Source organism: Candoia aspera, chromosome 6 (genome assembly GCF_035149785.1).
Source record: "Candoia aspera isolate rCanAsp1 chromosome 6, rCanAsp1.hap2, whole genome shotgun sequence".
NCBI classification, from domain to species: Eukaryota; Metazoa; Chordata; class Lepidosauria; order Squamata; family Boidae; genus Candoia; species Candoia aspera.
In genome coordinates, this window is record NC_086158.1 from 41,729,688 (window position 1) to 41,801,776 (window position 72,089).

General features: G+C 38.5%; 2 protein-coding genes across 3 annotated transcripts in view; both read right to left on the bottom strand.

Moving 5' to 3' along the window:
• Nucleotides 1-1,204: 1,204 nt before the first annotated feature.
• On the bottom strand, nucleotides 1,205-38,310 carry TSPEAR (thrombospondin type laminin G domain and EAR repeats). Its single transcript, XM_063306125.1, has 12 exons — nucleotides 38,217-38,310; nucleotides 27,502-27,722; nucleotides 21,598-21,836; nucleotides 20,438-20,528; nucleotides 15,876-16,032; nucleotides 12,939-13,070; nucleotides 11,281-11,513; nucleotides 9,642-9,828; nucleotides 7,818-8,047; nucleotides 3,847-4,034; nucleotides 3,429-3,530; nucleotides 1,205-1,550 (listed from the first exon to the last, which is right to left on the bottom strand). Exons 1-12 carry the CDS (start codon nucleotides 38,308-38,310, stop codon nucleotides 1,397-1,399), a joined length of 2,028 nt encoding a protein of 675 aa, XP_063162195.1. The 3' UTR covers nucleotides 1,205-1,396.
• A 31,509-nt stretch (nucleotides 38,311-69,819) lies between these two features.
• The window catches only part of UBE2G2 (ubiquitin conjugating enzyme E2 G2), a 20,962-nt gene continuing 18,692 nt past the window's right edge, over nucleotides 69,820-72,089 (bottom strand). For both annotated transcript variants that reach the window (XM_063306832.1, XM_063306833.1), the window contains exon 6: nucleotides 69,820-72,089. This exon is cut by the window's right edge and continues 705 nt beyond it. The gene's annotated coding sequence lies outside the window, so the exon portion shown is untranslated.

A 72,089-nucleotide genomic window follows, 5' to 3' on the forward strand; every position in this document is an offset into this window, starting at 1 on the left:
CAGGCCAGATAACGCCAATACTTAAATTATGTGGAGCTCAGACATTAGATTCTAGGAATGAAGTTAGAATACAAATAAGCACTGACACAGCACCTCTGAGATGGTGCAAATCACTCTGTTGATTTTATTAGGAACTGCTTTCAATATTGTAAATATTATCCCAATAATAAATAATTCCACCTCCATATAACAAATGTGACTGTCTTCAATTTACATATTATAATATTTTATGAATGGACAATAACATGTTTCTTAGCAGCAAATAGAAGCTTTACTATTCACAGACTAACATGGGATCATAAACTAAGAAAGTATCAATCAACTAAAGTTGGAGTTTATTGCAGAGATATCATGAATCCATATAAAGAATATTGGGTTTCCTGATATCCCCATGTGAAAACATTCAGAATCATTGTTTCCCAAAGCTTAAAACAGAAACTCTTAAACAATATGGGCTTTTCTATTCCTTGTAGCTATGCTGCAAAGCTGGAGAATACAAACCTTGAAGACTCATAATAAATCAAAGACTCTTTGTAAAGAGACAGCCCTTCTACAACAAGGAATATATGTCATGCAGTCTAGGGTAGCCCCAGCACTTTATAATAAAGGAGTAACTGAATTTTGAATTTTCTCAGCAAGGCTCAGAATTTTTTCCTTAAAACCCTGAGATTCAAATCTGGAAATTGTTCAAATAAACCAAAAAAGCAATTGGGCCTTTGTGGTCCCATGAATCTCAAATACTACAGAATTTCATATGCTAAAAAACCTCTAGTCATTTCTCCTAAGATCAACATCAGAATTCTTTTCATGCCAATGAGTGTGTTAGTGGAATAGACTGACATATATAAAAATGGTGTATTCCCATGCTCTTCCCATAATGTGACAGCAGTTGAGTCATTCAGACAAGGACTTGGAAGAGGTCAGCAGAAATTCTTATGCCCAATCATTTTCAGTAGTAGATAGATGCCAGAGGCCACTTCAGATGTCCACTCTCCTGCTTCAGAAGCAAAGCACTTTCAGTTGTGCATAATGGTATGAACTATATTGGTAGCTTTTTAGGGTATGGATGATGTTCATAAATATAATGGGGAGAGGGGTAGAACAAATGAACCAAAGTTTCTGAATTCACAAGTATCATTGGCCAGCTCAAATGTATAGTCTTATCCCATTCAAGGAACTTAATAACAGAAAGGATTTGTTAACATTTAATTTCCAACAGTTTCCCACTCAACTAGTTGAGAAGGCTGAGGGTAATCTCTCTTTCTTATATTGGCTGTGTTAATCACAGTGACTTCAGAGTATAACAACTTTCATTCTAGCTTTGAATAACTAAAACATTTCCTCTCAAGTCCATACTGTCTGCTTATTGCAGGAAACCCAAGAATCTCCATTCAGGTCAAAAAAATTTCAGCTTCAGCACCTTGGAGAGGGGTTCTTTTGCACTTGAATACATGAGGTAAGAACCAGCTGTAGTGTTGAAAGCTTCCCAGTCCCTACAGCCAAATGTTGCAAGATGGTGAACTGCTACAAAACCTTCATATCCTTGCCATCTGCAGTGCAGACAAAACAATTATTCAGTTTGTAATTTCCAACTCATCCAATTCTTTCAGTATTTACAAATTGTTTTTTTACTGTGGAAATGGAGAAAAATTCCTTTAATGCAAGCTCTGACAACCTGCTGGTCAGCTTCCTCAATCTGGTGTTCCCCAGATGTACTAAGATCTTGGCTCTCAGATTCTCAGTCAGAATGGCCTACTAGCCAGATGGCTGGGAATTTTAGGAGTCCAAACAACAGGTTGGGAAGTCTGACTTATGTACAGTCCTGTAGATCACAAAATAGGCAACTTGGTGTTTTCCAGATTATTATGACCACAACACTTCTTTGCCTTTTGGCTACACTAACTGGAGATGATGGGAGTTGGTCCAAAGTATCTAGAAGGCACCATAATGACGAGTCCTGATATACAGTAGTTATTTAGCATATCCAAGGGTATTATTCATTCAAGGTAGTTTTTATTATCATACCATATGGAATTAGTTAAAACAAATTTTCCCAGGCTGGGTTTCCAGGTGTTGCTGGCTTCCAACAACTCCCACCATCTATATCCATTTCTCGCTGAATAACTACTGAACATTTTTCTTTGAGTACAGAACTCCCCTTTTGAGTACAGAACTCCCTCTCCACAGGCACACAGGGAAGTAGATTTCTATTAATAAAGCTCCAGAAGAGGTGTAATCTACCAGAATGGTATATACCTTATATCTGTAGCAAAGAAAGTTGGAAGTCATTCTTTTTCTGTATTTTCTTTCTTTTCCTTTTCTTTTTCTGCACTTTTGACTTTGTTCTTTTTTCTGTTTTGCTTTCTTACTTTACTTTTTGTTCATTTCTTGTTAGCTTTTATCTTTTTATCTTAAAATTTTAATAAAGTTTATTTTTAAAAAAAACCACGAATAGTATATACAACCCACTTTCCCAAAGCTCTCAGAGCAGAGAAATATGGATGTTACATTATGTCATGTTTGCATGTAAGGAGTTTTACATGACTTCCACCCCTCTTCTTGGAGAGGGGCTTTTTCCTATTTTTACACAGGATATATCCTGGGTAGGGTTTTCAGTTGCACTGACCACTAGGGGGCAGGCATTACAAGCTATTACAAGACAATAGGACATTTGTTCTATTTGGGACTCATCAGATTTAGGTAACCAGATGTTATTCTGTGAGGTTCAAACTAGATGTTATTCTATGGGGTTCAATTCCCAGTAGAGGGTTTGAAGGGGCAAGCAGGAATTATGGATCAGCCCAACTTGTGGGGACTTTTTCCTTTGCCTTCTCTTGAATAGTTCATCCATGTAAATGTTGGTTTCTGCTACGGAGTCTACATTCACGGTCTGGAAGACGGACTTGCACTGAACTACTGTGCAACACCCATCAGTTACAGCACCCTTCTTCCCACTTAGAATCTGTTTGCAGAAACTCACCGAATGTGTGTGTGTGTGCACAGAGATAGAATGGAGAACATCAAATGTAACACTTTTATTTTTAAAAAGTGAAGAAGGAAAAACTTAACCTTTTGTTTACTAGATAAAGAGCATGGATTTAGTTTGTGTTCTGAAAAGATGAGCTTTTCAGGCATAATTTACAAAAGCTTTTCATTTGTGTGCAAGAAGAAGGAATTTATAAGGGAAGTTTCAAGAACAGCTAAACACCTCAGTGAATGTGTTCCAGTGACCTAGTTGTTTATAATCTGGATATTTGCTATTTATAGAGGGTGACAGTAGACTGATTTTCAATATATTCTTTTTTCCTATACAGATTAACATAACAACATGGATTCAATAATTTTATCTTTAACCCTTTTTTTAATTGTAAAAAGATTCTGATATATTCAAATAAAAGAAAATGAGGCATGTTCTCCATATTACTTACCTGTAAATAATACTGTTTACAGAGAAGGTCACACCATCATAGGAATTTGCAACAACCAAAAAGCTGTCTTCTCCCACTGAAAAGAATTCCCAGTCCAGAGCACTGTGGCATGAACAAACCAAATACGAAGATATTGCAAAAGTCACAGCGATGAATACATCCTGTTTCAATTTATATTAGAACGGGGGGAGTGGGGGAGGATGTCAGGGTGTGCCATATTTTTCTGAAGTCAGTATAATTTCAGAAAATGAAAATGTTAGTGTTTCTATTATATATTTCTACTGGCAAGAGCAATTTAAGACAATATTCTAGAATGTACTTTTAAAATATGAAAACAAACCCAAACATTCTTGGAAATATTTTTCTACTACTAAAATAACCTAATGCTGATGTTTTGAGCAATACCCAGAAAAGGCACCTGTACGTAAGGATATCCTGGAACTTGACAAACAACTGTGCAGTGATATTAAGCTCATAGATGGAAGAATTTATGGCAAAAGTGTTGATTGGCGCTACAGTGCTACTGTCATAACTATGACTGTTTGCCACAGCAAGAAAGACTCTGTCTCGGATGTAAAAGACCTCCCAGTCAGCAGCACCAAAAGTCTAGAAAAAAGAGGAGGAAAAAGAGAAGACTTTCAGAATATGAGTCACATCTGTAGAAGGATACATTTGATATTCTGATCCAATATGAGGAGGAGATGTCTAGATGATTTGCCTTTCTCTCCAAAAACCAATTCAGCATATCAGCTTCAATTAACAGCTTCTACAAATGTTACATTTCTTTAATGGGAATCCCCAGATTATTTGACTGTAAAGGGAAGAGATGTCTTTCCTTCAGGCTGTTCTTCTATTATTGAACAAACTGTGGTTGTACTTGACCCAAAAACTTATATTTCATGATAAGGAGTAACCAACAGGAAGAAGCTACTTGTAAAAAAGGTGAAAAGTCTTTCTAGTTGAATTCAGCTTCTGGATACAAAATGTAGCTTTTTTTGCAATAATCTGAAACTGGTTTCCTTTTAGTGTTTTTAAAAAAAACTTCTCAGTCTAGTGCACCGCCCTGGGATTTCCTGTACTCCCATCCAACCAGATCTGATTTTATTTAACTTTTTTGAGATGGGGGAAGTTTGGCTGGGTGCTGCCACCTGTTAAAGATAGGTTCACTTAACTTAAGCTTGATTCATGATGAATTCATCATATATTACGAACATATTCATGAAGTTTTCTTCAAAATCATTATAAAAGTGATTTGCCAGCCCTTCTCCTTCACATCTGAATCATATCTGGGTAATTCATTTTGTTTAGGACTGAAATTTCCTGCTTAATTCTACCAAAGATTCACAGCAATTTATAACTGATAATTAAAACATTCACAATACAGATCCAGTTAAAACACAAGAAGTAGTTACAATAATTAAATCTAATCCCATTTATAATAATTGGACAGAACATTATCAACCAATCCAACAAACAACTGTTAACACCAAAAATAACAATGGCAAAAAAATTAAGCACAACATGTTCTCTGGAAGAGCTGGAAGCTATTTCATAGTATTGGGACCATAATGAAAAACAGTGGTCTAAGGCCCCCTTACATCATGGGAGTGGTAAACCTCCAGTAGCCTCCCCTGGGAGATAGGATGGGTCAATTCAGGCAGGAGCAGACCCTTTTGCAAATACCTACAGTAAATGCCAAGACATTTACAGCTTTATAGGTCAAAAACAGTACTTTGAATTGTACCTAGAAACTTATTGGTAAGAAGTGCAGTATCCACATGTTATATATTTCTAGTGGCCAGCACCTGCCAGCAAGCAGACCATTCCATTTTATACCAGTTGTGTTTCAGAGTGGTTTTCAAAATCAGTCCCATGTAGAGTGCATTGCAGTAATCTAAATGTAGTGATGAAGCATGAGTTATAGTCACAAATTTCTCATGCTCCAGATAGAGCTATAGCTGGCACACCAGCCACAGCAAATTAAAGAACATCCTGGCCCCAGTCTCCATCTGCCACCCAGAAGTAGATGTGAATTCAGGAGGACCCCTAAGTTTCACACCTACTCCTTCAGGGGTAGTGATTCCTTCCTGAGCAACAACTTTGGAACTGACTGAGAATCATGATGGACTAACACTAACACCATTTTGCTTTGATTCATCTTCAGCCTCTTTTGTCTTATCCAAACCCTCACAGCCTCCAGACACTAGGACAAGACTTCCACACTATTCACACCATCACCAACCTGGCCTGATGTAGCAGCGTACAACTGAATATCATCAGCATCCTGATACCATACTCCAAATTGATAGATGACCTCTCCCAGCAGCTGCATGATAAAGGACGGGGGAGAAAGGACTGAACCCTGCACTGCCTCAGAAGTGAGTGGCCACCACTGACAGGAACTGCCCATTAACAGGAGCATGCCTTACAGGGGAGTGTGGGAGAAGTCTTCAAAATGTTCAGTCACATAGCTGTTTATTTATTTATAACATTTATATGGCTGCCTGTCTTAAACCAAACTCTGGGTGGCTCACCAACCAAGGATAAAAACAATATATAACAACAATAAAATAAAAACAGTAAAAACAAAAAAAGACCTGGTACCACAGCTGACCTTTCCCATGCAGCCTGCAACACCTTTATCCCATGTCAATCTCATTTTATCCCAGCACTTGGGGAAAAGCCAGATCTTAAGTGCTTTTTGGAAGGTGAAAAGAGTGAAGGCCTGCCAAACTTCAGGGGGAAGGGTGTTCCATAGGGCATGGACTGCCACAGAAAAGTCATGCTTCCTAGGTCCCATAAGATGGCAGCATTTTGTTGGAGGTCCCAGCAAATCAGCATGCCTCATTAGCATGTGGATGAGTTCACTCTAGGATGTGAATTCTCTATGTGCTTCTGGAGGAAGCTGTTTGCTGCCCCTCCCACATTCCTTATCTCACTTCCTTCCTCCTTCTTCACCATCCTGGAAGGGAGCATGCAGCTGTAGCTCCTTCCATCTCTGGGCCACATGCTTGGGCCTAGAGTGAGGAGGTTCCCCCTTTCTCCATGCAGCCTTCAGCAGCAATGAGGGCTGAGGGTCAATTAAGTTTAGGGACAGAAGAAGAACAAGAATCATCTTTTCCTGAATGATGTAACTGGACCAAATAAATGAGAAAGATACTCTTTTTACTTACTCTTGAACCTACATTGTCTAAGTGTGTAATTCTTTCTGCTTGGGTGGGCTAAGTGTGTAAGATCAATAATCTGTATTTCTCTAACATGCTCATTAATGCTATTTTAGATAATATTCTTTTTCTGTGCACATCTTTCGCTGTGTTAAGCTCTGCTCCTTTCAGTGGTCCTAGCTGTCCACTAATGGCTTCACATTTAAGGGAAGTTTTACTTGAAAACACACTGAATTACAGCCCCTAGAGAAAACTTTCCTTAGAAATATCCACTCAATGTCCATTTCAGATGGATCCCCTACCATTGCATCAAGGACCTACTCTAGGAGCAGATTATCATTGGAGACAAAACATCTCAGGCTCATTTTTTAACTACTAACACAATTATATTTGTTGAACTTTTACACTGATTCTATGGTTGTCTGAAAATAGTTGGGAATGGCAGCTTTGGAACACTTTTGCCAAGATGATACAGACAGTAGGCATGATCTCTGATGGTTTTTGGATTTCCAAAAGATGATTTGCAATGCTAATGACTAATCATGGACCTAAGAAGATCAATGCAGTGGAAAAGGACAGGATGGTAGGGCAATCATTCAAGCAATCAAATCAAATTTGCTACTTTATGCCACTTTTTCATCCACATGAACTTCGTTTATGCTATGTGTCCATATCTTTACTGAATCATAATCACATGGTTGTCTGTATTCAACAGTATTCAATTCCAACTTAGCTTTTAAAGATATATTTGTTTATTCATTCATTTAATTTATTATATTATTTATGAATTATGTTTCATAAATAAAGGGCTCCCCTGATAGTCTGCATGTTTTAAAACAATGTCATATGAAACAAACCATTTGAAAAGAGAACAGAATGACCTTAAATATGTAGGCAAACAATCTTTAAAAAATGGAATATAAAAAAACCTAAAGAACAAAAATGTTTTAATGAATGGCCAGTCTAAAGCTAAACAAAGGTGGGGAAAATCTGACTTATTTATGGAGGAAATTTCAAAATTATGGTCATGTTGTTGAGATGACATTGAAGAGAACTTGGAAAAAGTCCTAAGTAGAAGCAGCCTAAAGGACAGAGCTCTTGTTCTATATGTGCAATCCACATCCCCAATATGCATATTTATATACCATGGATAAAATGTTAATTGTTTGATCAGGACTTTGTCCAAGCATTTAAACAAACTGGTTTTCCCATTGTTATATCTTACCAAGATTGACTGGAAAAGCTGGAAACCTCCATTGAGCCAAATGTAGATGTGAGAGTAGATCTTGGTTGATGTTCCATTAAATGTATTGGCTACCACCAGAAAGGAATAAGGGCCAATACTGAAAAATTCCCAGTCATAGGCTCCTGAGGTAGGAATGGTCTGATTGGCTTCAAAAAGTCCTTTTCTAGAGTTCCACCTATATATGACACTGTTGATATTGTGGTTATCTCCTAGAGAAGAGTAAGGAAAGGATAATATGCATGGAAGTGGTATAGAAATATGGTAAAACAGGATGAAATGAAATTTGCACAAACATAAGACTATCATTGATATTGGAGATGCTGATTACTGATTTCATTTAATTTGAGTTTTTGAAAGTAACTTAATGAAGAAAGTCAAGCCAGAACTTGAAAATGAAAAATGAAAAGAAAAATGATACATGTAATGAAGATAATGGCTTACTCTTAAATGAAAAGCCAGAACACTCTGATTAGTTTTAAAAGCATAGTTTAAGATTTTGTCTCATCTGCTTACAGGTTTAAATCAACCAAAGATCCCTAAGTTGTGACTTAGTAACAGACCATAAATTTAAAAGTGTAAGTGAACAACTGGATCTCTCCTCCAGGATAAGAGGCCACAGAGAAGAAGAAGGAGAGAAAGAGGGATGATGCAAGTCTGAATCTTGTGAACATGATGTTAATTTAATCTATATAGAGCAAAGTGCTTCCAAGTGAAATACCTTCCTTTGCAGACTAGTGCTTCTAGTTACTTTTTAAACTAAGTGCTAATTTAAAAGTGGAAATGCTCCTTCTATCTCCCAAGCATATAGTGGTTTGCAAGAAAAAGGAACATGAGTGACATGAGAGAAAAGAGAGTGGCATGCAAGGATAAGAAATACAACTTTTTAACCAATTCAACAAAAGATTTTAATCATTTCCCCTAACTTATTTATTTCTGCAAAAGTAATGGGGAGAACAGCTAGTACCTGACTGATACGATACACCTTATTTTGACATCATCCTTGCTTACTTCATAAAACTGAGATACTTTTCTTCTCATGTGACACTTTACATAGCTATATAGATTTTTTTAAAACTGTAAATCTTTTTAGAAGAGACTAGAATTCCTTCTATATGACAGTATTACTTCAGCAGCCCACTTGGTGGCAGTACATTCTTAATTCAGAGATCATCAGACAGTTCCACCCCAAAATCTCTCTTTTGTTTCAGTTGATTCTACCTGTATTTCCAAACAATTTTAAACCGCAGTTAGACAAACTGACAGAGATTAAAGCTGCCAGTGACTATTAAACATGATAGTTATATGCTTCCTCCAGGATCAGACACCATGCCTCTGAATGCAGCCTTGTAAAGTAGGACAGAAAGACATAAATATTATTATTATTAATTAAATTTATATCAGTGCCCATCTCCCCCAAATATAGTAAAACCTTGATTCAATGTACTATTTAGGGGGTGTCCATTAGATTTCAATCATTGCTAAATTCAAGGTTGCATCATTTGTATCCATTTTCATCATTTGCATAATAATATCAGCATGAATCAATCCACTGCAGGATGAAGACCTCTTCACTGAAGGGTATAGACCGTAATCTACCACACCAGCCCAGTGCAGGTTGGTAGATGGCTGTTTTTTCACAAGCCATTCAGACTGGTATCCTATCATTGCCTCTCCATGTAGTTATAAACTCTTGAAGGCTCAAATCCTGTGTCAATAAAGATGGTGAAATTCAGATCATAATGAATGTTAATGACAAAGGAAAGGAGATTTGCATATGCAGATTAAGCATTAGAATTCAGCTACCTTTTCTGTGATTAGCCACAGCAAGAAAGGTCTCTCCATCAATGACAAATGCTTCCCAGTCTCTAGCACTGTGGGTGGCAATCCTCTGGAACACAGTAAATTTCTCTTTTCTATAGTTCCACTTATAAATTACAGAAACCTCACGACCCCTTGCATTCTGGTCAAGATTAGCCACTACAAGGAAAAGCTGAAAAACAAGAAGCCACAACAGTTTAGACATTCCTTTTGCACAGAATAATCAAAAACAAAAGAATGGTAGATTTCATTCTTAACATAATATGAATTTGTTTTGCAACAACTGACCAAGAGATGCATTTAAAGATGTGCATCATTTTTAGCTGAATTGGGATAGAATAGGGCTGATTCATTATTTCAGAAAGATTCACTTGGTTTCTGAATCAAAGCAGGGATTCTCCAAAGTAGACCAAATCTGAATATGAATTCTCCTGAAGCTTTGTTAGCATCATAGATATTTGGAGAAACAGTGAGACAGACAAGCTACTGTATATTTGCAAAAAACTGACAGATCTCCTCTTAAGTCTCCCTTACATAATTACACTGTTACAAAATAAGCAAACTCTACAGTTACATTTCAAATGGAACAGTTTCTGTACCAGATATATTTTGAGGGGAGGATGACATGAACTATTTCATATGCTCTAAGATATACAATATAATAAAAAAACAGAAAAAAGAAAATATCCAATACGCTTTTTCTGATACCCAGGAAAAATGGCTCAGCCATATGCATAACCCATTCCCACCCATTGTGGATCCAACTGTCCTCCCCCAATATGTCGTGTCTTGCTCCTGCCACCAAAAGATTGTCCCTCCTTGCTCTAGATTTTGGCTGAAATCAGAATGGGTGCATCCACAGTTGATTTTTTTTCCTGATTTCTTTTTATGAAACTCCCCCACTCACCAAAATAATAGTTTGAAAATTAAGCAGAACAGAGTTTTCCAGCATCTGTTGCCTCATTTCTTTTTTAATAGTTATAGCTGCCCTTCAGCCAGTGTTCCCAGACTCCCACACAATAAAATAACAAAAACAGATGACAGTAATGCAAGCCAAAGCAGGTAATGAAGCAAACAAACAAAGGCAGTTTTAGAATACTCTTACAGGTTGCCCACCAAACTGAGACTGCAGACCTATTCTCCAGCCTTCCTAAGAGGATGAAGATGATGGGGAATGCAGTCCGAGACATTTGGCAAACACTGGGGAAGTGGATACTCAGATACATATTACTTAGGAGAAAGCCTTATCTGTTTGTATGTGGCTAGATTTCTATGTCAGTTTCCAGTCAGGAGCTCAATGTCTCTTCATTTTATTCTCATAATTGTCAAAAAATGGGGAGTTTTCTGAGTAGGGCATGGATTTGCTTCTGCTAACCAACCTTTAGCGGTGCTCATCTTTGAATTATTTCTACTGCATCAGTTTAGTAGTACAGCCTTCTAAATAATGATCCTGAACATCTTCAGTAAGTTTCTCAAAAAAAACTAGAACTCTACCTTGTAGCAATTGTCTCCCATCACAGGAAATGCAACACCTATTTTGTCTAGGTTTGGGGAAATTATTCAACAACAGTTTTGATTAACTCAAATTAAATCAAAGAATATTGAGACATAATTTACACTTTACCTTTTTTCCCACCATGAAGAATTTCCAGGACTGAGCTTGGTAGGTGGGGAGATTTTGGTAAGGCACAAATTTTTCACCAATCCATTTGTAAATGGCTGATCCAGGAGGAGTGAAGCGATTAGCAGTAGCTGCAAAAAGACCCACCTTAGGGATGACAAAGATCTCAATGCCCAATGTTTCAGAATTTGTAGCTAAATTCTGGTATTCTTCCAAATAGTCCAATCTTTCTTCAACTAGAAAGTGACAGGGAGCAAGAAAACCAATTGTCACTATCAAGGGAATTCTATAGGGATGACGATCCAGTGGAACAACTATTCAGGGCCGCAACTGTGGGGGCAGTCAAGCAGGGCATGTGCCCCAGGTGCCGTGCTGGGGGGGCACCAAAATGAGCACTGGGGGGTGCCAAAATAGGAGCAGAACCCATGTTTGCCCCAGATGACACAGACCCTAGTTGCAGCCCTGTAACTATTCCTGGCCTTTTTCATCTCCCATTCTTCTTTCCATGGGCCTGTGTCTTGGACCTTGAATTCTCTTCCAAACCCATTCACTCATCCTGCCTGATCTTATTCAAAATTACTTAAATCCAAATAAAGATTTAGCCACTCGACTCACAGCATCCTAAGTCACCTTATAAACCTTGTTGAAACTAGTTATGTTCCTTCTTGACAAATGTATTTTCAGCATAGTTTCTTCTCATTGTCTTTCTAATTGTCTATCAGTATGTACTTATTATTAATGCAATTTCTCAGAAGTTTAATTCCACTGCAAAAAAGGCTTCTGTTTTTCTATGTTATACTCAGAGTGTGGGATAATTTCATTTGAAATTTCTCTCCATGGTGCCTATTGCTGGAGTTGGTGGATAATGCTATTGTTGGTAAAGTAGTTTTTGGGTCCATATTTTTCAACCACTTTGAAGCCTGCCTGGCTATTTACATTTCCTAATCTAGAAAGGTTCTGGAAGAAGTTCTGGCATGGTATCGTTCCTTTGTGATTTAATAGAATCATTGGGAAACCAGGAGGCTGTATACTACAGGACAGATTATTGAACTACATTCCATCCTTGGGAAATTCACCAAATTAACTTTTCCTCTGAAATACAGTATTTGTCAAATTTTCTTTCATTAAATTACATGACTTCTCTTAGGAAAAAAAATGTTCAGCGTGGCACTATTTAGGTATACTGATACTATAAAGTATCCCTCAAAGAATCCTGGGGATTTTAGCAGAATTGGGAATGTATACTGAGAGATTTCTCTCTTTCTGCAACTTCCCTGAAATCAAATGTCCAAATTCTCTGCGGAGCATGGAAGCAGCTGTCAAACCATGTTGGCTTTAGTGCATGCATGCAATCTGCACATAAATACCACAACATGTGTTAATGATACCCTGCAAAATACTACTCCAAGAATCTCCCAATGTGAAGAGACAAATGAGACAACAGAAGGAGGGGAGTTGGACATTGATGGAAAGGGAGACAGAAGTATTTATTTCAATGACACATACAGTATTTTGGCTTAGTTTATATAAGACAACAGACAAGGGAGTTAGGATTTAGGATTTCAGGGACAAGCTTAACGCCCAAATATTTACATTCCATAAACCAGTATTATTAAAAGTTCCAGGCATCCATAATTCAACAATATCCAGAAAGCATTCACCTTCTAGCATGGAAATCCATTCATTCCCAGTACAGAGATATAGTCCTTTCTGAGCAATGTTTAACCAGAATTGGCCACTTTCAGTCTTGGTGCAAGGAGGACGGGAACCCAAAGTCACCTTCATGTCTGCTTCTGAACATCAACAACAAATGTCATCAGATCAAAATTTGCTCTGACTTTGTAGAGGTATAAGTCTCCCTATTGCACAGCATAAAACCAGAATATATCACTTTAGAATATTACTCACATTTTAAATATAAATACTCACATTTTCACTTAAACTCTTATGCTGTATTTCTATGAATAACTCAAATAACTCTGAATACACTGGAAAGATCATTTTAAAAAATAAAAATTAAATTTTTATTCTTTTTGTATTGGTCATCTGCATTTAGACTTAGCAGTGTTTAGACTAGACCTATTGATTTTGGAATATTTACTGATATAAGTAACACAAAATTTTTTGTACTATGCATTATTAAGAATCTATACAAATCGAAAATAATGTTTTTCTCCTGCTTTGTATGCTGCTGGCAATTATAATATTCCCAGATTTAGTCAATTACCTTAACCACTGTGGTCTAGCTGCTGCAATAACATACATCTGCTGGTCTTTTGAGCTTCAGTAAGAAGAATTAGTTTAACATTCAACTGTATATTTTTTAAGAGAGAGAGAGAGAGAGAGAGAGAGAGAGAGAGAGAGAGAGAGAGAGAGAGAGAGAGAGAGAGAGAGAACGCACATATAGATTCCCCACCTGAAGATGAAGGTCTCAAATTCTGGTGAGGAAATACTAATGTAATTCTTTCTGATTTTCATGTGTGAAAATAACTGATTTTGAGAATATTTCGGATGACTTATTATTCATCATTTTGCATTGCCCTTTGAACTAATGACTTCAATAAAGCTTAAGCATTGTAACCATTTCTTGGATTGAGTTCTGAACAGTATTTAAAGCCATGTTCTCCCAACATACTGAACCATAAACTAATCAAACATGAGCGAACCTAGAATACTGTTTAAACTCAGACTGTATCTTACAAAGCCAGAAATGAAAAATTGAGGAAACCACAGTCAAGTAAACCATGGGAAGTATATCAAATAAGTATAACCAATGTGAATCTGGGTTTTAGTTCACTGACCCTCTGCTTCTCTCTACCCAGTGCTATTGAAATCACTTAGCATAGCCACAATTCAACAGACACCCAGACACTTACCTTCTAAATGGAAATCCATTCATTCCCATTCCATAGATACAATTTTTGTGAACTAGTTCCTACATGGAAATAGTTCCATCTAGAAAAAAATACTATCATATGAAATTGGCCTATTTGTTTTGCTGCAATTACAAGGGCTGAGAAGCAGCTTTGGCTTCCAAACCCAAGTACTTGAAACAAAATGAATACATCATTTTACACATGATGATGTATTGATCATTCCCTTATATTGAAATTATCTCCATGAAGAAAAAACAGTATGTGCAAAACAGACCTACAACAACAGATTCAGCTTTTCTAGCAATGCTTGTGATTGCCAGACCCCCTCATGATAACAAGACGGAACATAAAACTTAGAGAAATTGGCTTAAGTTCTAAGAGATGCTGAGAAACACAACAGCTGATGTTCTTAGCAATTACTATAGGCATATAATTCTTTTGTTTCCTTTCCGGTTTATGGCTTTCAACAAGTACTAATTCAGATTTCCTTGCAACCATATACCTTCATGCACACCACACACACACACACACACACACACAAAGAGTCCTAGTCTCATTATCCAATGTGTCTTAATGTTAATGTTTTATTAAACCATATAAGCAAAGCAATGGCAGTTAGTCTTCCTAGACAGTTATGACAGTTATGATATTATCCTAAGGAATCCCACAGGGTACTCATTTGCTTCTCAAGGTACTTAACTGCTGCATGAAATGATGGGGGAAGGTGATCTGAGGATATGAATTTCTGGTCTTAAGGAAGTGAATAATGGCTCTTCCTCAAATCTGCAATGCAGTTGATTTCCTGAAGCTTAGTTTAGGCTGTATGGCATTCTGGATTGGGAGTGTGAAGGGAATGAAAGGAAGAGATTAGCTAGATCAGGGGTGGGGAATATTCCTGAACACCCTGTTAGCCATGCTGAGTAGGACCTGGACTTCTGCAGTTGAGCTGTATCATCTTGTATCACTATGTATCATCTTTCAGAGCTTTGAACAGGCTTTGTTCATAAAATACTAAGCCTTATTTTGGTTTACTGGTTTTGACTTCATGTAGGCTATGGCTTAGCATGCTATTTGAACTCAGTCAGTTGTGGTTTACTGTGGTTAAACAATCCATGGCTTAGCACAATAAATGACTTGAGCCTCCACCTGGAAATACTCTGGATCCCTCACCTTACCTGTAATACCTGTGAGTGGAAGTACTTTTTACCTCCCAAAGTTTTTCCCAGCAGTTTTGGGGAAAAGAGATCTAGCCACAGTGATCAGAGTAAAGCTGCCCTCAAGTCAACTGAACTCCTGACTGGTAATGTCATGTAGTTTTCTTGGCAAAAAATGCAAAAGTGGTTTACTGTTGCCTTTCCTTTTTTTCACTCCCCAGTCTTGCTTACATCTCTGAGATTTCCCTAGTGGTTTCCCATGCAAGTACTGGCCAGGTCTGATTCTGATTAACTTTTAAAGATCAGTCAAGATTGCCTAGCCTCTGGAATACCTGCTATTAATATCTGCACTGTACTTTACATATGCCTGATCCAGATTGTCAGCTGATCCAGAATGCAGCAGTGATTTCAATGGGGCTTTACTTCAGATATTAACTAGCATCTATCACTAACAAAGAGCTTCACTGTTTCCAGACACCTGGTATAATTACAACGATGCTCTTGTCTGTAGTTTTTAGTACAAGCTGGTGAACAAACCACCTGAAAAACTATGTTTTATTTTACTAACCGTAAGGGTATTTCAGCAGCTCATTGCCCGCAGGTTTCACAGGCAGATCCTGCAGAATTTGGGGGATGGACAGCACTGCTAGATTAAAATTCATGCCAGTGCACATCCTTGAAGTGGCATCAGATCCTGGCAACAGAACTAGCTGCCTTATCAAGCCCTGAAAAGAGAGGAAGAAAGACTAGGGAATCAAATATCAAAAGCTCTTCTGGGGACAATAGTTGGTGATTTTCCACAAAGAAGGATGATGATGATGATGATGATGATGATGATGATGATGGTGGTGGTGGTGGTGGTGGTGATGGTGATGGTGATGGTGATGGTGATGGTGATGGTGATGGTGATGGTGATGATGATAAGGCTTCAGTCAGCCTAGAAGCTACACTTCTGACCTTAAAATCCAATCCCCTATTTCCACATGTGTGAGACCACAAGAGAAAAATATTCCTGATGCATTAAGAGGTACTATCTTCCTATTACTTCACTTGTTTGAAAACGGAGATCAGCCTCTCCAAAGAAATTTCAAGGCTGGGCTAGCAAGCGGCACTGCTGGACCTTTGATAAAAATCACATCTTATGTTTGCATTGGTCTTTGTTTTGGGCTGTGATCGAAGGACTTGCTTCTTGTCATTATGAGTAATGGGTCACCCAGCAGCAACACCCCTCTGGATGCTATGTAGGACAAACAGACCAGACTTTGTACAAAAGAATTAATGGGAAGAAAACATCAGGACTCAAAATAAGGAGAAAGATAACAGAACAAAACAAATTAAGGAAGATGCAACTTCAATAACCTTCAAACATTCCATTACAGATCTCAAAGTAGCCATCTGGGTACAAATAAACTACAGCAGCACAATTGAGCATGTGACAACCCAGCTTAAATACATCAACAGGTTTTAGGTTATCTAAGAATGTCTGAACAAGCACAATGGCTTTAACACATTACCATTGTTAACTGATAAGGCAACTGTAAGATGTTTCTCATCTACATACCCATCCTTCCTCCCCCCAATTTCCCCCACTTGCCCCAATATATTTTGTATCAGTTAAGCCAATCTATGCATCTGATGTACTGAGCTGCAGCTCACAAAAGCTTATGCCTTATGATAATGCTTGCTAGTCTCAAAAGCTGCTACAGACTCTTTCTGATTTACAGATAATGGGCAAGCCAATGTAACAGAGGAGTAATAACTATTATCCTTTGAGGCATAACTCAGAAAACACTGAGAGCCTTATCCTGAAGGAACATTCTATTAGCAAGGTAGCACCTAAAGAGTTTTATTTATTTTTTTATTTTTTTATTTTTTTATTTTACTATCCCACCTTTATTATTTTTATAAATAACTCAAGGTGGTGAACATACCTAATACTCCCTCCTCCTCCTATTTTCCCCACAACAACAACCCTGTGAGACGAGCTGGGCTGAAAGAGAGGGATTGGCCCAAGGTCACCCAGCTGGCTTTCATGCCTAAAATGGGATTAGAACTCTCAGTCTCCTGATTTCTAGCCCGTTACCTTAACCACTAGACCAAGAGTTGCACATTTATTATGATATAGAATTCTAACTGATGTCCTGCATTAGCTGGGGGCAGATATTTTGGTCTCTTCCAACTAAATAATCCAGTGTAAGTGAAATGAACAAAAAGGTTTAACTTCAGGGTCCCTAACTTTTGAAGTATAATCCAGAGCACCCTCACAACAGGTTAAGTGTGACCCTGAATGTCCTCCCTTCCCCACCTCCAATTGTACACCCCTAGTCTGGAATGATAGCTTCTTTAAAACTTTCATTCATCAGGAAAAGTATCAAAGAAGTTACAGATACATAATCTGAACCCTTTTAATGTTTTTCTCTCAATAGAATGCTGTCAAAATTTACTTTCAGTCTCTTACTATAGGTCTAATTTTGCAACTCCCTAATGGACTTGTTGTTTATTCATTTAGTCACTTCCGACTCTTTGTGACTTCATGGACCAGCCCACGCCAGAGCTTCCTGTTGGTCGTCAACACCCCCAGCTCCCCCAGGGACGAGTCCGTCACCTCTAGAATATCATCCATCCACCTTGCCCTTGGTCGGCCCCTCTTCCTTTTGCCTTCCACTCTCCCTAGCATCAGCACCTTCTCCAGGGTGTCCTGTCTTCTCATTATGTGGCCAAAGTATTTCAGTTTTGCCTTTAATACCATTCCCTCAAGTGAGCAGTCTGGCTTTTATTCCTGGAGGATGGACTGGTTTGATCTTCTTGCAGTCCAAGGCACTCTCAGAATTTTCCTCCAGCACCACAGTTCAAAAGCATCGATCTTTCTTCACTCAGCCTTCCTTATTCGAAACCGCGCGGCGGGGTGAGCTCCCGTTGCTCGTCCCAGCTTCTGCACACCAAGCAGTTCGAAAACATGCAAATGTGAGTAGATTAATTGGTACCGCTTCGGCGGGAAGGTAACGGCGTTCCGTGAGTCATGCTGGCCACATGACCCGGAAGTGTCTATGACAACGCCGGCTCCAAGGCTTTGAAACGGAGATGAGCACCGCCCCCTAGAGTCGGACACGACTGGACTTTACGTCAAGGGAAACCTTTACCTTTACTTAATGGACTACAGTACTATATTCCAGCAAGTTCTAGCCCTGATGTAATTTTTTTCTTCCAGTCACCTATACTAAGCGCATACATGCCCAACAGACATGGTGAATCCATTTACATTTTCACTATATTCAAGCTTGAGATGTCTGCTTTGAGCTTTTTGAAATCACAGCCTAAGTTAAATTTATCGCTTAAAAGAGCAAGATAAAATCAGCATAAACCACTTCAGCTAGTAGTTTTTCACTTTATGTTTATTCTACCTAACTTTAAAAAGCTCTGTCTGATAAAGGTAGAGAACATTTCAATCAACATTGTTTAAAAAGGAAGTAAATGACTGCTGAGCTATACTGCAAAACATTAGGAAGGGAAAAGGCCTTTTCCTGCAAAGTATTGTTTGAAAAAACAACTATGCTTTTCTGAATGCAAAAGAACTTGGTTGTTTACAAGGCTGTTTTTATCTGCTGTAGAATTTAATGTAGAAACTCCACACATCTTAAAGTTGCCAAGGTTGAGAAACACTGCTTTAGTGGAATACTATGAAACTACCATTTCATCACATCTCTTTGGATATGCCCTCCCCAGAGCATTCTTCTGGCACTGGGTTTAGTGTCCTTCCACCACCAGGTAAACACCTTTTAAGTTGCTCATGTTTGCCATTATACCAATGACCTCTATTGTTTTATTGCCAAGTTTTGTCTCTCTAGATTTTCATTCTTCTGTCATCTATCTTCTTTGTATGACTTTAAGAGCCACCCTGGGAATTTTGTAAAGCTGTAAAAATGTTTTAAAGAAATAATGTAGTATCTAAGGGGAACTGAATTCTACTGATTATCACAGTTCCACCATGCTTTATATCCATGTTTATATCCATGTTTCCTTCTAATCTCAGGTACTCTGCTTTGACTTCGAGATTTCTTTAGGTGATGTTTGTAGTGATACTTTTGAGTATTTGGTTGACTCCCCATCACATTTGTATGCTTATCATCCACTTCTATCTTGTACTCTCTTTGACTGCTTTTACACCATCCTTCCTAAACCCAAACTTATCTTGAACCAGATACCCTTTTCAACCACTCTCAACACTTCTTCCATTAGTTTAGAAGAAGAAAGAAGCTTATATTTTACTCAGTCATACCTCCCAATACTAATTAGAGAAGATACTATGTTATTTGTTGCGACATCTGTTCAGAAAGTTTGTTGCTGACTCATCTGAAAAAAATGGCCAAAAAAAAGATAACCAGTAATCCAAAATAGAAGAGAAGTCATTCTATCGATGTATCTTCAACTTATTTGAAAACACCCCAGGTAAGAAGGAAAGTCATAGTGTTCCTATAGGATTAGGCCTCGGGCTTCTCTTGGTGTAATTGGGTATGGGAAGAACAGATCTGTTCAACTGATCTTCTGCAGAACTTTGCCTGCACTGAGAGTTTTTTGATGCCTAAACAGAATGTACTGTTGGTTATTGCAGAAATGTCAGTCTTTATTAATGCCTCCATTTAAATGCCTATACATAATATGGGACTGGGGGGAAGAAGAGATCAGCTTACTCGAACCAGTGGCAAAGACAGAGAACACTTGTTCTTTGTGGCAATGCCTTCCCACAGTTGTTTTAACATGGTGGTTATACAAATGTTTTAAATAAATAAGTGAAGTAGACTTAAAATGATTTACTTGGTAATAGTGGCCAGGAACTGCTCTAAATAGGAACTGCTCTAATTTGTGCACTCGATTTCATCCCGATTTCCATTTCCAAGGTTATCCTGGGAACTGTATTTTCATAGAGGGACTGTGAACACCTAACAACTCCCTGTCATCAAACAGTAACTCTCAAGATTCTTTGTGGAGAAGCTTTGACAGAAAAACATATGAAACTAAATGAATGTATAGGGGGGGAAAAGTTGCAATCCAAATATAGTAAGTGTGGATAACTATCACCTGAATAACTATAATAGCCTCCTCAGAACATTGAACATCAGAAGATATACTCACAGTAAAGAATCCTTTTCTTCTCCTTCTATTTCCTATGTAAAATCGGGTTCCTGTCATAGTCAAGAATGTTGGAAAAGTGGTATCTGCAATCCTAAAATATGTGAAAAAGGAAGCTTATGTGAATCCATGACTGCTAACTATAAAGTCAAATATAGGATGAGAACATTCTGATTTAAAGTACAACTTTGATTAAATTGTCTGGATTGCCTGGAGTTGGAATAAGTGAATTTGGCTCATTTTTCTAGCATCAAGTTCAGTCTTCTCTCTTTCTGATGCTGTCAGAAATTGTTTCAAAGTTCACACAAAATATGCATTTTCATAATATATTCATTTTTATATTTGCTTATTCAAATATATATAATTACATACCAAATGCATTTTGTGATGATTGTTATTGTTACATGCACTGTGTGTACACTTTGTCTTTAAATATTTTTCTTCTGAACTCACAAACTTGAGAAGCGTGTGGTAATAGCATAGCTAGCGTAGCAATTCATGTGTATGTTTGGGAACTGACAGTCAGGCAATCTGCATTTAATTGCCAATCAAACTAATTTTCCCCTCCTGGAGGGCTTCCAGTTGCACTGGTCTGTGCTACAAAAATGTCCATGCCTTGTTCAATGGCATTTTTTTTAATGTCCCTACAATATTTTATTGTTTCCCATCCTTTGAAAATCCTGAGTTGACCAGACAATGGTTATACTGTAATAATGTACTTTCCATAAGTTGGTGCTTGTAGCACGGGGTGTTAAGGATTAGGATTCTTGCAGGGAGAGTGCAATTTCAACAATGTAGTACTTTCACATATTCATATGGATTTTGCCTTGTCTAACAAATAGTCCTGTGCTATGAATAAAATTGGTATGTGTTATCAATGCTCCCTGATTACTGTAACAGAATTATAACATCCATATATCACATCTTTGGTTACCTACCATATCTGCAACTACATTTTCTAGATTATAAAGCATTGGGATGCTTCTTTGGGATGTGCGGGGAATTGGGGGGAAAAACCTGTCCTATGTAAGTGAGAAAATAGCTCTCACAGAGAAATCAATATGCACTGAATGAGCGCCCAGCTGGGGAGTGCCAAACCCCTTGCAGACCTAACTCAGGGGTGGTGGTTATGGTTACCCCTGAATTGTACGTGCTTCACGTACACATCTGTGGGGATGCTGCAGTCCACAGTGAGAGAAAAGATGCCTTGAGATACTGCCAATACAAGCGTGTGCCATTGGTTGTCCGCCAAAAAGACATCCCGAAAAGTAACTTGTGTCTGCCAACCATTCAAAAGGTCTCTGCTCCAGAAGAGAAAGTGAAGTTTACTCTGTGAATATCGGAGTCCAAGTTGCAGCGTGTCACTGTTTTCATGCAAAACTGTGAAGATGTACTCGTTTCTCTGAAAACACAGTTAATGAAGCCAGTTAGCCTGAAAAGCATTATTTTCTTATATTAGCTTTAGACTAGGTAAGAATACTGTAAAGCTACATTGATCCCTGGATTCAGAGGATTAGAAAATATAACAATTATTGTGACATTTGTTAAACACTGAGCATACATATGAAAGGCACTAATGCAACTTATATAACTGAAATTTCTGGAATTTCAGTTGTACACATGTATTATACACTCATGACCATTTTCGCTCCTTTTTATTTATTTCCATCTTCCTAATAAATCATAATGTGGACAAAAAATATAGGGATCTGGGTTGGCTTTTCTAGTTATATAAGCTAGAGAGAACTGGGGAGTTGTCTACATAGGTGTCCACTGCTAACCATGATGACCAAAGATTTATGCACATTTCATCACGTGCCTTCACTGCAGGCTTTCTGGCATAATACAAAATAGTGTCTCAGACAGGTGGTTATACACTAATGCAGCATTTCTCAACCTTGGCAACTTTAAGATAGGTGGACTTCCAACTCCCAGAATTCTCCAGCCAGCTGTGGGAGTTGAAGTCCACCTATCTTAAAGTTGCCAAGGTTGAGAAATGCTGCACTAATGATAAAGGAACTAAATAAATAAAATTTATTTATTTGTTTGTTTGTTTATGTGATTTCTATAGCTGCTCTGAGTCACTTGTTGAGAAGGGCAGCTATAGAAATCGAACAAACAAACAAATAAATAAAAGGAACACCTTGGATTAAGGCTGAGCATATACTGAGCCCAGGAATTTGTGATCAGCACCAGAATCAAGCTCACAGATCCTTTCACTGTTTAATCCAATCCTTTTTCTCCACCAAGCTTTTGTTTTCTGTAACTGATCACCTTTGGACTGGAGTAAATGAAAGCTTATTCACTGTAAACACTTCCAGGTGTATAAAAATATAGCAGTCATGCAAACACCTTAAAAGACAATTTGGATATAAAGAATGTGTTCATTGATTTTTGCCCTATTCTGACAGAGGAATTATGTTATTGCTTTGAGAATGCTCTTTTCTTTTGAGATCCATCTTTTCTGGGAATTCTGCATCTTATTCTGTGAGCAAAGCTGACTGTAATACTGTAGTGTAATACAGAAAAAATGTATTTTCATGACAGCCAATGGTAAGAAGAAGGACAACACCAAATTAGTTCTTAGAACTATGAAGTTGTTTTGTTTTGTGTGAGTTGGTGGATGTGTGGTTTTTTTTTGTGTGTGTGTGTGCCTTCAAGTAGGTCTTGACTCCTGGTGACTACCTGGACAAGTCCCTGCAGTTTTCTTGTCAAGGTTTTTAGAAGTAGTTTGCCATTGCCTCCTTCCTAGGGCTCAGAGAAAGAGACTGGCCCAAGGTCACCCAGCTGGCTTTGTGCCTGAGGTGGGACTAGGACTCACAATCTCCTGTTTTCTAGCCTGGTATGTTAACCACCATGAGCCTCATGTGGCACAGAGTGGTAGGCGGCAGTATTGCAACCAAAACTCTCCCCACGACCCGAGTTCGATACCAGCGGACTCTGGATTCTCGGGTACCGGCTCAGGTTGACTCAGCCTTCCATCCTCCTGAGGTCAGTAAAATGAGTACCCAGCTTGCTGGGGAAGGTGACGACTGGGGAAGGCAATGGCAAACCACCCCACTGTATAGTCTGCCAAGAAAACGTCGTGAAAGCGGCGTCCCCGCAAAGGGTCAGACATGACTTGGTGTTTGCACAGGGGACCTTTCACCTTTCACCTTAACCACTACACCAGACTGGCTCTATTGATCTTATTTTATTTGCTTTTTGTTACTTTTTAATCATATGGTAACATTTTAATCTTAATATTAGCCACAGTCAAAGCATCATGTTGAAGCTTGTGGCATATAAATCAATTTGATAAAAATAGTAATTAATTAATTAATGCTATCAGTTGTGAATAACAGGTGTATTATTATTGCATCGGTGCTGAGCTGTTTTTTTTTCTTCCCCTTTTCTCTTTACTATCAGTTATAGCAACACAGTGGTACGCTGCTAGATTAAATGCTCTGTATTTTAAAACAACCATTTTAATTAGATAAGAGAGCTTGCATGCTAAATACGAAATATCAGTACATGTAGGTTCTTGTAGAAAATTCGTTGTAGGTCTTCTTGTTTGAAAGTTGCCTCTTATGCTTATACAGTCGATACTGACAAAGTGAAGAAGTTATTAAATAATGTGCTAATCACGACTCTCATCACACTGGCCTTCACTAATGGTTCTGATTATTTAATCTGGGTCCAATTTTAAAATATCAAAGGTTTCAGATTCCGGATTTTAGGGACACATTTAGAAAGTCAGTTTCACTGTGGCAGTGGCTGGCAATCTTTTTCCTGTTGTGAGGTAAGTGTTGGGGGCCACATGATGGGCTGGGATAGGACCAGAGGCAGAAGTCAACAGGGACACTCATTCTCCCTCTTGTAATGTAGTACAATACTACTGCACAGGTACTTTCAGTAGTGCACAGACATTAAAGGGCTACTTTTAAAACCTTCGAAAGACTGCAAAAAGAACGTAATTTGCCAAAATAGGTGAATGGCAATACATTCAACTGAAGCATTTGTTACACTGTTTGTTTGGACCAGATGCACTGGCTGCCTCAAAAACCCCTACAGTTTTGAACATATTAGAAAAAAAATCTTTTAGAGCTAAACCAACAATGACATTTTATCCATAATTCAAGTACTTTACTAAAGTAAATATGGGTAATAAACAAGAAATTTGGAATAGCTTCATGTATTATAAAATCAATGGTCTCTGGTTTTTAAAAATGCTGAATTTTATTTTTTTTTTAAATTTTTTATTTTCTATCCCGCCTTTATTATTTTTTTTTATAAATAACTCAAGGCGGCGAACATAGCTAATGCTCCTTCCTCCTCCTATTTTCCCCACAACAACAGCCCTGTGAGGTGGGTTGGGCTGAGCGAGAGTGACTGGCCCAAGGTCACCCAGCCGGCTTTCATGCCTAAGGACTGAACTCACGGTCTTGCCTTAACCACTAGACCAAACTGAATACATTTCTTGTTGTCTTAAAACATTACTTCATTAAAAATTCTTTCTGAGGTGTATTTGACTTTTCAGCAGACATTTAAACAGGTTAGTTGCTGTTCTTCTTATGTTGGAAATGCAATAAATTTGAAGATACATTAGTACACATGCTTTGGACATGCCCACCAATAGCTTCTCAGTGTTGAACGTTCTTACCATGGTGAACCAGGTTCTTGTAAAGAAAGTATGATCACAGATGTCAGTGTGCTGTTAAATTATATTCCAAAATTTTGAAATGTTTCTATATAAGAATAGCTTGATTTGGTGTGCTTGGATTGTTACAAAAAAATCATATTGTTTTCCTAGAAAGACACTTTAGTACCGCATACCAAAGTTTGGCCTGATGAAATGTGTCAACTTTCAGCCTTTGAACTGGGGGTTTATTGACATCAAGGAAAGACTGAACTATATGACTGTATGTGGTCAAAGTATAATTTGCTTAGAAACTGAGCTGTTAAAGTGCTTATATAGAAATTATTGTTGTATTTTTTGTTTTGTTTTTGTGTTTGAATAATAGAATGATCTTAGAGGTCATCTAGTCTAGTCCACTGTTCCACTGGCTGACAGCTCATTCAGCCAGGAAGTCTGAACTCATTCCTTCCAGTTCTAACCCATTCATTCTGGCCTTGGTCTCTGGGGCATTAGAGAATAAATCTGCACTTCCTTCTATGTAACAAACCCTAAGATATATGAAGATAGTTATATTTGTCTCTTTGCAAGGCTAAACATATTCAATAAATAATTCCTTACTGGGCTTGGCTTCCAGACCCATTTAAACTTCCTCCAGTTTGCCATTGCTGTTTTTGAACTGTAATGGCCAGAACTAGGAGTATTTCAAGTGGGTCTGATGAGGACAGAGCAGAATGGAACAATTACTTTCCATGAGCTAGGCTTGACTTGATTCTCCTGTTAATATACCTCAAGATAACATTTGCCTTTTTAGTACTGCTGGCTCCTGCTTAACTTGTAGTCAAATAGGATACTCAGATTCTTTCCACATGTGCTACTGCCAAGCCAGGTTCTCCTCCATGCAGTATATGTGCCTTTCATTTTTCCTACCGAGATGTAGAATAGTGCATTTCTCCCTGTTAAATATTATCTTATTTATGATGCCCATTGCTCAAGCCAGTTGAGAGCTTTTTGAATCTTCTCTCTCTCCTCCAAAGGGTTAGCCACTCTGCCCAGCTATGTGTCATCTGCAAATCTGAAAATCATCCCTTCAACTCCCTCACCCAAGTCATTGTTAAAATGTTGAACAGCACAGTGATCAGGACAAAGCCCTGTGTCCCTTCACTCCCTACTTCCCCCTCCCTACTTCCCCTCAAGATGATGCGAAGCCATTAGTGAGCATTTGATGGATGTGGCTGTTCAGCCAGTGGTAAATCCATCTAATAGTAGTATCATCTAATCTATATTTTACCATTTTATGGAGGAGAATATTATCAGAGATTCTGTCAAAGGCTTGGCTAAGGTTAGGGTACACCATATCTACAGCATTCCACTGGTGTACTATTTTATCTGGTTTTTATATTTTGTTTTATTTGCATTCACAGGTTTTATTTTCTTTTTTTGTAGTTGTGTTAAAATAATAATACAAAATACGATTGCTTACTTAATCTACTTATACCAGTTATCTCTCCAAACTGTATTTATGAATATATTTATATCCCTCCTTTCCTATAGCCCTTTAACATAGATCATATGGGTCTCCCTTCCTTCTCCCATATCATTTTCACACAAGCTGGGCTGAAAAAGATATACTGTCCAAAGTCTCTTAGCGAGCTCATAGCTAAGAGGAGACATGGATCCAGGTCTCCTAGCTTACCCACAGTGTCATACTGGATGAACAGTCTACTTCAGGGTTCTTCAACCTTGGCAACTCTAAGCTGTGCAGACTTCAATTCCCAGAATTCCCCAGCCAGCAAAGCTGGCTGGGGAATTCTGGCAGTTGAAGTCCACACAGCTTAGAGTTGCCAAGGTTGAGGAACCCTGGTCTACTGCATTCCACTTTCTCTTCATTTGTGGCTCCTGTTGTTCCTAAATAAATCCAAGGATTTACTTGGAAGTAAGGCTCATTGACTCAGTTGGGGTTTATGTATAAATAAGCATTCTTGGGATTAATCCCTAATTAATTTTCCTTCCTGTAGTTTCACAGTCCATAAAAGAAAAGTCACTCTCAAACCCCAGGATGTTTCTCAAAGTTCTGTGTTCTTAAAGGGAAGTAATTTTTAAAAAAACTAAGTTCAATCAATAAACAAATATATCGTGTCATCTATGACTAAGGTGTATCTTTGCCTAAAGCCCTGAAAATTATTTTTTATAGGCCGCGGCATAATTTTGGTTTAATAATACACAGTGATACTATCAAGCACCTGAGTCTATTTGCATCCAAAAAAATATGCTTAAAGGTGTTCTTGTTTTTCATCAGAGATAGTACTTAATTACCTGAATGATGTTGTGAAGCTTGCTAAATTAATGAGAATATAACATCTGAATTATAAACAGTATACACCAATACTACAGTAATCTTAATTTTGACTAAAAAAATTCTGATCTTGGATAAAATCTACTACATGGTTACCTTGAACTGCATATGGGAAGTTTTTATAGTAAACACAATGGAGAATTCCTCTGGAAATAAGTCACAGTAAATGAAAATCCGTGATGCTGGAAAACTGAAGAAGTGAGGGCTTGTTGCAGAGAGCTGGAAGCCACGTGCTCCTTGTATTTGGATCATTCGTATTCCATTTTTCACCCAGTTCAGGGGAACCGCTTCAGAGAGAAGATCCAAGGGACGCAGCTCTATGCCAGAGAAAGTACCAAGTTAAATTACTGAAACTATGGGAAGACAATAGGTTATTAAAAGATAACAACAAGGTATCTTCTAGACGAATCAAATAATGGGAAGGATTGATCAGCTATCAGCAAGGAGGAGACAAAAATGTCAAGGTTGTCTTTGCAAAGGTAAGTGAAATATAATTGGAATGGACATAAGGCTGAAAGTGGATCAGCAAACCTTACTGTCTCTCCTTGCCTATGTTGGACAGATTTCTGTTATTCAGGGAGGGAGGGAGGGGCTCTGATGTGAGTATAGACCTGCTATATTGAACAAAATAGGAATGTTTCCTAATCTGAACACAAACCACAACTTTAAGGCATCCCTTGATTTAGAACTTTTGATTAGGTAATTTTAGCCTCATCCTTGCACAAAGATTACACCTGAGGTACGATATTACAAAATACCTTCCAATTTCCCAGCATCCCCAAAGCATTATTTTGGAGGAACAAATATTTCAATAGATGGGCAACACTTGTTGTTGGTTATATTCATTAATAGATTTACCAAAATGAGCTGTGAAATGAGAGCATTGGTTCTCTCCTTATTATACTATAGAGTTATTTGTTTTTATTTATTTATTTTCTGGGTTTATATGCCACTCTAGTCTAGCAGGACTCTTACATTTCCGTCTTGTAGTAAAAGGGTAAAAAACTAATACAATAATTAACTAGAGTGAGAAATAATAACAACAAATGTTACGAAGAAACAAACTAAGGTCACCAAGAACAAAAATATTCAAACACATCCTAGGATGGAGGTTATACTACATCCCTTCACAGGGCTTTCTTAAAAAGATGGGTTTTAACAGTTCTCCTAAAACCCAACAGGTCTAATCTTGGGCCTAGCTGTCTTTATCATGGCTATATAGATTTTGGCCAATACATGAAAATATTTCCAAACATTATACCAAATAATCCCCAAACTTTACTCATAGAGGAAAGCAAATCTCTTGAGGAATTACATGGAGAGGAGGGGAGGGGGAGCTAAACAGGCTAAGTTACATTGACAGAAACCATCTGGTGAGTGCAGACAACATGTGAAGTTCATCTGCAGTGTTTCCAACAAATCCTGCACAAAACATGCTAGGAGGTCTTCCAGACAAAGGAACAGTCCTGGTATTCATGCAAGTTGATCACATGACTACATAATTGGGGAGTGGTGTTGTTGATGTTTTGGTATCTTCTTTTGCCAGCACTGTTGTATCCAGGGGTAGGAAAATGCCAGTTCAAGGCAGCAAATGCTGCCTCAAAAATTATCTGAAGGAATAGCCTCTGCTCTCACTGGAGATTTTTGGTTTGCCTTCTGAGAGTCCATCAGAGCAGTCTGTTGGCATAATTAGGTAAAGGACCACAAACAGAGAAGTGCCAGCATTGGAGTTCCGAAGTCAACAGAAGTGCTCATCCTGAAACATGGGGAGACATTAACATTTATCTCTTATTTTTGGGAAGAGGGGAAAGTGATGGATATTTAAACATTAACTTCAATGGTTGTAAGGTTGAAATGATCTGAAAAGAAATCAGAGTATGGATGAGGCTCTCAGATATTGGTTGGCAAGCAAACACTAGTTGGCTGAGGGTTTTCTGTCTGAAGCTGTTGTCCAGAAAAGGCAAATGATTGCCTGATAATTTTTGGCAAATTCTGTGTACTCATATAAACATGTCCATTCATAATGTCCTAGAGTCTGGAGAGATCCCCAAATACTCAACACAGCTCAAATAAATTTAAGGTACATTTTAAATTGGCTACAGAAGGACTGGGATATGGAAGACTGGTCATAAAGTTAGGGTTCATTTAGTAATCAGGAGAGTACCCACCTTTAGATTTCTTCACTTATTGATTCCTTGTTGGCCCACAACACAATGTTCGTGACTGACATACTATATAATGTATTGCCTTTTTTAAAGCCTTAGTTTCAGTTAATTGCTATGTTTTGCCTATACAGCCAAAAAGCTTAACCCTGAGCCATTGCAGCAGCAACACCCCCAATGAAGCTTAATTATTTCATTCATCATTTGAAATAGGGCTGTGCAAAGCATTCAAAAGCATGTTAGCATTAATGAAATATTATCTTTTAAGTGTTAAAGCAGTTATGTCCTTCAGAACTGAAGGCTATGTGTCTGGGTGTCCGTGTGCATGCATAATCCCAGCACAAGTGTTGCCTGTGCATGGACACGCATGTGAAGATTCCTTTGAAACAACCATACAGACCTTCCAGGGAATGCAGCAGCTTTAACACTTCCAGGAGAGATGTTTGGTCACCAACACACTGTGAGTAGCACTGTTTGCATATCCATAATATGAAGTCATCCTCAGAATAACACTTAACTGTATCCTCAAGTTTATAGAGTTTATTGCACTAGGGAAGGGAAAGAAACTGTGCTCTCCCCATTTCATGCCTTTCTTAGCCACGCTTTTTCAAAACAAAGATAATTTGTGTTGAGTGTATTGAGAGAATTATGGTCTAAATTCAAAACCTCTGAAGGGGAAAAGCATAAACATCTAAATTAGCTAAATAAAATAATTTTGTGTTGGAAAATCAGTTTCATTGTTCTTGGATGTGGGAATTACATTCCTTCATAACCAGCCAAAGTGTTCAGTTCTCCATGAAAGCAATAACTGTGGTAGGTTATCACAAAGACTTTGCCCACCACTGCTGTCTGTGGCTTTTAGGCTGATTCCTCAGCAATGGAAGAGCAGCTCTTTCTAAAACGATGTAAAATAGAAGGCAAATCAGTCTTTTTCAGTTCACCTCCTACATTACAGAGACTTCCTTAATAATTAAAGCCAGCCAAGGGTTATGCAGAATTTCATCAACAATTACAGAAGAACTGAGGATATCTGAGAGAAAGTTCTGCAACTTATGCTGTGAAGATTCTGGCTAGAACCCTCTTTCACTTTTAACAGAGCTAGGAGGATGCTCACTTCATACAGATCAAGGGAATGCCTGGGGCACATGCTCAAAGGTGGAAGGATGCACAAATGCCCTCAATGGAGGACTGGATGATTATGTTGATGGAATTGGTGCAAATGGCTAAACTGACAACACTGAAAAGAGAACACACTGTCACTAGAGTTGTTTACATCTGGAAGCCACTCTTGGACTATTTGCTTGTAACGCAAAATAATGAAGTCTTGATTTTAGGTTTTGATAATTGAATGGTTTGATTTTAGAGATACAAGGTTACTAAATGTTTAATTAATAGTAAGAGATTAACTTTTATGTACTTTTATACCTGTGCTGGAAAAGGTCAGAAGTCACTGGTGCTTTTTTGTTCATTCCTGCACTGTTTTAGCCTTTCCTGTTTCTCTTTTAGACTTGTACTCTATTGGTCTTATATTCTGCATTATGTGTCTTAATTATATCTTCAAAATTAATTAAAAAATAATAAAAAGGGAATGCCTGGGGCAGCGTTTTCAAAAGCTCTCAAATTACACAGGAGTCAAAATCTTATTCGCATAGCAAAGCAAATGAGACTGTGTCTCCAAAAGTAGCTCTCCTGAATCCTAAATATGATAAAGTGGGGAGGCATAAAGTTGCCTTTCAGCACAGGCTTTTAAAAATCAGTGGACATACCATGTTTCATTTGCAGAAGCATGTATAACCTTCATCATAACAGTCTCTATTTCAACACCTGTATAAACATGACTTTTAAAAAAAATCAGAATACATTGTATTGCTGTACATCAGTGTTTTTCAGCCTCAGTGACTTTAAGATGTATGGACTATCAGCTCCCTCAATTCCCCAGCCAGTGCTGGCTGGGGAATTCTGGGAGTTGAAGTCCATACATCTTAAAATCGTTGAGGTTGAGAAACATTGCTGTACATGAAGGTTATTTGGAGCACAACGTCCCACAGCCAGTGGGATTCCTTATGCAAAACAAAGGAACAGTAATAAGGATCATTAGAAATCACATGGCATGGCATTCAACTAGTGCAGCCTTCCCCAACATGGATACCTTGAGATGCATCAGGCTACAATTCCCATTACCCTCAGCCAGTTCAACATGGCTAGGGAAGGTGAAAGTCATAGCCCAGCACATAAAATCATAGAATCACAAAACTGGAAGGGACCAGTTAGGTCAAGTCCAACCCTCTGCTTAAATTAAACCATCCCCACCAGATTGTTGTCTAGCCTGTACATGAAAAGATCTTCTGAAGAGATTCTCCTCACCAACCCTTGTTAATTGGTTCTACTGCCAAAATGCTCCTACCATTAAAAAGTGTTTCCTGATGTTCAGCCAAAATCTGCCTTCCTGAAGACTGCTAGTTGTTGGATGGATGTAGAGTACTTTGGGACAATAGAGAGTAGTCTTGACTTTCTTCTTAGTGATACCCTCCAGGTGCTTGCAAAGAGCTGTCATATCTCTTCCTAGCTGTATTTTTTCAAGGCTATCCAGTTCCCTCGGTCTCTCCACATAACACAGTTTCCAGATCTGATCATCATTGTTGCTTTTTTCTGTACTTGTTCCAGTTTCTCTGAATCTTTCTTAAATGGTGGTGCCCAAAATTAGGTATGTTATTTGAGGTGATGTCTGACCAGTGCAGATTAACATGGAAATTACAGTATTTCCCTGATCTGGAAGCAATATTTCTCTCAGTGAACCTAAAATTAATCTGTCTTTTATCTGACTCATATTCAGTCAATGATCAACTACAATTCCAAAATCCTTTTCAACTGGATTCTCACTGAGCCTGAGAGCCCTCATTCTCTATTTGGGAATTGATTTCTTTTTCCTAAGTGAAGAACTTTGCAGGTGTGTCTGTTAAATTACATTCTTTTATTTTCAGCCCACTTCTCTAGTTTTAGCTAGCCCATACAATTTTGTGTCATCTGTGACTCTGACAAGCATTGCATCCAGCCAAATCATTAATGAACATGTTGAAGTGTACCAGGCCCAGCACCTATAGAACCCCATTTGATACCTAACTTTAATTTGAAGAGGAACCATTTATGAGTACTTTTTGAGTACCATTTGCAAGCCATCTGTGAATCCACCTAATAGGTATGCCACATGGTGCCTAAGGCAGGATTAGAGCTCACAGTCTCCCCATTTCTAGACTGATGCCTTAACCACTACACCAAACAGGCTCTACTGCCACATGCTTAACTGGTTTGCTAATCAGAGTATTGTGGTATTCTTGTGAGCTGCTAAGTCAAGATATATGTCAGGAGGACACCGTTTTGGGAAAGGCTTAAATAGGAAACACCAATCATACTATCTCCCTTGTTATGTCAATCTGGTCATAACTGTTGTTTACTTCTGTTCTTTGTTCCTTCTCTGTATTTGAGCAACCAGTGCAAATTTGTACTGCATACTCTCTCTCTTTTCTTTTCTTTTCTTTTCTTTTCTTTCTTTCTTTTTTTTGATTAACCAGTTCAAACACCTAATTTGTTTCATTTTTTGCTGATTTTTCTGGGCAAGTGCAGAAATAGCACATGTTTCCATTTTTATTGTAAGATTTATGTTTATTAAGATATATTTAGATAGTTGCTTCTTTCTCTCCCCTCAGCTCACATCCACAATGGAAGCAACAAAGAAATCTGGCATTATGAATTTTAAGAGAGTAATGTTTTTGCCCTCCTAATTCCTCCCTATTCCTTAATCTTTTAAAAATTATTTTGGATGATGTTAATCCACCTTTTTTAGAAAGTCACAAATTCATTAGCATCCAAATTAAAGACACTGGGACTCTGAAATATCTGGGTTCCCATATGAACTATATGAAAATGTTTACATAAACCACATGAGCAAAGGAGAGAATGTGCTCATGATATCACTTGTGTAAGCATTTCGGAAACATTAAGTTACATTGTGTAATACAAAGCTGCTTCATTTTCATCTCACTAGTATGCTGATACACAACCAATCATTGCAGTGAACATCTGTAGAAAAACAGTGACTGAGGCACTCAATTGGTGTGCTAAAGGAATTCTGCAGGACATTAGGGAGAATCACTATTTCATACTGTTAGTAACACAATATATCAACATGCCAACCTACTAGCTTCCTGGCTAGCCAATAAGGTCTTACAAGATAGAAGCAATATTGCAGAAACATGATTCCTTAATGAGGATTCAGTTCTGCTCCCAGACTTAGGCAAACTGGCTCATTTCTCCTGCTGAATATGTCAAATTCTTTAAAATTAAGCTTCTCAACCTAACAGCAAGCCATAGGAAGCTGTGTATATGAGACCTTTGGAATACTGAGCAGGCCATGATTTCAGAAATGGTCCTCAAAGCAAGACTTGAGTTTGCAGACTTTCTATATTACCATCATTAGTGAAATTGTTATTCACTGTAACAATTTCAACACTGGCAGAGATTCAATTACATTTTCTCAAAGGAACCACTCTGTTGTAAAATACTGAAATTATTTTCTGAATAATTAAAACCACTGATTTTTGCCCATAGATCTTCCATCCATTTCCTCCGTATTATGCAGAATATGGTTGGCTGAACATCAAAAGTTCTTGGTAAGTATTAATGACATCAATAGAGACAAGAAACATAACACATTGATGCTTGCATATTTATGTCCTGAGGTTAATTCCTTTTAGAAAGTCAAGATAGTCAAGAACAGAAATAGGAAGATAAAAATAAGCTAATAAACTGACTTTTTCTTGATAAACTGATCTGTAAAAGAGGGGAACTGAGAATTCTCATAATTCACATGAAGTATATATGACATTATCAATTTAATATTGTTTGTTAGAAGCCTGGTTGCAGATTTGGTTGTCCAGTGCCTCATCAGTTAGTCAGGGTTAATTTTTATCACATTGAATTCAGTGGATCTACTCTAAATATCGAGTAAATAAATAAAGTTTGGCTCTAATCCATGGAATATATTTCTACTGCACTTACAGGTTTGTTTTTTGCATTATCACCTCCTGCATGTGTAATATTCACCCGCACATTGCTTTATTTGACTTGATACATTCACAGAGACGAATACAGATCTGAAAAATTGATTATTTCATAATCTTCCAATTATATTACAGCATCAGACTGGTTGACAAGAGAGGAAATATTGATGATCACTCAAGTTATACTGACAGTCTTTCCCAATTATCTTTATACTTATTGTTTGCCTTGAGTTTTGCTATTATTTAACAAAGTCATCAATATCTGTAACATATCCAGTTTGTACTGTTTTGAAATATGCATGAGACCTACCATCACCTGATCACTATTAATTTTTTAAGCAGAATATAGTCAAAAGGAAATTGCAATAAAAATGTAATTTACAAAAACAAAATGTTTGTCCAACGTAATGTAGGGACATGAATTCCAAGAATTCAAAAAAGTGTCCACATACTGATAGCTTTTGTTTATCATTAACAACATTAACAATCTATTAGTACATCCATCGTTGCAAACTCTATTATTTTAATAATCCATTGTTTAAAAGATGTAGGCAGTTGAAAATGGGAATCAAGTCGTATGTCTAAATTAGAGCCCTAAAGGATGTCGCAAATTACCATCACACAAAATCCATCCATAGGAAGGGGTAAAATATGAAATTAGTATACTAAACTATTATTGTACATTAGTGTAACACACTAATTTTTACATTTGCATTAGAGAAAAGATTTCTGGATTAAAAGACAATCTATATCATACAGAGATACTTTCTCTCACCTTTTCGTTGGATGCATTTTAAATAACTGCAGATTCCAATAGTGACTATGACTTTAAAAATAAACATCAAGGAGTGATTGAACTCAGTAGATCTACTCTAAATATAGAGTAAATAAACAAAGTTTGGCTCTAATCCATGGCATACATTTCTACTGCACTTAATGGATTTTTTTTTTTTTGCATTATCATCTCCAACACGTATAATGTTCACCCGCACATTGAACAATTATTTGAATCATTTAAGAGAAGATCTAGGAAAAGGCTGAAATCAAATTGAGACTGTGTATCTCTAAAGATTGCTCCAACAGTACAATATAAAAGTACAAATCATGTTTTGCTATTTTAGCTGTAACAATCTAATACAATACCACTTTTCTATATCTCAGATTAACAGCTTCAGATATGGAAGATTCTTATTAAAGGCACAGTTAGAGGAATAATTTAAGTTTACTTAGTAATGCAATTTAGCTTTTTACACTGTTTTGTTTTGCTTTATCTTGGATCAGTTGTACGGTGACTGATTAAATACATGGGATTCAGTTAGGTGAATTACAAAGTTTAGGGAAACAAAGTGAAATCTGTCCAAAATCACAGGCAGAATAAAAAATCATTAGTCATTACTCATCACTGGAATTATGTTGAATAAAATCTATTTCTAATTTCAAAGACAAGAAAAATGCTTTGCATAATTCAATGGTAAAGAACTTTGAAGAACAATTCTATTCAGCTGAGTTTCAGAGGGCAACTGAGAAATGTCCAATGAATCTATCCTTATCTCTGTGATATGGGTTTAGATAACTATTACTGGTGGTTCAAACTGATTCTCAGTACTCTGGGGTTTTTTTATTGTTGAAGGAAGAAAAATGTGAGGACATCAAAAGCAATTGTTTAAAATTGTTTACAGATCAGTCTGAGAAGCTGGGAAAAATAGAATTGCACAAAACTCAAGAGAAAGGTAGGACGGGCTTTAGAGAATGAATTTACATAGGAGGAGAGCCGTGTTAGTCTATGGTGGCAAAAAATCAGGAGCCTGGTAGCACCTTTTCCAACTAACAAATTTTTATTAAAAGGCATGTATTTCTGAGCTGTAGCTCACCAAAGCTTATGCCTTTTAATAAGATTTGTCAATCGGAAAAGGTGCCACCAGATGCCTGAAAATCAAGGAATAAGTATTGAAGTTTGCAGTGGATCATATTTATGTAATTAGTATTGAACCCAAATCCTAGACTACGAATTCTGCATTCTTGTTCACAACTATAAAAAGAAAGACAGTTGTACTGGTGTTTTTAACTAGGATTAATAACTCTAAAACAGCAGAAACATTTCAAACTGAGCCTCTAAGTTAAAACGACTTTTATATGTAATAAAATTATCTCTACAGAAGCCTTATATTTTAGGAATGAATGTACATTTCTCCTTCAGATATTAATGTATAATGACAGCAGCTTTAGGTTTTTAGCTGTGTGCTTATAAATTGGAGAGCTGTCCTTGCCCCATCTATACAGAAGAAAAAATGTTCACATTCCTCACTCATAATAATCTAGATATGGACTGTGCATTAATATCTAAACTGAAGTATCTTCTGTCCAGGAATTTTGTAACATGTGAAAAAAGTGCATTTAATGTCTGGATTGCAAGCAAAACCCCAAAAGAAATTATCTTAAAAGGAGGAGAAGAAAGGAAGACAGCACAACTGGCTAAAACACCAGCGGGAGGAGAATCTCAAACATGCCAAGAATGAAATTATTAATGCAACAAAATTGCCCAACATGTTTTAACAAACATCTCCATTAGAGGTGACAACTGTGGGGTCTTCTTTACATATAAAAATACTTATATTTTAATTGATATAACACAGGCTTCTATAGGCTTAGATCCTACAAGCAAAGGAAATGAAAGCTTTCAAGTAAAAGCCAGTTCAATATCACTGATACCAATATGGCTAAAAACAGGGTAATCTTCAATGTTCAGACATATGAACAGTCCCACACTTTTCCTACTTTCAGTAACATAGATTTGAAAATGCAGCTGCTTGGGGAAAAATGGGAAAGGAGGGCAATTTTTTTCCTCCATAATACTGAGAATTTCTACCAATGGTATTTTTGTGTGTTTATTAAGATTGTAGACCCAAACACAAATATTAGGGGAAAAGTCTCATTGAATACAACAAGGCCAACTTCTGAGTCAAAATTCAACACTGGGCTTGGATTGCATTGAAGTTTTCTTGAACTGAAATTGCTTATTGAGCTGAATAGCTGTAAGGACAAAAAAATAACTTTGTTCTCAGAAGGTTCATCAAAAGAATTCCCAACAGTTAGGTAACGCCACCAAATGTAAAGAAAAACTAACCTCCATCTCAGCCAATCCAGTGGTAGCATTTCCCCTTACTCAGTAAGAGTCTCTTTATCTTGTTCAATGCAGCTTAAATAAAATCTGACCCTGAAAAGTTCTGGGCAGCAATGATTTTTGAATTACGCATGAATTACGCATGCGATTGCTCTGCTGCCCCAACTGAGCTCAGCTCAGCAAAGGGAAATCACTTCACTTCCATCTGCCCTTTGATCAACCAGGCACCAAACCAAGACACATAACTACAGTATCTGTATCATCCTATTTTCCTAGATAAAGAGATCAAATGTCATTTAAAAGCTTGTAGATTAGACATATATGGAACTGCTACATTTATATGCGGGGAGCATTACAGCCTGACCTTGTATTTAGCCTGAGAAGACAACTATTTTTAGAGAATAGTGGATTGTGGCCATTCCTTCCACTTCTTTTGCAAAGGAGGACAACTGTTGATGTTCCAGCTCTTACCTGTGCAGTGCTCCCATGACTGTCCTCCTCTGGCCAGGGACAGCTCAATCCAGAAGTGCAGCAGCACAGTCCAAACTAGTAGCAAAGCAGACATTAGGGAACTTTGTCAGCAGGCCCATGCAGAGATACCTTCCTGGTCATCATTTAGCCTCCTCATCCTAAACCTCTCACTGGTCTGGAAATTTTACAAATGCAACTTGAGGATGGCACATGGCTAGAGATCCAATACTCCACAGTGTCTGCTATTCTTAGAATCAGGGTGGACTACTGTCTTTGCCACTGCACCTGAGCTATCTCCCCCGTCTTACTCAGACCAATAAATTCTGGCCAATCTGGCAGCTGCTACTAGGTGAGAGATATTTTCCCCAAAGGAAGGACCCCCATGATGAAGGAAGAAAGCCTAGGATGTGAGTGATCCTCAGCTGGCTGATGTCTAACTGCTGAAATGCCCCATCCTGAAAAAACAGAGACCTCCCACCGACCACAAAGTCAGCAACAACAGGAGGCTGCGGTTGCAGACATTTAAATGTAAAAAACAAGTCTGAAAAAGAGGAGGAGGTGGAGTTTACTGCCTTGGGGATCTTTTCATCTTTGCCCAGCCCTCTTGAGGCTGGCTTTTAATGCTGAAGCAGAGGAATTTCCCTCGCCAGGAGAGCCACTGCTGAGAGCAGGCGGGCGAAATAAAGGAGGCATTCAGCTCTCTGTACACCTGAATTCATCATCTGCTGTGATGCTGCAAGCCCAGATTGAGGCGGGGGGGGGGGCAAGATTTGTGCGCACATGGCTTGTTTTCCAAGCTCTAATTATCTCTCTCAGAAACACACACTCCTGTTATTTAAAAAAAAAGAAAGAATTTAAGAACTAGACCAGTGTTTCTCAATCCTGGCAACTTTAAGACGTGTGGACTTCAACTCCCAGAATTCCCTAGCCAGCATGCTGGCTGGGGAATTCTGGGAGTTGAAGTCCACACGTCTTAAAGTTGCCAAGGTTGAGAAACACTGAACTAAAACCTATTTCACAGCAGCAATATTATTGCAATTACAGGAAGTCAGTGCCTTTCTAAATCCTAAAAACCTTAATCTGGAATCTGGGTTCAGAAAACAAAGGAAACAGGTGCTAGTTGAAAAAGAGTCATTTAGTCTGAAGTCAGCCAAGCTGTGTCCTTCCATTCAAAAAGGAGCTCCCTGCATGTGCTGAGTGTCCCAGCAGGTTGCTAGCAATAATAGCCTCGTGAGAAGCAGGCTTGACAAAATATCAGAGTCACATAATATTACAAATAGTATAAGAATATTAAGTATTATATATTAAAATGAAAATATTTGTCATGCACAGAAATATGCTGGCTGTTTTTTAATAGCAAGCCCAGGTTACTGCCACCACAAACATGTGAATACTGTTCTTTGACAGTGGAGTTAACAGATTTGGCCTATTCCCTGAAGGCTGTGTTCCACAATGAAAAATGGGCATTCAGGTAGATAAACCCAGCATTATGTGGAAGAGAGGGCTTTTTTTTAAATGGAGCATTATTTAACTTATTGCCAGATGGATTATGGGCTAGGGTCCTGGTAAATTCTTGCAAGATCAGCATCTTCTTCCAAAGCTTGCGTGGGTCATCTCCTGGCAAGGTCAGCTCTCCCCCTGCCACTGTGGAAACTAATGGGGCTGTAAATCTATTGAGCATCCCAGTTTTAGAAGGGAGTTTTAGTCTCACCATTGCTCTCATCTTCAGATTTCCTGCACAGCCCAAAGTGTCTGGCAGGTAATCTGCTCCCTACAAATAGTAATATATATATTGTAGGGAGAATATTATATTTGTAGGGAGCAGATATATTACTATTTGTAGGGAGCAGATTATACACACACACACACACACACACACACACACACATACATATACATATTTACATGTTCATATTATAAGTTGGAGCTTAAGTCTCCATCTGAGATTGCTGTTAAAGTGTTACTTTCTTTTTCCAATCAGGTTTTTTGAATCTGTTGGTACTCCAATAAAGAGTTCCTGGTTTGAGCTTACTTCAGTGTGCAATTTCTTTAAAATGGAAAGCAGAGACTTTAACAAAATGTGAACTCATTAACACACTGTGGTATACAGCAGTTATTGTGGCAAGCACAAAATCTTGAGAAATTTTTAAGGAGAGATACTTCAGGATGAGTGTTGGAGTCAAATCAAAGTAAAGATGCAAGACTACAGCTATGATTGTCTGTATACCATATGTTTATATGTTGAGAATATGGAGGTTATCATTCAGCATTTGAAAGACAGGACCATAACTCAAGGGTTGAACAAGAGTTCTGCTTGCAAAAGATCTTGTGTTTGGCCTTTGTGTCTTCAATGCAGCACTGTATCTCCAACTGTGAAAAGACTCTAAAGGTTAAATCTCTAACTGTTGTGCAACAGGACTCCAGGAATGAGGTGGTGGGGAAGGGAGGGGTGGGCAGATTTCATCCATCAGAACAAGCCAGAGACCAGGAAAAAGTGGAACAAAACCTTTTCTCTGCCCTTACTATTCCCCACCCTAAGTTCTCTCTTCCCATTTGGTGAAATCAGCAAGATGTGTGGCAAAGCTCACATCTTTGGACATCTCTGAACTTGCTATGAAATGTACTTTAACAACTCTACTAGCAGCCACAGGCAAATCTTGCAAATACATACCCGCAAAAGGTTAATAACATAAATTGCAAATTACGAACTCTATGGACATTCAAAGCGAGCCAGAACTAATCCTCTTTATTTTTAATTCCTGCAATAGGCTGCAAAATGTTCACCTATAATTTGGGATTTTGTAGCTATAAGATATTAAGATGGTTTTCCATGGGAGAGGGAGATGTATTAATCAGTTCAGGAGAGAACTTTGCAGTGTATTGAAACATGCAATTGGAAAGAAAATCTGAGGCAACAGGAAACTGAGAAATAAGATCATAGGTTTCATTTCTTTCTCTGATTGCTGTCCCATACATGTTTCCAAGGATCCATACATTTTCCTTTAATTAATGTAAGAATACATTAATATATAGCAGAATAACCTTATAAGAGCACCAATGATATAGTATTGTACTTCCATAAGCCCCAGAGTAATACTGGAAATATAAATCTCAATAAGGTAATGAAAAACAATTAGAGGTGGGTGAACTCTCCAAAGTATTGTTTGGAATCAAGCCAGATTCTCCAGATTAGTTAACATATATCTTCTGGATATCAAAAAAAGGGCAAATTCCAAATCAGGTACAGGCTGCTATATGTTGTGGCTGCCAATGCTGCTGTGGTTTTCCAAGTACAAAGAGAGCCTTTTGTTCCAGATTAGCAATTCCCATAATTTAATACATACATCCCCACCCCAGGCAAGTGATGTCATTCCAGTGTTTACCCAGTGCCTGGACACTGTGAGGTGAGGTACTCGCTATGACTCAATCCTGACAAGATGGAGTGACCTTTGGCCCCTGGGGTCTGGTGAGTTGTCATCTTTGACCCCTTATAGGGTAGCACTCCCCCAGACAGTTGGTGTGCAATTTGGGGTCCTCCTGGACTCTGGGCTCCTGCTCAAGGAGCAGGTGACAGCCATGGCGAGGGGGGCTTTGCACAAATTCCTCTTATGCACCAATTGTGTCATTTCCTGGACCAGAGGTCTTGCTCACAGTCACTCATGCCTTAGCCACCTCTCAGTTGGATTACTGCCACACACTCTACATGGAGCTGCCCTTGAAGATCACTCAGATGTTACAGCTGGTCCAGTATGCAGCAGCATGTGCAATTCTGGGCATTTTACAATTTGCCTATGTTATATCACAGTTGTGTGAGCTGCATTGGCTTCCAGTTCCTTTCCAGGTTCAATTCAAGGTACTGGTTATCACTTTTAAAGTTGTAGAGGGCATAGGGAATAGTCTTGAAGGACAGGAAGAAGAGCCACTACCAAGGCAATGGTCAGATAAGTGGGGCTTGAGCCCAGGCCAAGAAAATAATGTGAGAAAGTGAGGAAAAGGAAGTACATTCACACTTGGAAGATTCTGTTACTATAGCTGCTATAATAAAAGTAGTCCTGACCTATATGGGATTGGTTTCTTAGTCTGGTCTACATTGTTGGGCTGACAAAAGCCCTGAATGGCATGGGGCCAGTTATCTTTGGGATGTCTTCTCTCTGAGAGTATCTGCCTGTTCCACCAGTTCAGGTGGGTGGGTGCACTCCAGGTCTCTTAAAGGTTGCCCTCTGGAGGGATCTTGGAGGTGCACCTTTTTCATGGCTGCCCCAGCTCTGGAACACCCCCACCTCAAGATTCAGAGGGCACCCACCCTCTTAGGCTTCTGAAGGGCTGTGAAGACTTGTCTTTTCACTGAGAAGACCTGGCATTTCACCAAGCATTGGGCTAGAATGGAACTGAGTCTAGCAAATGGAGAGTTGGTGGGAGGTTGTGGCTCTGTGGTGGGAAGTGGGGTGCTTTGGGTTTATATTTATTTATTATTTCATGGATTGTTACTGTAAGCTGCCTAGAATTATCATGTATAGGATAGGAGGCCATATAAGTTTTCTAAATAAATACATAATAACTTTTTCAGAGAATAAACTTTTTATTATTCATACCTCAAAAGCTATGAGTTCTGCAGGCCTGTGGAAACTTCTGACTCCCAGGTTCTCCAGAACTACCTGAGACCACAAGAGAGTCTAAGGGATCATGGGTGCTTTTACCCTCTGTGTTTAATGACATCATACTACACGAACCCCTTAAACTTGATATGTAGTAGAAATGGGGGGTGGGAGGACATTGTGGATCTCATTTATAAAATAAAAACTACTATCTTTTCTGAGGCACATAAACAAAAACTCGGATACCAAGGAACTACTGAACCTACAGATCACATAATCTCATATTTCCCAGCTTTCCTAAACTTTTCAGACAACTATGGGAATTCACAAAGCAATAATGAAAAATATAAGATATACCAAGAACCAAGCACTATAAGATGTTTGACATCAACCATGCCACTGAGTTACGACTCAGTTTTTTTTAATTCATACCAAATGCTTAAGTTCAGACCAAATACCTAAATTCAAAAATCTTCCTTTCAACAAGAAATCAGTAGTTTCAACTGCCAGTTCTAACTACTACATAGCCTGCTGCCTTGTCATCCCAGCCACAAGAGATTACCTCCTTAATGCTTTGTTCTGAACAAGGTTTCAATACTTAGAATTAAGAGCCATCAGGACCTCCATTTTCTTGGCAAGGTTTTGTCTTTCTTCTCAAAGCAAGGAATTATGGATCGGGTTAACATGACTGATCATAATCTTCTGATTTTTTTTCCTTTTTAAATTACTGGCCATAGTCTTCTCATGTCTAGGATGGGGATACTTAGTATTCTTAGTTGGTTTTTCTACTCCTAGAAAGCAAGTTCCTCCCAGAAGGTGACACTGGGGAACTCTGACAGCACAGTGGCACTTATGACGGCTTTTCACAAGGTTTCAATACCTACAGCAAAAGTCATATACAGAGTATAATGCCATCAGTATTCTGATTTCAGGTAGGTCTTCCTTTGTGTTTTTTTACATCAGATCTAGATAACTGAGGCTGCAGATACCTGAAGTTGTAGATATGTTGGAGTTTGGAATGGGTTGGAAGACGATGAATAAATTAAAGCTGAATCCAGATAAGATAGATCTGGTCCGCTAGTAAAGCTGAGTATTGTTTGATCTGTGTTGGATAGTGCTGTATCTCATGAGCTGGTTTTTTTAGCTTGAAGATACTTTTAAATCCATGTTTCTATCTGTAGCACATTGTGCCTTTTGCCAGCTGTGGCCGATGTGGCAGTTTCTTCTAAATGAGGCCCTGATTGGTGTTACCAACATATTTCATTGCCTTACTATTAACTGCTTTTAGCAATGTGGGTTTTTGAAATATATTTTTATCAGACATTTTAGAGAAATTTTATAAACAAGGAGGGAAAAGGAACAAAAGAAAGGAATAAAAGAGTAAGGATAGTAATATGTTTTAATGTGCATATTTTTAATTTTGTGCCATTGGCAAAAATAGTTACATTTCTTTATAAATCTATGCATGCATAAATGTATGCTGTAAACATGTATGACTTTTAATTTTAACTTAAATATATATGATCTTTAACTTTTTAAACATGACGCTGATGCAATATAAAATGAGGAATCAGAGGAAATACGATAACTAATGCTGCTCAAATAAATCATTGAAAAGAGGCCACATGATTCATTAATAGATCATAATTGAAAAGGTTCGTACATTCTGCAGCACAGCCTCAGAACTATGTTAAGTTTACACAACATTTCAAATCAGAACAAAAACAGAACAAAAACAAAAAGTAGACTTATGGGTACAATGTATCTTTAAAAAAGTGTTTTTCAAACTTGGCAGCTTTAAGATGTGCTGACTTCAACTCCCAGAATTCCCCAGCCAGCATACTGGGAGTTCAACTCCATACTTCTTAAAGTTGTCTAGTGTGAAAAACACTGCTTTGAAAGATCTTAAAATACAACTGGGATGCTTAAACGCTAGAAACAGGCTACTTATTTTTATTCTAACCTTTCCATAAACAGTGAAGGGTTGGGGTTAGGGTTCAAGGGTGAAGCCAAATTGTGTCCAATCTACTATTTATTGGACAGGGAAGTGAAATGATTAATTAATAATTATTGGAGAAATCAAAGATGAATGCAAGCTACAAATTTTCACCTGTGCAAATGGAACTGGGAAAATCATCATTTGGGGACAATTTTTCACATATAGTGGGAAGAAGCCAGATGGCCCAAAACTGGTCTCCACTCACATTGAAAAGAAGTGAATATTGGGGAACTGCAGATTGTAGCATTGACTGTACTGTTCTTTTCCCAAGCTGTTCTGTAAATCAACTGTCAGCATAGTACCTGTTCCTCTTTCCTGACAAATTTTAACTTCTATCATCTTGGCAACTTCTTGAAAGCAACTTGCCTTTGACCTGACTTGGAATCTGTTTTGCAGAGCAAACAAATAGAGCTCCTGAGGCCAAATACAAGAAAACAGCTTGTGTTCTTGTCTTACTCTTGTTTGCACGAAGGAACCATAACTGCTCCGACGTTCCTTAGCCCTTTCCCCACAAATGACTTCATGATGACTTACATAGTAAGAAAAGGAGACAGGGTCTTTAAAATATAATGTAATCCATGCTGAAAGAGTGGAAAGTATTACGAATGACACTGAAGGGCAATTAATGTATAAATATAAGACAGAAAGTTCTGGTTAACTTTATGGATGGAAATTTCAATATTCAGAAATGAATAGGGTCAAAACAGGTATGCTTCTTTTCTTTTGAAGATTATGGAAAATTAATTATTTGATGTTTGGACAAAGGATTTTGGAGGGAAATTACTTTAAACTCCAAACTGCAAGCAGATTATTCTTCAAACATAGTAAAATGTTCCCTTTTTCACTGTCCTTTTTCCCCATCTTTGACATAAAATACCGTCTTGATACAAACAGAGATTATATTAAAATGGGAATCCACACTTCTTTGTTTTTCCTTATAATGCAGACGAAAGTGCTCTGGGAGAATAAAGAAAGAGAAAAGAGGTATCTGAATATGCAAGAAGTGATGGCCTAGGAGGCTAAGAATCAATGGATAGAAAAATCTGCCAAGTACAGTTTTCTTTAGTTTCTCAGTTTTGTACATTTCAAAAACCTGGCCAAAAATTCACATAATATACTTTCCTAATATACACATTTCTAAAATATGATTTTTTTTCAAACATTTTTTTTCTGAATATAACACATCTTGTTATGTGTGTTTTCCTGAAACATAAATGTACATTTGTAAATCTGTCTGAACTTTTATCTAATAAGCACACTTTTTTTTTTAGTTCTACACTGAATTGAAAAGTTCAGAAAAATATGGATTTTGGTGTATACATTCCCTCTGGTTCTCCTATATGTTTGGAAAATATGGTTATGATACATAGGATAGACATTCAGGTGGAATGAATTTCTTAGCTATTCCTAATACCCACAGAAGAATAGTTCCTGCATTGTGCTAAAGATCTTCATGAGGACTACACCACCCATGAACAGCAGAATTATTCCCTAAACTTATATTTGGATCGGACTCTATATATTCTTGATCACATTCCTAAAGTTCATCCTCATCTTGTATGGCACAAACCACAGAAGAACTATATTTAATTGTTCATCCAGGGAGCGCCAGGATGAGTTTCTTGTATGTGAAGGGTGCAGAAGAGTTAGAAAAACCATTCCCCAATGTTACTTTGCTTGCATGCTCACCACAAAATGGGAATGGGGTGGGGAAGGAGAAAGTTAAACACAGCCAAAGTATCAAAGAGATAAGAAATAAGAAAACAACTCGTAATCAGAGAAGAACCTGGCATAGGCTTCTCTTTCAGAGACTACGTTTGGTTCACATCAAACAGAATGCACCTTTGTTCCTAATGGGGCTGTGCGTCAGTAAATAGAGGCTTCTGCTTACAAAAAGCAGAAGATAAATAGGCAGGGGAAGCTGTGTGTGAGATGATGAAGAGGAGCAAGCCCTTGATCGCACTCTGAGCTCTGGCAGGTTTTTCTTTTTCTTTTTTCTCTTTTCACTGTAATTATATCCCTTCGTCAGTGAGCTATAGAACCTTGGCTTTCCCCGACTTTTTAAGCCTTTGAAGTTTGCTCTTTCAAAAATTATGCAGAGGATACTCAGGCTCTTTTTTCTTTCCTCTTAATTGCAATGGGTTTGGCAGAAGAGGAAAAGGGACTTCATCCAGGATTCCCGCCCCAAGTTACAATTAGTCTTTCCCCATCACCTCTCCATTGCTATGACTTCTTGTCCTGTTTGGATGACATTACTGTGCACTGTTTCAAGGTGCATTGTGGTAGGAGTAGTTGTAGGACTAGCAATGCTTGCAAATAGGCAGCTCCAGTTACTACTCGGTCATTGCACTTCTGCTGCAAATTGCTTGCACGTTTACAATATTTATTTTTTTAGATAATTAATATGGCCACCCATCTCATCAAAGTGACTGTAAAGAACCTAAGAAGGAGAATAACTTTCTGTACAAGGAGACAGCACTTTTTCCCCAAAAAGATATTTTAAAAGAATCACAGTACCAGTATATCGCCTTATGAAAGTAAATGGTTCATCAAGTTAAGTTAGATTCTTGGTGATTATATGAATGCCAAAACAAACAGCAAAGTGCCATGTAATTTTTCCAGTCTTGGGATTTCCTTATCGCAGTGTTTCTCAACCTTGGCAACTTTAAGATGTGTGGACTTCAACTCCCAGAATTCCCCAGCCAGCATGTTTTATCATCTCCCATCCATGTACTAATCAGATTTGTTTTATTTACGTATTAGATTTATATCCCACCTTTATTTTTAAACTCAAGGCAATGTACCTAATGCTCCCTCCTCCTATTTTCCCCATAAAAATAACCCTGAGAGGTAGGCTGGACTGAGAGAAAGAAAGCGTAACTGGCCCAAAATCACCCAGCTAGCTTCTGTGCCTAAGGGAGGACTAGAACTCTCAGTCTCCTGGTTTCTAATCCAGCATCTTAACCACTGCACTGGCTCTTTCTCAAATCTGATCCTGCTTAACTTTTAGGGGTCAGCCAAGGTAAGCTAGGGACTGCCAACTGCAGTGGCCATTCTCTTGAGCTCAGCTTGACAGCACTTCCAACAGCCTTCTCTTTAAGAATTGCTTTTTTTGACATCAGTGCTTCTTTTTGTGTCCTGAGTATGTGTCAGCACACTACATACATTTCTAATTGGTAGGATGCAGACAATGGTTTGTTGGCTTGCAAGCAAGTTGCTAGATAAAAGAACTTAGCTTGCATAGAACAGCATAAGCATGGAGTGCTTAGCAAAGATCCAACACTGAGTGGGAAGGACTAAGACAAGTATGTATCCTCTTGATTGTTTGATGCATATATGGATATATATATATATGTATATGTGTATGTGTATGTGTATGTGTATGTGTATATGTATATGTATATGTATATGTATATATATAAATAAAAGAATGCTTATGGTGATGTTTGAGGAGTGAGGTGTAGGGATGTGAATGTACATGTACTTTTGTATGCCGGCAATGCTCCGTTGAAGGCTGAGAACCTAAATTACTAGAGTGACTGTTAGATTGTATGATAATTCATTGAGATATTGAATTAAAAAGTGAATGACCAGTATGAAAGAATGACCAGTGCTGATGTAGTTTGATCATACAGAGAAAAGAAATAAGGATCAAAACCCAAAACAATGTATGAAGAAGTGAATGCTTAAAAAGGAAGGGGATGACTGAGAAAGTCAAGGATAGATAGAGTTGGGGGTATGCTGTCATTGGGTAAAAATGACAGGCTTTGAATTTGCAATATGAATAAATGCAAAAAAATATTTTGGCTTGGTACACAGTCCTCAATGGAGTTTACTTCTGAGTAGAGAATTGTTGGATTGCATTATTAAATTATGTTTACATAATGCTACCAGTAAGAGTCTTCCATGCGTCTACCTTAATGTTATTTAACTGACTTTCAGGACATGGCTGTCTAGCTGTATAATTAGGCTCAAGAATTAAGGATGAGGTCTGACAAAACCTTCTGTATTAGACTGATGCTTTGGGTTGGGTGAAAACAACAGTACTGTGTGTGGGGCGTGTGTGAGAGAGAGGGAGAGAGAGATTTAAGTGGCCTAGCCCTTTTTTAATAGTGTTTGATTCCAAACATAGCTGAAGTCTTTGTTGTTGTTTATTCATTTAGTCGCTTCCGACTCTTCGTGACTTCATGGACCAGCCCACGCCAGAGCTTCCTGTCGGTCGTCAATCCCCCCAGCTCCCCCAGGGACGAGTCCGTCACCTCTAGAATATTATCCATCCATCTTGCCCTTGGTTGGCCCCTCTTCCTTTTGCCTTCCACTCTCCCTAGCATCAGCATCTTCTCCAGGGTGTCCTGTCTTCTCATTATGTGGCCAAAGTATTTCAGTTTTGCCTTTAATATCATTCCCTCAAGCGAGCAGTCTGGCTTTATTTCCTGGAGTATGGACTGGTTTGATCTTCTTGCAGTCCAAGGCACTCTCAGAATTTTCCTCCAACACCACAGTTCAAAAGCATCGATCTTCTCTCAGCCTTCCTTATGGTCCAGCTCTCGCAGCCATATGTTACTACCAGGAATACCATTGCTTTAACTATGCGGACCTTTGTTGTCAGTGTGATGTCTCTGCTCTTAACTATTTTATCGAGATTTGTCATTGCTCTTCTCCCAAGGATTAAGCGTCTTCTGATTTAGTTAATAAAACAGAAATAGATGTTTTTCTGAAACTCCATGGCTTTTTCCATTATCCATCGGATATTGGCAATTTGGTCCCTAGTTCCTCTGCCTTTTCTAAACCCAGCTTGTACATCTGGCAATTCTCGCTCCATGAATTGCTGAAGTCTACCTTGCAGGATCTTGAGCATTACCTTACTGGCATGTGAAATGAGTGCCACTGTTCGATAGTTTGAACATTCTTTAGTGTTTCCCTTTTTTGGTATGGGGATATAAGTTGATTTTTTCCAGTCTGATGGCCATTCTTGTGTTTTCCAAATTTGCTGGCATATAGCATGCATTACCTTGACAGCATCATCTTGCAAGATTTTTAACAGTTCAGCTGGGATGCCGTCGTCTCCTGCTGCCTTGTTATTAGCAATGCTTCTTAAGGCCCATTCAACCTCACTCTTCAGGATGTCTGGCTCTAGCTCACTGACCACACCATCAAAGCTATCCCCGATATTGTTATCCTTCCTATACAGGTCTGTATATTCTTGCCACCTTTTCTTGATCTCTTCTTCTTCTGTTAGGTCCTTGCCATCTTTGTTTTTGATCATGCCCATTTTTGCCTGGAATTTACCTCCGATGTTTCTAATTTTCTGGAAGAGGTCTCTTGTCCTTCCTATTCTATTGTCTTCTTCCATTTCCGTGCATTGCTTGTTCAAAAATAATTCCTTATCTCTTCTGGCTAACCTCTGGAATTTTGCATTTAATTGGGCATATCTCCCCCTATCACTGTTGCCTTTTGCTTTCCTTCTTTCTTGGGCTACTTCTAGTGTCTCAGCAGACAGCCATTTTGCCTTCTTGGTTTTCTCTTTCTTTGGGATGTATTTTGTTGCCGCCTCCTGAACAATGTTGCACACTTCTGTCCATAGTTCTTCCGGGACCCTATCTACTAAGTCCAGTCCCTTAAATCTATTCTTCACCTCCACTGCATATTCCTTAGGAATATTAGTGAGCTCCTATCTAGCTGATCTGTGGGTCTTCCCTAATCTCTTTAGTCTGATCCTAAATTGTGCAAGAAGACGTTTGTGATCTGAACTACAGTCAGCTCCAGGTCTTGTTTTTACCGACTGTATAGATGTCCGCCACCTTTGGCTGCAAAGAATGTAGTCAGTCTGGTTTCGGTGTTGTCCATCTGGGGAAGTCCATGTATAAAGCCGTCTCTTAGGTTGTTGGAAGAGAGTGTTTGTTATGCAGAGTGAGTTGTCTTGGCAAAATTCTATCAGCCTATGTCCTGCTTCGTTTTGTTCTGCCAGGCCATGCTTACCTGTAATTCCAGGTGTCACTTGACTGCCCACCTTAGCATTACAGTCTCCCGTGATGAAAATAACATCTTTTAGGTGTGTTGTCCAGTATGTGCTGCAGATCCTCATAGAACTGCTCTACTTCAGCTTCTTCAGCATCTGTGGTTGGGGCATATATTTGGATCACTGTGATGTTAGATGGCTTGCCCTGAATTCAAATTGAGATCATTCTATCGTTTTTTGGATTGTATCCAAGCACTGCTTTAGCCACTTTGCTATTAATTATGAAGGCTACTCCATTTCTTCTCTGGTCCTCTTGTCCACAGTAGTAGATCTGGTGGTCATTTGATGTGAAGTGGCCCATTCCAGTCCATTTCAATTCACTGATGCCCAAAATGTCTATCTTTAATCTTGACATCTCACCAATAACCACATCCAATTTGCCCTGGCTCATAGATCTTACATTCCAGGTTCCAGTGGTGTGTTGATCCTTAGAACATTGGATTCGCTGTTCACCACCAGCACCATTGGCCGCTAGCCGTCCTTTCGGCTTTGAGCTAGCTGCGTCATCATGTCTGGGGCTAGTTGAACTCATCCTCTGTTCCTCCCCAGTAGCATTTTGACCATCTTCCGACCTGGGGGTCTCATCTTCTGATGGTATACTGACATATCTCTGGTTGTACTGATCCATTTAGTTTTCACAGCAAGAATACTGGGGTGGGTTGCCATTACCTTCCCCAGGGATCGCATTTAGTCTGACCTCTCTGTCATGACCTTCCTGTCTTGGGTGGCCCTTCACGGTTTAGCTCATGGCATCATTGAGGTGCTCAAGCTCCAGCCCCATGACAAGGTAACGATCCTTTGCTGAAGAGCTGAAGTCCTACTTATTTGTTAATATGGCCAAATGGAAATGACACTATTGGAATTATATAAAAAACCCCACTCCACACCCATTATTTCTACCTAGGAGTAAACACAATTGAAATAATTGGGACTTCCTTTCCAATAAACATCCAGAAAATTGTGGTATTAAACGGATGTATACTTAGGAAAAAATAAACCCAGCTAACTACACCATAAGGGTCACAAAGTCAGTGTACCTTGTGAATGTTACTGAAGTACAGATCATGGGAGAAAACCACCTTAAAATTAAAATGATCACATCTAGGCTTATGGAATATATAAATAATACAATAACAGTAACAACAACAGCAAAAGAACAAAATATGCATAATCATTAGCCACTTTTATTAATTCATTCAAACTTTCTCAGAAGTGGAATCCAAAGCTGAGCTTTCTTGCAGCCTTTGGAAGGATAGCCAACACATTTTGTCTTGAGGTGATCATATTCCCTCTTTCTTCCTTCTCTAAATATGCCCAGAATTTGTAACACATACTCATATATTTAATATATCTTTAAAAATGAAATTAGAAGGATGTCATGACAAATACATTGAAAACAGGAGTAGAAGCTTAGTAAGAAGCATTAAATGCCATTCTCATCACTGTTCTGATGAAAGCCATCAGTGTATGAGCCTTTGACATTTCCCAGGACCCTGATTTAATGAAAAAGGGATGGGGGAAGGATGGAATAACTTACCCTGAAAAATACAGTATTTTGGGGGAAATGGAGGCCTGATGCATACACAGCTACGGTTGCTCAATCCAATAAAAGCATAAATTAGCATTAATTTTTGCCACATGGATTGAGTCTCAGCATATTTGGTTATGCTTTAATTCTCTTTTTATATGTATGCATTTGACAATACAGTATTAAGGAAGAAATGTTAAATGAGGCTAATTCATATAATTCCTTTGTGGTGTGGGATTATTGCAAGGCACTTCCCACTACAGCAATGCTAACAAATGAATATTTGTATCAGATTGATTTATCTCACACTAGTCTCAGTCTTACCAGTCCAGCTGCACATTGGCTTTCAGCTCACCTGTGCAGCACAGCTGCTTCCAAGTCACAGGGTTTGGAAGAAGTTGGAAAGTGCTATGATGCTTTTATTTTGCTTTCCTGAGTCAGTGGCTGGGATCAACACACTGTGCTAAGCAAGGGGTGGGCAATCTGAGGCTCTTCTCTTAATTTTAAAAGCCCATGACTCAGAGGAAAGCCACCTGAATCCTTCCCTGCAGCCTACTGCTTGGAGAAAGAGAGAGGGAGGGAGATGGAGATGGAGATGGAGATGTCAGGAATGAAAAAAACAGGATTTCTTCCCATCTTTGGGCCTGGTCTCAGTTATTCCTTGCATCAGCCCTGTCCTTCATGGAGCATCCAACAGATTGAGGAAACACAGCCATTGTCAGGGGAAAAAATCTCACTATGTTTAAACCCTCATTTATTTTAACAGTGGTTTCTGAAATAAAAATAGGGGTCTGGTTTACATATAACCCTAAACTAATCTGTATGAATCCTATTCTAGATTCAGTGCTAAATCATCATGTGCTTGTTTCTGAATTAGCGTAATGTCTGAAGCCACCAAATGGGGGGCCTGAAGAAGTGTCAAAAGGCAAAGGAAACCACCTTATTCTGAGTTGATGTAGTTATGGATTGCCTGGAACACTGATATCAGTGCTTTTGAGGACTTCAGGGCTTCTTTTCCAGTTCTGTTTGGAGATGCTGAGAACTGGACTGATTCTTCCGGCTATTTGGAAGTTGAGGTGAAACTTTTCTTCCACAAGTGCCTGGAAAAACAAATGCAGTAATGGACTTAAAAAATAAAATAGGTTAGGGAAAGAAAAATTGTAATTAAAAAAAAAGTTTCTTAAGAGTTTTTAAGCCTCCACTTTGTGCATGTCAGATAAGTGTTATAATCACTATACTACTAAGAGATTCCTATAGTAGGAACTGCAGCATTTCTTACTGAGCCAAAGCTGGCAGTCTGGAATGAATACCTGGCAAGATGCTGGCAGTGTCCCATCTGGACAGAATTTTCTTAAACCAGCTTAGACCCCAGCCAGGATCAACCCAGAACAGGAGCAGCTTAAGGATATAGTGCAGATATGCAGGATCACCCCTTAGCCACATGTCACCTGAATAACACTGAGCAGGTTGGCAGTTGATTAACCCTGCCATCTGGCGGCTAGAACAGACCTCAGAGCATCCCAGGGAAATGGGCCTTCTCCAGGAACTCCATTGTTTTTCCTGTTTAATTTCCCCTCCTAGCTAGATAAAGTAAAATAGTTAAGAGCAGAGACCTCACACTGACAACAAAGGCCTGCATAGTTAAAGCAATGGTGTTCCCTGTAGTAACATATGGCTGCGAGAGCTGGACCATAAGGAAGGCTGAGCGAAGGAAGATCGATGCTTTTGAACTGTGGTGTTGGAGGAAAATTCTGAGAGTGCCTTGGACTGCAAGAAGATCCAACCAGTCCATCCTCCAGGAAATAAAGCCAGACTGCTCACTTGAGGGAATATTAAAGGCAAAACTGAAATACTTTGGCCACATAATGAGAAGACAGGACACCCTGGAGAAGATGCTGATGCTAGGGAGAGTGGAAGGCAAAAGGAAGAGGGGCCGACCAAGGGCAAGATGGATGGATGATATTCTAGAGGTGACGGACTCGTCCCTGGGGGAGCTGGGGGTGTTGACGACCGACAGGAAGCTCTGGCGTGGGCTGGTCCATGAAGTCACGAAGAGTCGGAAGCAACTAAACGAATAAACAACAAGCTAGATAAAGCAGCTGACAAGGGATAGAAAAGAATAGTAGAAGCACAGCTAATCTAGTAGATACATCAGTCACATGACAACCCTACTCTTGGTATGTGCTAGCCCTATAGATGTTTTTAAAGGAACCAAAAACTATTATTATGGAAGTAATTACTGATTTATCTTTACCTGGGATTTTAAAAAATCCTGTAATCTAAGAATAACGTATGTTCATCTTTTATAGTCTAAGTTTCACTTTTTTTACCCCGTGTTCTTTTTTTGCTGCCTCTTTAATTTGATTGAGTCCATTCTTGATAGTTGGTTCTTCTGGCAGTAACCATGAATTTGCCTGGGCACATTCCGTGTTTTCTGAGTGTCAAAACAGGCTAATGAAAACTCACTCGAGTAATGAAACACTTGCTGTTCTAAATTACAAGGAGCTCTGACATTTTATCAAGTCAACACCAGCAGGTCAGATAAGATATCACAAAAATAAAAAATGACCCAGCAATATCTCATATCCACATTTTTTTTCTCTGCCTTCTCCAGCTGGTTCTGTCAAAGGAACCTCCCAACATCTTAATACCATTTTCATCAGGCTGTTTAGCCCTAATGCACATCCCAGGGCAGAGGGCTGGCCTTCAATCCCTTCCAGACAGATACCAGCTGGGCCCTGTCACTCTTTCCATAAGACAATTGGAAAAATCATCTGTCACTTGCAATAAACTCTGCCTTGACGGGTAAATAGCCTGTAAAAACTTTGTTGATACTTTATATTATGCGTGTCTAAACATCAGGCCTCTCCACTTCCAGATTGTTACAATGTCATATCCATCAGCACAACAATTATGGGCATTTACCTCCTAGCACTCTACTGTGAGGTTTTTATTTTTTTTAAACCAAAGATTACTGCCATATTTCTCTCATATATAAGATTCTTGCAGGGTGTTCCCAAGTATTAATTGCTAGTTTAACAAAGGCAGGGGAAATAGCACACAGTCAGTTTAAGGGGGCAAATTCATTTTTGGCATCACTCCACAGCTGATTCTAGTTTGGTCTGTTTCCTCTGCATACTGACATGCCCCAGGGTGGGGAAGGGGACTGCCAATATATTCTCATGAAAGTTCCCTTACTCCATTTAACCATAACTCTTCTAAAATGAGGTGTGTGTATTCATTTCCCATTCACCTCTTTTCAGTGACTAGAAAATGTCACTGTTCAAGAGACTTTTTTCTTACATGTGTCTTATTTTGTCAAGTGGGGATCGCCCTTTGGGAACTTGGAAATTAACTCAGTTATGTATGCACGTGTACAGAACCTGCTTGTATATTTTGTTTCCTATTTAAGGAATCTTAGTAAATTAAGAAAGGTGTTTTTTCTTCACTGATTGGCCATTCAATTAAATTGGTGTGATTTTGCTTATTGAAAACAAGAACACTTTTTTTTTCAAAGATACGTGCACTCCTTTTGATTGTACAATGAAATGCATGGATGTTTGAACTTTTGAGTGCACCTGGAAGTTCTCTAGTTTGGCCTACAAGAAATCCCTGGATACCAGCTATAGCTTATTTGCTGAATGATTAAAAAGTACAATTGGGTCAACTTGCATGTCACTGCTGTGTAGGAAATTTAGGGCACTGTCTGGTTCACATCTCATCCTGTTTTTCTGAAAGTTTCATTTGTTCTAGTCTGATGATTAATGGGTAGGAGAGCATGGCACACTACTGTTTGCTTGACTTTTGCTCTTTGGGAAGATAGCTGGCTGGATCAGATTATTGGTCCTTTCCTTTGGGAAGGGGTGATTCTGATCTCTTTGAAAGAGGCAATTGTATGACCAGTCCCTGTTGAAGCTGAAAATTTTAACAACTAATAACACATTGCATTTTTCTCAAAAAGGCTCTCCTTGTACAGGTAGTAGCATAGTCCACCTTCAGATACTTCTGATACAGATTTTTTTAGACTGTTTTGACAGTGAAATTGCTGGTGGTCTTTGTGATGAATTACTATTGCTAATTCTCCACCTACCATAGGAACACAGGAAAATGTGAGACAGTAGTAACCTTCTGGATTAGCTGTGCTAGTGAAAAGGTTGGAAGCATGATCTCACACTGATTCCATTCCAAGCTGAACAGCTGATTCCAGAAGACAGTGCAAGTTCCCAGCTCTTTAACAACTATATTCCATACAATTTTTCAAGAGCAATCAGTATGCTTTTCAACAAATTAATGTGAAATATTGTCAAAATTTAACCAAAGATTAGGATGGGTTGAAGTAATACAAAAAGAAGTTTATTCTTGATATAACAGAGCTGCTATTAGTGGGTGGTTCATGTGATCTTTGAGGCTGTTTACCTTATTCTAAACCAGGGTCTCTCAGCCAGAGTTCCATGGAAACCTAGGGTTCCACAATAGGTCACTAGGGGTTCCCTGGGAGATCACGATTTATTTAAAAAAATTATTTCAAATACGGGCAACTTCACATTAGAGAGGTAAGCTTCAGTCTTCATTTTTAGTTTAAGAGCACTGTTAATGCATATATACAGGCCTACACATGAAACGAATATAATAATTTTGTAACTTCTGGCCTATATTTGAGCCTGAATGTGCAGGGGTTCCATGAGACCTGAAAAACATTTTAAGGGTTCCTTTAGGGTCAAAAGGTTGAAAAGGGCTGTTCTAAACCATGGATGGGCACTCCCATTAGCCCTTCATGCTTAATGCAGTATATGTAGGGCTACAGTGTATGTATGACTACAAGTTGCCCTGTCCTTAAGCGTGAGGTTCACAATTTATAGTGCTGACAGTGCACTGTTAATGAGTGATTTCTATGGCATGAAATGCCTGACAGCATTATAGGCCAATTCAGCAATTGTGAGCATTTTGTAAGATGTAGCAACCTGAAACAGCTATTCCTGCTATATTAACCTCCAGATTATGCTATTATGATAGTTTATACTTGTAGATGTCTTTAAAGGGTGACCTCCCCGGTTAAACTACAGTTCTAAAGAGCAATACCTGCATAGCCAATGGAGTGGAATGCTAGGAGTCATAATTCACTCACTGGAAAGCCAGATTCCATTCATCTCCTTAAAGACTGCACTTTTATCTGCTTCCTTCAAGAAAAGTTTATGCAGGTCCAGCTGGAAATCAATAGTAAACATGTTGAGGAAGGATAACTTGGCCCTTAAACAATAGGCTTCAATTCACATGACCATTTTTGTTGGTGAGATGTGAGGCTTGGGATGCCATTCATTCCTTGGGGTGCCCCCTAAAGCACTTGTGTATTAGCTCCCTTGCATTCTCTGATCCTTCACCAAATCACTCCAACACTTCTGAAAATATGGACAGCTCCAGAGGGCAAATGTATGCAAAACCCAAAGAGGTAGGATATGCTGATTGCAAGGCAGTCACATAATTCACTTTCTTATACCCTGAGAATAGAAAACTCAAAATGCATGAGCTAAACTTCTACCTTATTATTTCACAATGCTTATATGAAACCAGCTCCCTGATGCCAATGAGTACTTAGTCCTTGATGTCTGCCAAGGCAGTCACTTGCAGAGCTTCAGAATTCACACATATGATGCCAGCGGAAGAACATATGCTATAATGACATAGCAAAACATATAATTAACACTAATTACAGTACATATCACCACAGCCCATAGTCTTAATGGCCTTTGAAAGAGCAGGATCCACAACTTTTCTGTCACAGGCAGATTTGGTGGAGTCTTCAAAGTCACATTCTTTCAATAGACTAAAAAGGAATGGGCCTTTATTCTCTTGCATGGTTGCTAACACGAGTGCAATCCTAAGAGTGGTTTGCAGGAGAAGTTGTCCCAAGGCCTCCCAAAGCCTAAAGAGCAGCACATGGGTTTTTATGAGAAAGAAAACTGCCTTGTGAGTAAAACATTCTCAGCTTACAGAGCTGGCTTGTCCTCAAGGATCATTCATACATATGGAAAGACAGTTAGTTTGGGGCCTGACGTAAGCAACTAAGGCCTCAAAATAGCATCAGAAAATTTGTCAACCCAAAGCACAGTCAGCAATCCAGGGGCTGCAGAACCTATTTTGCTGCTCCCAGGGCACATCCTGAGTGGGTAGCCTAACTTTGGGAGGGGATTGGGTTGTGACGATCTTTTAGGAGGTAAAGTAGATGCCTTAAGCCACACCAAGACATAAGACATCAATTGCATCTTTTTAAAACTCTTGGAAATCTTTACAAATTGTGGTGGGCTTTGTCATGCCAGTTTTAAGGGGCAAAATAAGTACCCATTTTACCTTTTAAGGCCCTTCAGATCAAAAGAAACAAAAATTTGGTTTAGCCCTGCCCATTTCAATAACATCATATATTTACCAGCCTCATCCCTTATAGCTCTCAAAAACTATTTTAAAAAATACCTCCCAGCCACATAAAAGCTAGATTATGATGATGATGATGATGATCAAATTATTAAATTGTTTATTAAATTGCTTTAAAACTACTTTTCATACCAAAGACTGAGACTTGATAACTCCTCCAAGTGGACTTCTTAGTGCTTAGAAGAACATTCCACAACTTGGAGCCTATTATTGGAGTTGAAGGTAGATAATCCACATCTAAATGATGAATATTACATTGGGGCTTTAAAAAAAAAAGAATTGTAAGCATGCCAAAATTTCTTGTTCCTCAAGGGGACCGAGCTGGCTCCAATCCAGTCAGCACTCCATCATAGAGGTTTGCTATTAAAGGAAATAATTCCTCTTCATAATCATAACCAAAAGCAAGCATGAGTGCAAGATCTTGCTTTCACTGTTTCTCCAGAACAAATGATATACAATGACTTGTACTTTTGACAGGCTAATGTGTCCAACTGTCTTTGCAAGCCATCCAAATTGGCAGCTATCACTGCAAATTTTCAGAAAGAATTCTGCAATTTAATGATGTGGTGTTTGACATACAACACTCAAAAGGGAGCCAACAATTCTACTAAAGGGTTAGGTTAAAAATTAAATTCAGTTAGCCATGGATTACAGGTGCAGCCTAGGCTATATGTTCCAGGGTTGAAAGGTTGGTACTGTACCTCTTTAACAAAAAAAGTATCTTCTATTGTATATGTTAATGCTGAAGCTCTCCTCCATGACTTGCTCAACATATATTGCTTCTTTGGGAGGAGCCTATTTGCTAAAGGCTAGTGCCCTTTATTTAATGATTTAGTCATTCTGCCTTGTCCCATTTGGTTTTGAACCTTCCTTATACATTCAGTGGCTGGTTCATACAATCTATGAGCCACTGTTTATTTGGTTATAGTTATGTGGATTGTATGAAGCCAAGCATTGTGTCTTGTAAACCATGGCTAACAGTTTAAATATGTTGGTTGAAGGCCCCACCACCACTACAAGTCCTGCTATGCAAAGGGGAAGGGATGAGCAAAGAATAGCAGAAGTGTATGCAAAGACACTCAACAGTTCCCTCCAGTGTGCAAGTCATCCCAATTGCCCCACTAAAGCAGGCAGGTACCTATATTAGTCAGCAGGTGGATGATCACTTTAGTGACAGTGGCAAAGGTATCATTTCATACTGTGCAGGAGAAGGAAATGATAAACCACTCTTGTATTTTATCAAGAAAACCACATGGATAGTACTGGATGAAAGGATCTCAGGCCAGATGGCATTCAACATGCTACTGAGGAAGATTTGAGGATCTTTTGGGTTACTAATGAAATTTATGATGCAGCTACATTAAAGCCTTCCAGATGTGTAGTTGCTGATGTTGCCATGAAGGAAAATCCAAAGCTGCAAAGACAGAATTACAGTGAGGACATGGAGCATAAGAAGCATGAATATATGTAGAAAAGCTGTGAAAGATGAAATGAATAAACTACACATTGAAATCTTAGTTATCAACAAATCAAAATGGACTGACTTTCAGTCAGAAATCACACTGATTATTATCCAGGACATAAAAAAATAAAACAAAAAATAATAATAATGGTGTTGTTTCCATAGTCAGGAAGGATATACAAATATACAATCAATTAATTGGGTACAATACAATCAATTAATGACCTAGTAATATCAATTAGACTTTGTGGATAAGCCTTTAATATTATTGTTATCCATATATGTGCTGCAATCACTGATGCAGAAGAGGAGTTTCATGAGTTTCATGATCAAGTTCAATCTGAAATTGATAGAAACATGCAAGCAAGATGCACTGCTTGTGGTTTGTGACTGGAATGCCAAAGTTGGAAATAGTAAGAAGAAAAACGTAGTTGGACCGTATGGCCTAGCAAACAGTCATGATGTAGGAGAATGACTTATCAATTTCTGTCAGTCCAATTATTTCTTCACTTTCTTCAAACAACCAAAATTATTCTAATATACACAGATATCACCAGATAAAGCAAACAGAAATCAATTTGACTATATTATTGGTAGAAAGTGGTGGGAGAGTTCACCTATAACAGCAAAGATGTGGCCAGGGACTACCTGTGGAACAGAACACATACTGCTCATGTGCAAGTCCCAAGTCAAACTAAAGTGGAATAAGAAAACCAACCAGTTTCCTCATTATGTTCTTGAGCATATACCCACCATTTTCAAAGAGAACATCAGGAATTGCTTTGAAGTCCTGAATCTTATTGATAGGAGACCAGAGGAACTGTGGAATGAAATCAAAGATGTTAAGGATGAAAATGAAAAGAGACTGCCAATGACCAAGAGTTAGAAGAATCATACTAGTAAAGGAATCAACAGTCAAGAAATATTCCACAGACCAGCACTTGGTAGAGTAGCAATGAAGGCCTTGGAAGTTATATTGTATTCATATGCCAAGATGTGTCTATACCTACAAAGATAATGGTGCAGCCAATGGTTTTCTCTGTGACACTCTATAGAATCCAAAGTTCAATTTTGAAGAAGCAGGATAGAAGAGTATTGATGCTTTTGAACACTGGTTTGGAAGAAGACTCTTGAGAATGCCAAACCCCCCCCCCCAAACAAATGGATCATAGAACAACTGAACCTGAAGTTTTCATTCAAGGCTCAAATTACTATCTTCTGGACCCATTATGTGAAGACTCAGATTCCTTGAGAAGTCCATAACACTGGGAAAGAAGGAAGGAAAGAGAAGAAGAGGACAATCAGCAGCAAGGTGGATGTCCTCAATTACATCAGTGATGAGTGCACCATTGGAAGACCTGAAGAGACAGGTTGGGAAGAGATCATAGTGGAGAAAAGCTACCCATGAGGGCACTAAGAGTCAACTTGATGGCATATAATCAATCAAAGTTGGTTTAGCCCAGCCAAATGTATTTTATTTAGTAAACCATGATTAATAAAACCATGGTTTTGTGTGTTACATGTACGTAATTCTTCCCTGTTTTTGATCATATTTTTTAATATATGCTTCATTCTAGAGTCTCTATATTTATAATTACATTGAAGTTTTAAATATAGTGCATTTTCCCACAGATAAACTCTGGTAACTGCCAATCAGTGAGTAATCCAGCTTCACCTTGGGAATGTGAGAGCCCCTCTAAAATATTGTGCTTCAACTTAATCTTTCTAATTGGTAATCTTAGAGTATTTGGATTAAACCCACTGCAAACTACCACTAAATGCTAGTCAGGTTATCACTAACAGTATTTCAAGCCCCCTCCAGCCATAGTAACCAAAACTGTTTTACTCATTGGCCTCTTGCAAATATTGGCCCGCAGCAAAGAGCTACAAGATTAGTTGACATTTTTTGCTGCAACAGACTGAATGTGGCTAACTCCCTGGGTTTCATTTTCTGTGGTACAATAACTTTTAGGGCCTCATTCACATAGTACAGTAAAGCTACAGTGAAATTGTTTGACTTTGGCTTAGCAAGAAGCCTGAACCTAGTGGCTTGTAAACCATAAATTAGCTACTGTGGTCTCTTCCACAAATCATGGTTAAAAAAGTCTCAGGGCAATATGTGAATCCAGCCTATAATAACTTTTCCCAACCTGGACTGCCCCAAACATATTGTGACACTGCAAATCCTAGAATTCTCGGGAATAACACTCATGGACCCTTTTCTTGGCAAGGCATATGGAGAGAGAGAAATTTACAGTGGAGAAACAGTAGGAAGATTGTTTACACCTTGCTCCAATAATCATCCTTTTTTCTTGCAACTGCTTCCAAAATCCCTATTTGGAAGTGAAAAACATCCTTTCCCTTGTTTCTTTGTTGCAAATACCCCTCCTCCTCTTCATGCTCAAAAAGCGGTTTTGCCTAACCAAAAGGCCATTATATTACTTCTGTAAAATATATGGTTTAGCTCGCTTAATGAGCTGATGATGTGTGGTGACAGAAGCAACCACAATGCCAAAGCCCCCTTGGATTTAGGGAATTAGCTTTACTATTACTTAGAACCTATCTATTTAATCAGCATTTACATGTTACACAGCACACATAATCAGTGTGAAGCAAGCACTGACAAGTACAGTAACTTCTTCCAGGTATGGAATAGAATATAGAATATGTAAACGAAGTCCAACTTCACTATTTCTGCTACTGCTCCTCTTTGTTGTAGAAGCTGATAGAAATAATTGTGTCAATGTCATTACATTTTTAATGGATGCCCATAAAATCTATATACTTTTTCCTGAAGGTTGAAGAAGACATAAGGGGTCTGAATTTCCTAAACCAGATCTTAACTAATAGTGAAGAGCTGGTTAAAGAGATAAAAGCATGTCATTTTAGGCTTCAAGATACTACAGAAAGAGAATTGGAGCATAGTCATACATGCACACGGCAAAAGCAAAATAGGTTTGCAAGGGAAACTAAAAGCAGCAAAGAGAACTTTTATGATTATGTCAAGAGTGAATGAAAGAAAATGGAATGGGAGGGACCATTGCTAGAAGGTGATGGTAGGATTTGCTTTGTTTTTTTCCACAAAAGAGAACAGTATTCAAATGAATCTAACCAGAACAATTGACAAAAGCAGGGAGTGGCAATTCAAGGCATGTAAATTCATCAGATTCAAATTCATCAAATTTATAAAGCCACCCATCTCACAAAACAGTGACTCTGGGCGGCGTACAACAAGACTATAAAACCGTTAACATATAAAAAACAATTGTTATTTTAAAAAAATTAAAAATCACAAAGGCCAAGAGAGGATAGCAGATGTTAACAGCAATGGAGCCACCTCAGTACCTTGCCAGTCCCCTAGTGCCCAAGCCTGTTGGCATAACCAGTTTTGAGGAACTTCCAGAAAATCAGCAGAGATGGAACCAGCCTCACTTTGTGGGGAGGAAGTTCCATAAGGTGGGTGCCACAGCAAAGAAGGCCCACCTCCTGGGATCCATCAAGTGTAGCTCCCTAGCAGATGGGACCCATAGCACGCCACTTCTGCTGGATCTAATGAAACAGGCAGATATAATAGGGTAGGGACGGTCCCTCAGAATAACCTGGCCCCATGCCATGAAGGGCTTTAAAGGTCAAAAACAAACAGCACCTTGAGTTGGATCCAGAAGCAGACTGGCAATGCAGCTCACAGAGCAGAGGTGTAACATGTGCTGTTTTAGAGGCACACATAACTGCTTGCACTGCTGCATTTTGTACCACCTGAAGCTTCTGGATACTCTTCAAGGGCAGCCTCATGTAGAGCACATTACAGTACATAGTCCAATCGGGAGGTGACTAGGGCATGAGTGACTGTGAGCAAAGTCCCCCAATCTAGGAACAGGTACAACTGGCACACAAGTAAAGAGATTATTAGCAAGCATCTAGCTACCATAAACAAATTTAGGTCTGCAGGACCAGACAAATCATATCCAAGATTTTTGAAGGAGTTTTCAGATCTAAGGTAAAGGTAAAGGTTTCCCTTGACATTAAGTCCAGTCATGTCCGACTCTAGGGGGCGGTGCTCATCCCTGTTTCAAAGCCAAAGAGCCGGCGATTGTCCATAGACACTTCCGTGGCCATGTGGCCGGCATGACTAAACAGAACGCCGTTACCTGCCCGCTGAAGCGGTACCTATTAATCTACTCACATTTGCATGTTTTCAAACTGCTAGGTTGGCAGGAGCTGGGACTAGCAGCAGGAGCTCACCCCGTCACGCGGATTCGAACCGCTGATCTTCTGATCGGCAAGCTCAGCAGCTCAGTGGTTTAACCCGCAGCACCACCGCGTCCCAGTTTCAGATCTAAACTTGGAGTCTTTTCTGTGATTTTTGAGAAATCATGATGGATGGGGATATTGCCAGAGAACTGGAGAAGGGCAAATTCTTTCCTATATTCAAAAAGTGGGAAAAAGAGGACCTGAATAATTCTAGACAAATCAACCTGAAATCAATACTTCTCAAAACTCTGGAATAAATTATTAAGCAGTCAGTTTGTGAATGTCTAGAAAAGAATGCATTGTTTGGCAGGAACCAGCATGGATTTATCAAGAATAAATTCTGACAAATTAATTTGATTTCCTTTTTTATTTTTTGGATGGGGGAACAGTTTAGCTGACCACAGGAATGTGATGGACATAATGTACCTTGTCTTCAGCAAAACATTTGACAAAGTCTCCCCTGAGCTTCTAGTAGGGAAGATGTCAAGATGCAGGCTGGACTAGACTATGCTACAATTAGTTAGATACAGAGCTGTTTGAACAATCATATTGAATGGGTACATGGAATGGGCCCTTCATGTCAAATATTGTATTGCAGGGCTCAGTTCTAGACTCTGCACTGTTCAACAGGTTGTTACATGATTGGGATAAGGGGTTAGAAAATATGATTATCAAAGTCAATCCAGACAAAACTGAATGGCCACCTGGATCTAGAAATGTTCCATCTTTAGTCCTGACCAGGGTTGCACTTCCTGCTTTGGGACTGGTGTGCACCTTGAGGTTCTTCTTGGATTTACAGCTTCTGGTCAAGGAGCAGATGGCAGTTGTGCCCAATTGTGCCCATATCTGAACTGGAAGGCCCTTAGTCACTCATGTTTTGGTCATCTCAAGTTTGGACTACTGCAGTGTGGGCTATATGGGGTGTCCTTGAAGACCACTTGGAAACTGCAGCTGGTCCAGACCATAGTGGCATGGGCAGTTGTGAGCTTGTCACAATACACCCACATAACACTGCTGCTTTTTGAGTTGCACTGGTTACCAATAACATTCTTGGTGCAATTCATGGTTCTGGTCACCAGTTTTAAACCCCTTCATGGCATACCGTAAACCCAGCAGAGTACAATCCAACAGAGTTGGCATGCTTGGAATCCCATCAGTGGGACTCAGGAAGCAGGCCTTTTTTCTCCTACACCTGCCCTCTGGAATGACATTCCCCCAGAGATGTTTACAGTCCCAATCCTGACATTATGTAAACAAACCCTTGAAAACTGGCTCTTCCCCATGGCCTTGGGCTACAGCAGATGGTGGACCCCTGTGGAATGTTTGATTTGTGAGATTTTGTTGCTATTTTTTCTGGACATTTCTCTTTGTATTGTTTGTATTGTACTGCTTTAAACTCTTCCTTCAGCATCACAATGGAAACAGGTGGCCTATAAAAATAAAATTAAACAGGAGGAAAAAGAGGTTGCTGAAGCATGTTTGTGCCAGTTAGATGGAAGTCTGTATAGGCTTTTAGTCTATGTTGTCCCTGTGCATGCCACCAGTTGACATTAAGGCTCAGTAGCTGAGTTAGATTGCCTTCCAATTCAGATACCGTATATAAAGCTGAAAAGTAGCTCTTTTGGATATAAAGTCATTTGACTACAAGTCTGAAGCTTCTAATCCCTTTTTCCATGCTGTCTCTGCCACAAATGAATTGTAGAGATGCAGCCAATGTTGATTTTCATGCAGGTTAATTCACCCGTGAAATGTTCCAATTCATATAGTCAGTTTCATGCAGCTGCACATCTAGTAAATGGTTTTGGGTGGTGAGCAATCAAGGGCAGCCAGCAACCAAAATATAAACTTAAAAGAACTGGACCTAGCTCAGTTCCTAGAGAGGATGGCATCTTCCAGATTAGCTGGAGTAGCTGATTCTTTTTTCCTTTTTCTTTTAAGGAACAGTGTTTCATTTATTCAAGCTGTAAGCACCACCATGTGTCTGAAGTAGCTAAAACATCAATTGGTGAAATTTCACTTACAGGCTGTAGGCTAGGCATACACATTTCTTTCCTTACACAGTATCAGATACTAGCCAAGACCATTCTCAAGAACTGAAATAAATCAGTATCATGCATTACTCCCAATATTAATGATATGCCAATTACGTTCTTGATGCTCTGGTATATGAAGGTGCCAGCTATTTGAGTTTACTATTTTTTCTCACTAGACAGAAAATATTGATGTAATATCAAATAGTGTTTTTTCATATATATCAAAAATAGTAAAAATACTGCTAGATAAGATTGGAGCTCTTTGGCATCAGCTCTACTATTTAATACTATTAACTTTTTGAAGACATTTTATTTATGTATTTCTAGTCCAGTAAGACTGGGTTGCCAAATTTTATTTCTAAATTTGTCCTATACAATCTATAGACATTCCTGTGTCATTTTTTTTAGATTTTTTTTTATCCCAGCTTTTTTATTTTTATAAATAACTCAAGGCAGCAAACATACCTCATAATCCTTCCTCCTCCTATTTTCTCCATAACAACAATGCTGTGAGGTGAGTTGGGCTGAGAGAGAGTGACTGATCCAAAGTCACCCAGCCAGCTTTCATGGCTAAGATTGAACTAGAACTCAGTCTCCTGGTTTCCAGCCTGGAGCTTTAACCACTAGGCCAAACTGTTACTGTTATTATATTTTGGCCTGGTTGACCTTACAGATTTGTTTTTGGCTTAACATGTTGTGTGAAGAGGATTTGTAGTTTAATGGGTTGTAAACTCAGCCATTTTTCAATAAATCATGGTTAAACAAACCATGCCTTACCAATATGTGAGTCTCATTCTCTCCCTGACATCTTCTACCAGTCAAGATGGCTGGGGAATGTAGAGGACACCAGGCTGGGGAAGCCTCTGCTACCGGTTCTTGCTATAATGCCTTAATGTTTATATGCTGCTTTGAACAATTAAATAAATCCTTTCCTACCACAAAATTGCCACATCTATTTTGGGGCCATTTCTGAGATACGTACACCTAGATTTAGAGACTTGAAAAAGAAGTCAATCAGTAGGAGGACTGGCTATTTTAAATGGGATCCATAGCAGCTGCTTGTACAAATCTCCTCTAGTTAACACCTTTGATACCTAGCACTGTTCTTCAGAGCCTGCTATCCAAGTCAAGGTTGAAACAAGCTTGCCTTAGCACAATGCCCTGGACTCAAAACAGCAGGAAAAGGCAAGAATTGGGAGATTTGCTTGAAGCCTTAAGTCAGATTCACTCTCACTCATTAAACCAGGAATGTTAAGCAGCAATTAGGGAAAGATCATTTTAAAACATGCTCTTTATTCAGGAGAATTTGTGCAGGAGTCCATTATATGTGCTTTGATTATTCTGTGGGTTTTTAATTCTGTTAACCAGTAAATTAAAAAGCTTGTCCCTCTGTGATAAAGATCATCATCTTAAAAGACTGTTCTTATGAAATCCCTTTTATTAGATTACAGAAAATGTTCACTTAGCAATTTAAAACAGGTTTTTCTGATACCAGTGTGGAATTCTTTGTAATTTCAGGAGGGAGTTTTAAACTTTAAGACAATTTGTCAGGCTGTTTATTCAATAAACAAACCTCTATAATCCATACTATGCAAATCATTTGTCCCAAGTCACTGAAGTTTAGTTGCTTTTGTTCAGGTGTTGACATGGGTTGGACTGTTTTCATCTAGCTAAAAAAAAAATCTACAATTAAGACCAGTAGATAAACTTATTGGCCACCACTAGCTCTTTTCAATTCAGTGTATAAGATTTGCTACAGAGCACAATCCACTGCCTGTGCCTTTCATGAAGCCTGTAACTCTTGAGTTCGTAGTTTCCTACTCCTATATACTTGGAGACAACATGCAAACAAAAGGACAAATAAAACGTTTACAGTCAGGTGTCAATTACAGTGCGTGGTAGTAACTTCAAAGCTAGCATGCCAGCAGGATTGCAGAACACACATATTTCTCATCACGCTGATAATTGTGACGTGAGAACCAGCCAACTACAACAAGGCAGCCTGAATCCAGGGAGTAGCCCTGCCCTGAAGCCTCAACTGTTTTACGTGGTTCCAACACCTTTAGTACAGCAGTTACTCCTTTCAAAGGAGGGGGAACCAACATGATGAATGTAGGTCTAATTTTTTTTTTTGCCTGTGCTTGTGTCCTGACATTGCCTCCTCTGCCAGGCAGAAGCATTTCTTTACATCCTTTTCAACTGTTGCAACAATAAACCTTAGGCAAACAATCTGAACAGAAAGGTGAAAAATGTAGATTAAAAAGCTACTTGCATGCCTATTTCAGTAACATCTATTTTGTCAAGAAACAAGATGAATGGTCTTTTTAAAAAAATTAAGAAATAAGCATAGTGATTTTTTTTTTTGCAATGCATTACTTACCATCACACATTCTTGTCCAAAGCTTTAAACTGGCCAAAAAGAACAGCTAGATACATCATTATGTCATTCCCTAAATTTATTTCAAAACTGGTTAGGTAATTACTAAATTTAGTACTCACAGAGGCAGGGAAATAATACCAGATAATGGGATTTCCTCTTTTCAAATAATCAGCCAGGTCAAGTATTTCCAATAGCAGGCATATTGCACCATCATATGCATATTCAATGAAGTACAGTCTAAAGTGGATGCATCAATTAGTTCATTTGCCTTAATTAGGAAAGCATTTATTAAAGTTATTTAATAACCTTATTGGAAGGTTATTAAATAACTTTAATAAATTCACCTTATTTTAAGATAACAGCTTAATAGTACAACGGTAGATATACTAGGAAGGTGTACGGCTGTCAGTCTTTTTCTACTATTTACGCACTGAGGAAATTCATACTGAAGAGCAAAGCAGTGTCCTGTAGGAAGCCTTGCAGGAATGCAGTCAGTCACCTAATATTAACTGCAGCCTGCACATTACATCAATGGAATAAATAGTAGTTTTTCAAATACGGTACAAGTCCCCTCCTTTTGGGGTGGGGGCTCAGTAACTATTTTTTTCTATGACAGTCCCCATTCTCTGAATTACTGTGGCCCCTGAAACTAGAATGGCTCCCCCTCCATTAATATTTATGAGGCCAGATAAAAAGCCACTCTTCTGCAGAGATTTTGAGCAATGAGTGTTATTGTTATGTCCAAGTTGTGAGTGTGTTATCCAGCAAGTTATTGCTACAAACTGTTGCCCATGTGTATGTAGAAGCAGATCCGAGTGCATCGTCTTTTGGAGGCCACTGGCTGCATCTTGCCTTTGAATGGCATTGAGGTGTCCCTTTCCAAAAAAATAGATAGAGCCACAATGAAGAATGACTTTGGTTTAATTTATTTTAACGCAATTTCTCCTTTCTATCATACCAGAAATTACATTTCATCTACAAATTATAAGGGGCTCCATCAAAAGTTTTGGGAGACCACATCTATTCTTTGTGTTGGTTATACATTCCCAGTGTATTCGTGTTACATATTATACTGTATATGAAGGTATGCAAATATTTATGTGCCAAATAAATTTCAAGGATCTATTATCTAATTATTAAATACATCATTTCTAAATGCACCCATTTTTATATAGGAGCTGTTCTTAAGTGTGTAGCAGCAAATTCATAAGTGAAAAAAAGAGAGGACAAGTTACAGCAGTTCACTCTCCCATTGAAGGAGCAGCATATCCTGCTATAGAACAGGACCCACATTGCAAAGCTCAAAAATTGATTATTTCAAAGCAGGCAAACATTTTGATGTGTTTTATGCAAACATAGTTGAAAAAAGGTTGTGGAAGGCATTGGAAAGAAATGTTTAGCACAGAGTCTTAGCAAGGGCAAAGCACCTTTCTTTGAAGTGTTAAAGCATCTCCATCTTTTGCAAGGTTCTTCCCTGATTCTGCATGCATGTGCAATCACAGCCTGGCCCCACAAGTGGAGTTTGCACATGCAGATGCACACACAGTCAATCAGGTACCGCTTTTGAACCAGCCAGATAAACCTGGCAAAAGATACAGCTGTTTTAATACTTCAAATTACTCATTTATGCTAACACACTTGGCAAAGCACATCTTCTGAATGCTTTCCAGTCCTAATAGGCAATTTAAAAATAACTCTCTTCAAATTTAAACAATCTCCCATCAAATGCCAATTGAATTAGGAGTGTTACTGACATTATCTCTACAATATCCAACCCCAAATTGGCTCATATACTTTTGTTCTCAGCAACAATCTGCATTTTACCATGATGGCATTTAACTTCAGCAAAATGCACCCTCTTCCACATTGTTCCATGATGAAGTACAATATTTTCCAAACTATTAATATATTAATATTGTATTCTTAAGAAAAATATGCCCTTATTTTCATTTTATATTTAAATTATGATTTTGAAAAATATGCATGAACATTGTATATGAACAGATGGTTTTCCTCAGAACTCTGAACCAGAAATAAGTAAAAGAAGTTTATAACGCTCTCCTTTAAGGATATAGGTACGTTGCATTCTTCAAACTGCACCATACAAATTCTAAAATGAATAAACAAGTCCTACACGCAGAGAAGCAACATCCAGCATGGTATTTTGGAAAAACACTTACATCATTTTACACCATCCCAATCTACACCCGTTTACATTTCTCTCCCACCACCACCACCACCACCACCACATCTCAATATACTTTAGATTTTCATCCAATGGGAAGGCATTGCGCTTAGAAGATCAGGCTTCATATAAGTAGGGAAAGGCCGGGACTCCCCTTCTCCAGTGGTACAGTCAGAGTAGGGTACTAATTTCCATTGGAAACATACTATTACAATAATATGTGAACTGGCCAAAGTATACCACTAAACCCTAAAATTCAATGGATGCAATTCCATTTTGGATGATACCAAGTCAAGTTCAGTATAAGTTACATGAAGTGAATTTAAAATGTATTTTATTGAACTAGTCCTTACTGCCAATCTATAAAATATTGATTTAAATGTGAAACACTGATTTGATTGAACTGAAACATTTAAGTATAGTTTAAGGCTTAATTCAGTTGTTAAAGATATTTCCTACATGATATATTTGAACTTTACATCCTAAAGAAGTACAGATGTAGAGCAATTGGGATCCTCTTAATGTAGTGGATTTCTACAATATGCATGAAATATCCTTCACAAACCTGTTCCTTACTGCTCTAACTCTGCCCAGTTAAATCAATGAATAGAGGAATGGTGTGTGTGTGTATGTGCATATTCCCTTTAATTGCACCCTTAGGAAATTACAAGAATAACTGATATTAGAAGTCATTAATTCTTCAGCAAAGTTCATACTGAATGCTGCTCCATTCGAACTACTGAGTAGACAATTTTAGATTTAATAGTGATTATTTATATTAGACACAAAAGCTCATTGATCTGAACTGGGAAAAGTTTGCTCTTCTGCAATATAGTCACCTTATTATTTCTTGTATCTATCATGGGTAGGGGCTGCCTATCAGAGAAAACAAATATTTTTAAGAATAATGATTGTTCAAGTAACACTGAGCCTATTGGAGTTACACCAAGTTCAGTTTATGCCTCAGGAGGACCTATATTGATTTTGAATATCTT

Excerpts from the sequence above, each read along its gene's own strand:
- TSPEAR (XM_063306125.1), bottom strand. The coding sequence starts at position 38,310 with ATGTCTGCTTTGCTACTAGTTTGGACTGTGCTGCTGCACTTCTGGATT. Across the intron at positions 20,529-21,597 it reads TGCAGCATCCCCACAGATGT|GATTGCAGATACCACTTTTC; the intron begins GTACGTGAAGCA and ends CACATATTTTAG. Across the intron at positions 16,033-20,437 it reads GAAGAAAAGGATTCTTTACT|GGCTTGATAAGGCAGCTAGT; the intron begins GTGAGTATATCT and ends CTCTCTTTTCAG.